The sequence below is a fragment of the Quercus suber genome, unplaced genomic scaffold (assembly GCF_002906115.3).
Source record: "Quercus suber isolate HL8 unplaced genomic scaffold, Cork oak 2.0 scaffold_4, whole genome shotgun sequence".
Lineage (NCBI taxonomy): Eukaryota > Viridiplantae > Streptophyta > Magnoliopsida > Fagales > Fagaceae > Quercus > Quercus suber.
In genome coordinates, this window is record NW_027069470.1 from 3212740 (window position 1) to 3284828 (window position 72089).

At 36.1% G+C, this 72089-nt stretch overlaps 4 protein-coding genes across 4 annotated transcripts; 1 reads left to right on the top strand and 3 right to left on the bottom strand.

Annotated features, from left to right (window-relative positions):
* Positions 1-7697: 7697 nt before the first annotated feature.
* LOC112032083 (tubby-like F-box protein 7) lies at positions 7698-10974 on the bottom strand (the record flags this gene model as incomplete). The annotated part of the gene is made up of 2 exons (XM_065771381.1): positions 7698-8483; positions 10778-10974. Coding segments are annotated over 2 exons (774 nt in total), but the record flags the coding sequence as incomplete, so codon positions are not given.
* A 3931-nt stretch (positions 10975-14905) lies between these two features.
* Positions 14906-15973, top strand: LOC136066643 (tubby-like F-box protein 7). Its single transcript, XM_065771300.1, has 2 exons — positions 14906-15102; positions 15188-15973. The coding sequence occupies exons 1-2, from the start codon at positions 15080-15082 to the stop codon at positions 15762-15764; spliced, it is 600 nt and encodes a 199-aa protein (XP_065627372.1). The 5' UTR covers positions 14906-15079; the 3' UTR covers positions 15765-15973.
* An 8186-nt stretch (positions 15974-24159) lies between these two features.
* LOC112032117 (pathogen-related protein) lies at positions 24160-27215 on the bottom strand. The gene is made up of 4 exons (XM_024064866.2): positions 27029-27215; positions 26820-26952; positions 26094-26392; positions 24160-24582 (listed from the first exon to the last, which is right to left on the bottom strand). Exons 1-4 carry the CDS (start codon positions 27176-27178, stop codon positions 24448-24450), a joined length of 717 nt encoding a protein of 238 aa, XP_023920634.2. The 5' UTR covers positions 27179-27215; the 3' UTR covers positions 24160-24447.
* A 13419-nt stretch (positions 27216-40634) lies between these two features.
* LOC112031110 (transposon Tf2-1 polyprotein) lies at positions 40635-42949 on the bottom strand. Its single transcript, XM_024063791.2, has one exon. The coding sequence runs from the start codon at positions 42937-42939 to the stop codon at positions 41701-41703; it is 1239 nt and encodes a 412-aa protein (XP_023919559.2). The 5' UTR covers positions 42940-42949; the 3' UTR covers positions 40635-41700.
* Positions 42950-72089: the final 29140 nt, after the last annotated feature.

Here is a 72089-nt window from a genome sequence, read left to right on the forward strand (position 1 = left end):
ATTGGGGAGATGGAGGAGCCAAAAGAGAGGCATGAGATAAGCTAGAAAGAAAGAGACTGGAGAATTTTTTTTTTGGGAAACTATAGATAGAAATATGGGAGGAAATTTGAGTTCTGGGTTGTTGTTGTTGTTATTTATTTATTTTTTTTTTTAATTTTAGAAAAAGAGTTATGGGTTGGTTGTTGTATGTTAGAGAGAGAAGTGAATTCCGCAAGAAGCTTAAAAAGAAAAAATAAAATAAAGAAAAGGAAAAAATTGGTAAACAATTTTTTTTTTTAAATGTTGACATGGCTTTTTTGCCATCCAAGTGCTGATGTGGTTAATAAAATATAAAAATGTCAACATCAGATTTAATTTTTTAATATTAGACATGCCAACTATGCAATTCATTAGTTATGTATGCATTTTCCGTTAATGAGTTATCAGTAAGGACCAAGTTGGCTACAAGTTGAAAATAGTAGGGACTAAATTTACTGTTATAGGGACCAAATTGATCATGACCACAAAATGTATGGACTAAAATGGTGTTTTCGTCAATAATAAAAGTCAAGAGATAATTTTCCAACTTATGTTTCTATAAAATATATAAAAGTCATCAATGGGTCGGATCGGGCCAGCTCGACCCATTTTTACTTGGCCCATGGGCACAATGGACTGGGCACAATGAGCTATTAACTAGATAACGGGTCGGATTGAGCTAGGTCGAAAGAGAAAACCTCAGCCCATGAATTTGCCCATGGGTAATGCCCATTTTGTCTTTAGCTGGCTGGGCTATTGGGTTGAGCCTAATGGGTTATCCATGCGCTTGTGTCAGCATCTTATTTTATTACTTTTTTAAGGAAATAATCAATTTTTTTGTCAGAGAATAATCAATCTATTTTTTTAATGGAAAGAATCAAAGAGTTTACTACTTAATTAAAAAATATTTATGGTTAAATCTATTTAATTTTTTGTTTGTTGATGGAAACCTATTTGATTTTGTTTATTAAGGCTTTAAATGGTTTAATACAAAGTTGCTAAACTACTAGGAAAATATATATTCAATAAACTAAATTAACATAATCACTTTAAGTATCTTAGTGGTTTAGAGAGTTCTCTTAAAAAATTCATCTATAACGTCTCAAGATCAATCCTTTATACTCATTCTATATATTTTTGTTATGAATTTTGAGTTATTGAGCTGAGCAATTGGTTGGGCAAACGAACTAGGCTACTGGGTTAACCTACCAAGCGTCGATAGGCATAAAAACTAGCTCACAACTTGATTCACTTGGCTAGTGGGTTACCCATGGACCTCAATAACAATGAGCCGGACAGGCCATTAGCCTAGTGAACCCTTGGACTCTTGGATTGGACCTTGGGCTATTTGGTGAACCTTGCAAATATATGAAAATAATATAATTTTTTAGTAAATAATTGGAGAGGGAAATTCCTGAATAATAACAACACAGTCCAGTAAATTTGAGGCGAAATAGAAATAATAAAATAATAAAAAATTCTTATGTTATATCTTATATATAAAAGCGGTTATGCCGCTACAGTGCTTTGGCACTGTGCACTTAGTGTGTTTGCACTGTGCAAGAACTATAGCGGCAACAATGCTTTGGTTTCGTGAGTTTTTTTTTTTTTTTTGGTTTGTTTTGTGCATTTTATTTTTGTTTTTGTTTTTTTTTTCTTTCTTCTTAATATACAGTGCTTTTGGTTTAGTTAACTAGTACTGTAGCTACAGTCCCTAAAGTTTTTTTTTTTTTTTTTTTTGGAATAGGATTCTGATTTCTCACCCCTGATCCTGAGAGGTAAGAAAAAAGAGAATTTCGGACTCCCGAAATGGGATCAGAAGAAGCGTATTAAAGGATGAATATTTATATATATATATATATATACACACGCACGCTAGCCAGGGCAGTATGTGTAAGGCACGTGCTAGCCACGGAAAAAAAATAGTGATTTAGATTAATTTTAAATTTTATTTAGATCACAAAATAAAGATATAAATTATTTATTTATTTTTAAATATATAAAGATTTACATAAATTAAAAGAGACAATAATTTTTAAAATTTTAAAAATTATGTTATAAAAAGTTAATCTCATTCGTATAAAACCATGGCAGATTTCAATATAATATTTTATTATTTTATTTTTACTTATAACTTACACCTTAATAGTTGTGAATATATTGTAATAACAACAAAATGTTACGATATTTTTAGTTGTGCTAGATCTCGGTATAATATTTATTTTATTTTATTTTGACCCATAAGGAATTGACATATGCATCACAACATTTTCATAATATTTCTATGTATACATTATACTTAATTACAATGTAAATTTATATTGTAGATACAAAAAAAAATGGCAAATTTTGTACACATTTACAAAATTTGTACAATATTTACCATTTTTTTGTGCAAATGTGTATAAATTAACCACTTTTGTGTATTTACAATGTAAACTTGTATTGCAAGTACAAAATAAACATATAAAGATCTTAAAAAAAAAAAACAAAAACAAAAAAAAAACTCAAACGAACTGGCATACTTGAAGGGGAAAAAAAGAAAAAAGAAAAAGAAAAAGTGCACCTCACTAATTGAATAAACCAAAAAAACACTATTCATGAGTCTTTGACTCTTTTTATATAGTTAACAGATATGCCAACTTACATAAATATTGAAAAGAAAAAAAATAAACTAATAACTGGAAAAAATAAATAAATAAATACTTTAGGCACTATAGAAATTAATGTTAAAATGTTGTGGACTTAGCATTTTTTTATTTGATCTATAAGAAATTGAGATCTCAATAATTATAAAAATATTGTGATAACAACAAGTCTTGTAATTTTTTTCAAAACATTTATTTTTAGTTGTGGTTGGTCACAGTCTCATATTTTATTATTTTATTTCAACTTATAAGAAATTGACACGTCAATAATTGTGAAAATGTTATGAAATTTGTTGTGTCAGTATAAGAATATATGTACCAGCTTACATACATATTTAAAAGGAAAAAAAAAAAAAAAAAACTTTAGGCATTGTAGCTACCGTGTCAGTTGAATAAACCAAAAACATTACACAATAAGTGTTGTAACATTTTTTCAAAATATTTATTTTTAGTTATGGTAGGTCACAGTATCATATTTTATTATTTTATTTCGACTTGTAAGAAATTGCCATGTCAGTAATTGTGAAAATATGATAAAATTTGTTATGTCAGTATAACTATCAGCTTACATAAATATTTAAAAGAAAAAAAAAACACAAACTGATTACTCTAAAAAATAAAAAAATAAGATAAAAAAACTTTAGGTACTGTAGCTAACGTGTCAGTTGAATAAACCAAAAGCATTACACAATAAGTGTTGTAACATTTTCTCAAAACATTTATTTTTAATTGTGGTTGGTCACAGTCTCATATTTTATTATTTTATTTCGACTTGTAAGAAATTGACAGTTCAATAATTATGAAAATATTATGAAATTTGTTGTGTCAGTATAACAATATATATACCAGCTTACATAAATATTTAAAAGAAAAAGAAAAAAAAAACACAAACCGATTACTGGAAAAAGAAAAAAAAAATTAGGCACTATAGCTATCGTACCAGTTGAATAAACCAAAAGCACTGCATAATAAGTATTGTACAATTTTCTCAAAACATTTATTTTTAGTTGTGATTGGTCACAGTCTCATATTTTATTATTTTATTTCGACTTGTAAGAAATTGGCACGTCAATAATTGTGAAATTTGTTGTGTCAGTATAACAATATATATACCAGCTTACATAAATATTTAAAAGGGAAAAAAAAAAAAGACTGGAACTACTATAGCTACAGTGCCACTTGGCACTATAGTTATTGTTCAAAACTTGAAAAAAAAAAAAAAAAAAAGTGGCTCACGAAACCAAAGCCTGGTAGCTACAATACTTTAGCACATTTGCGCATGTCAATAATTGTGAAAATATTGTAAAATTTGTTTTGTCAGTATAACAATATATATATAAGCTTATATAAATATTTAAAAGGGAAAAAAAAAACACAAACCGATTACAAAAAAAAAAAAAAAAAAAAAAAAAAAAAACTTTAGCTATTGTAGAAGTGGCACTGTAGTTACCGTTCAAAACTTGAGAAAAAAAAAAAAAAAAAAAAAAAAAGTGGCTCAGGAAACCAAATCAGTGTAGCTACAGTAATTTAGCGCATTCGCACTTTTATATATAGTAGCTACAGTGTCAGTTAACTAAACCAAAAGCACTATAGCTACCGTGCATACACGCATTCGTGATAAAGCAAAAGCACTACACAATAAGTATTGTAACATTTTCTTAAACATTTATTTTTAATTGTGGTTAGTCACAGCCTTATATTTTATTATTTTATTTCGACTTGTAAAAATTTGACACGTCAATAATTGTGAAAATATTGTGAAATTTGTTGTGTCAGTATAACAATATATATACCATTTTACATAAATATTTAAAAGAAAAAAAAACACAAACCGATTATTGAAAAAAAAAAAAAAAAAACTTTAGGTACTGTAGCTATAGTGCAGGTCAATAATTGTGAAATTTGTTGTGGCAGTATAACAATATATATACTAGCTTACATAAATATTTAAAAGAAAAAAAAAACATAAACCGATTACTTAAAAAATAAAAAATAAAAAATAAACTTTAGGCACTATAGCTATTGTGCCAGTAACTAAACCAAAAGCACTGTTGTAACTACAGTGTTACAGTGCATGCGCTTTGTTGTGTCAGTATAACAATATATATACCAGCTTACATAAATATTTTAAAAAAAAAAAAAAAACACAAACCAATTACTGGGAAAAAAAAACTTTAGGCATTGTAGCTATAGTTCCGGTCAATAATTGTGAAATTTGTTGCGTCAATATAACAATATATTCCAGCTTACATAAATATTAAAAAAAAAAAAAAAAAAAATNAAATAAATGGCAATTCCAAATGTTAAAAAAGAGGAGAGGCAGCTGAGATAGAGAAAGGAAATAATCAATGGCAGCAAGAGAATAAAGGTGTCCATAACAAAAGTAAGGGGAGGGGGAGAAAAAGAAAAGAAAACGTAGATTTTGTAAGTGAGGAGAGGAGTGGGGGAGAAAAAGAAAAGGAAATGTAGATTTTGTTTTTTGTTTTTGTTTTTGGTCTTGACACTAAAATCATGTCTTAAGACACTATTTCATATCAACCTAAAATTGTAAAAGACAGGATTTTTATTAAAAATGCTCATTCTCCCTAATATTTTTAAAACAACACCAATTTTTTTAAGGATAAAATGAATTTTTCGTCCCTATATTTAGACCTTATTCCTATTTTGGTCTTTACTTTTTATTTTTACCACATTTAGTCCTTATTTTAAAAAATGTCATCTATTTCGGCCCCTACCATCAATTCTCTAACGAAAATATCTTACATGGCCAATAGAATGCACTGCTAGCACTCTGAACGCCTACATGACTATTAAAATAAGAGAAATGATATATCCACAATATTTTTACATTATTTTTTCAACAAATTCTAAGTGATAGATTGTTACTGGGTGTTATTATTCGAACAAAAAAGTAATTTTGGTTTTAGGTTTAAATTTGAACCAATAACAGTTAATCACCTATGATTTGTTGTGAAAATATTATAAAAATATGCTAGACATAGCACGACTCAACATATAATTTAAAAACTTATTTAGCATCCACATCAGCATATAATTAAAAAAAATCTCAATTTAACAAAATAAAAAACAGAATTAAAAATTAAAAATAACATGAATTAAGTTCTGAATTTATCTTGTACAATAACAAAAACACGAACCCAGTTCAATGTCATCAATAAACCAAGCACATACCCAAATGTTAACAAACTCAAAATACCCAAATATGAACAAAATACCAAACCGATTAACAACCACAATATTAATCAATATTAACATACACTCAAAATAAAATAAAATAAAAAATTGAAACACATGGCTGCCATGCGCGGGTACATCTCCCAAATTACCCAATTCTCAAGTGCCAAGCATTAATAGATGGATTGGCTTTTATTGGATGCCACATCCAGGTTTTTCAATAGATTTTTCAGAAGAATAAGTTCTTCCCAAAGAAAATTCATATGCTCTCTCTCTCTCTCTCTCTCTCTCTCTCTCTCTCTCACAGAAGCCGCTTTTTGTGAATGGAATTTTAGATTTTTGGGTTTGTTTTTTTGGTGGTTGGTTCGGGTTTATGGATTTGTGGTATTTTTTGTGGGTCTTTAATCTTTCTCTTTTCCTTAACTGATAGAGTGCTTGTGCTTGAGAATGGAACTTCATCTAGATCGAATCTCAAGCTCGGGCTCACTTCAACCATGGAGCTTTATGGACCAGTGAAGGCGGCCACCCACGCCGAAATCGAAGACTTCGACGCATCCACTCGAAGACTCGGCTTCTCAGGTTCAAAATCTCAGATCTTCGGTTACGGTTTTAGTTTTATATGGGTTCGGGTTCTCAGTTTCACATGGGTTTGTTTGTATTGGGAAGTTGAAGGATCGGTTGGTTTTGAAGGGATTTTGCTTTAATGGTCTTTGTTTGTTTTGAATTTTTCTAGTTCTGAAATTTATGGGTTTGTTTTATAGGTTTGAAATTTATGTTTGTGTTCTTGCTGGAGATCGGTTTGTGTTTGGTTTAAGTTGATTTTGTGTTGGTTTCTCGTAAAGATGAGAAAATTTGGGTTTGACTTGTGATTTTGTATATCTGGGTTTTATGATTTGAGAAAATCTGGGTTTTGTGGTTTGAGAAAATCGGAGAAGATCTGCTGCTGGACTTGTGATTGTGTTCTTGCTAGAGATCAGTTTGTGCTTGTGTTTTTGTGTTTGGTTAACAAGAAAGAGCAAAAAAACGCAAGAAAATCTAGGCATGTGTTCTTATATTTAAGATCTGAGTTTGTGTTCTTTAGTGTTCTGTTAAAGATGATCACAGATCTAAAACTGACGTTTTTTTTGGATTTTAATTTTGTTTTATCATTTTTTTAAATTTGTTAAAATTGATAAATTAAAAAAAATTAATTGGTCGTTGATGATGTATTTTTAATATTATTTTAATGATCGTGTCAGAATTCTGAGTGCCTGAAACAGGAAAGAGACTACATGGAGTCCACTGTGATGGACAAGATGCATGCAACAGAAACCGGGAATACCGTCTCCTGAAATAGACGATGTTTTTCAAAATAAGGACTAAATGTGATAAAAATAAAAAATAAGGATTAAAATGAAAATCGAGTCAATTGAGGGATAAAAAAATGTATTTTCGCTATTTTTTTAATGACAAGATTTAGATATAATATTTAAGTATTATTCTTTAAATTTTCTTCTTAAAATTCAGTTATATAACTTTTTTCTTCTATTAATTCAGTTATATAACTTTTTTCTCATATTATAGAAGGTGTATTTATAACCATATAGCTAAACTTTAAAAAAAAACTTAATTAGTAATACTTAAATATTATACTTAAATTTTACCATTTTTTAAAACACTACTTAAATTTTACCCTTTCTTTCAAAATCGTCGCTAGGCCCTATGACTTATTTGTTGTCAATTACAATAGAGAGAGAGAGTACAGTGCAGTAGTACACATCTCATTTCGAAGATAAAATCTTTAAATCCTCATACTAACAATTCTCTTTATAACATACACAAAGTTGCACAGACAGATGCAAAACAATGTAAATTATTAAAAATAGATAAATAAATAAAAAACCAACGCTTGCTGGCACTAAGATGGTCTACTACCAATATATATATTACACAAAAGTCATGTCATACTCATACAATAGCAACATGTACATAATAACCATCGCCACAAATATCCAGGACCAGGACACCACTTTCTTGCATATACAGAATAAGAGCAGAATATAATATTACTCACATGCCAGTTTTGTTCCAAAGCTGGTGAGGCAAATTGCAAATGCCTGGAAAGCTGACAAGGGCTGCCTATAATCCATGGTGAAGGTATCATCCCCTACCTTCCCAAACTGAAGGAGAACTGTTTCCTCATCTCCTTTTCCTCCTGGCTGACTTTGATCCGCTATTGCAACCAGTTGAAAATTCTTCACTGATGCTACTGTCACCCGACCATGGAAATTCAAGCACCAGCACTGCAAATGCTCATGCCACCTAGGAGCTTTATTCCTCAAAACTGTATATTCAGACATAGAATACTCTGGTTTCTTCGTATTGATGTTGTCCAGAGACTTGCTGTTGGAAGCTTCTCCAGGCAACGGGCACTTGAACGAGCAAACCATCCTCCTTGGACCTCTAGATTTCAGAAGGTTGAACTTGTAAGAGACCTGCCCAACCTCAAAGTTGCCAGCAGGAACTTGAGGGCTAATTTGCTTACTTGCAAAACGGCGGCTGCTTCTGCTACTTGAGAGTTTTGCACCACTGTGTGGTGGCTGGCTGTCATAGATTGTAAAATTTGTCCCGAGAAAGTCCGAGCTGCAACACATTTCAGATTAAAATGAGAATGTAAACAGAAAATAGAGGCTACCACTTATTTGCTAAAGTAAATTATTTATTTAACTTAAAAGCAGAAAGTAGTTTCATTCCAGTCTAACATCTAGTGAAGCACTTGATGGGAATCATAACTGGCAGCCCCCTTTGTAGATTTATATGAGGCAAGGGAAAGTTAGGTCTAGTGCTCAAGCATTAATTTGCAATGGAGAGCTCTCTTGAGACCTTGCTTGGTAGTAAGTCTAATCTTTTTAATACCAAACAACCATCAAACATATTCAAGATCCAATCTTTTGATAGCATAAAATGTTTTAAGATGTAAAATGATTTTAATTGAAAATATTTTCAAATGTTTGGTGTGACCTAAAATGGGGAAAAAAAAACCTTATATCAGAACCCACCAACCACCACCAAATTGACACAAGAAAACCCACCCATGAGCACCTACTAGACCAGCACAAGAAACCCACCCACCCATAAGAGAGGCACAATTTGAACCAACCACCCAGGAAATCGGTGCAATTCAACCTAGCCACCCACCAAATTGGCATCACTGAGCTTGCCACCGATCACAAAGCCCTATTGCCATTGATCTTGAGTGTTGTTCTATTCACTATTTTAATACAAATAGCCAGCCATCAAACATATTCAAGATCACTTCAAGAACCCCATCAAGAAATCTTTCCTTTTTTTTTCCTTTTTTTTTGGTTGCTAACATCAAGAAATCTAATTTAGTGTTAAATGCTTAAAGACTTGACATCTAAATTGGTATCAGAGCCTATTCAAGTTTCTAGCTTCTAGCCTGTATCAACACTCCTACAAAAATGGCCATTCTTAGTTGCCAACAAATACCATTGGCACAAATACGATTGGGGAAGCATACAGATAGGTTTACATATCAAAACACTTTGTCAACCTCTTGAGCTTTAACTCTCTTATGAATAGTCATACAAGGGATTTCCAACGTGTTAAATAAAAACTAGCCTCATTACATGTGCTTTGCGCGTGCGATGAGGTTTTTTTTTTTTTTTAGTGTCATAATTTTTCATTCATTCCAATTTGAGATTTAGATGTTTTCTCATTAATATTATGTATTTAGATCTACTAATACAACCAGGAGTGTCATGACTCTTAGTGGTCCTATTTTGTAGCAAAAAAAAAAAAAAAAAACCTGTTTTTATTTTATATATATAATTTTTATTTTGAAAATCTAATTTATAAGTGAATAAAGCAATTTAAAAATCAACAGAAGAGTGTCTCTATTTTTAGGTCATGTTTTAGTGAGAGTTAAAGTTGTATTTTAACTAGATTGTCCTTTAGTTTTGTCTCTACTTAAACATAAGGATGTAGGGGCATTTTCGAACCAAAAAAATGAGGAATCCAAACAGGAAAAGCCCCTAAAATAATAGTATAGATAAACCAAGATTCTGCCACATTACAACCTCCAACCCACAATTTTATGTTCATCATTCCCCTTCTTTCTTGGAGGCAATGGGGAGTTTGCCAAACATAACTTTTTTATTATTTATTTTATAGGTACATTACACACATCTAGTAGATCATGAACCAGAACCTCACTCTCCTCCTTGATCTTACAAGGGGAGCGGGTGGCATTTGAGATAGAGCTCATTGGCCAAACATTAACATTGAGGAAGTTGGAAATACATCAAAATAGGATGTCCAGTGAGAGCACCAACACTCTTCATTTTTGTACTACACAAATTACACATCCGGTCACCAATTTAAAAAATTCACCCAACAAAACTAACCCAGCAGATAGAAAACACAAGTTATATATTATAATAGCACAAAAGGGACTAATCTGCAAACCAGGCGATCCATTTGAATAATAATAGAATGAGTTCCACAGTTGTTGCTAATCTCAAGTTTAGCTGCATAAGATTAGCAGTTTGAGCTCTGGAAAAACAAGCAAAGTAGAAAACGTTGAACCCAATGTTGGTTGTGTATTGCAAAAGACAACCTAGCATGTTTTGGATTTAAATTCTAAAAAAAATCCGCAAATGGCCTCTCAAGCAGAATAAGCTTAACCAGAAGATGCACACTTGTAGAATATCTTAATATCCCAAAATTTATCTACTGAGAAACTAAGAGACTCTTTAAAAAACTGAAACTGAAAATCTAAAACTTAGCCTACAGATAATGATAGCTGCAGTCAATAACACACACACACACACACCAACATAGAAAAGGTATCACCTTAACTCTTTAAAAAAAAATTTCTTACCCTTTTTTTGAAATAAGTAAAAAGAATATCTTACCTTAATTTTCCAACATAAGCGTTACTTCCTTGAGATAGGTCATCAGCATCAAGTGATACAATAAACCCAGTGTGAGCACCATGCCTATACCTCCGTGCTGCCAAGAGAAACTTTCCCTTATCTGTAAATGCTGAGAAGAAGAAAAAAGAAATGATCAAATGAATGACAACTTCAAAATTTGCAACTTGCAAGTTGTGAAGGACCAATCAAGGTGGAGCAGTATAGGTAAAAGAATTGACAAAGAAAAACAACTGGTCATATCAAAACCATAGCTTTGGACACCAAAGAGAAAACATAAACTCAAAGAGAGAAGAATAATCAGTAAAACCACAATAACGAGACCACTCAAAAAGACTATGCTAGTATAAAACCTTTAACTCATCCAACGTTTTCTCAATGTCCTCAAAGGAGTGACAATTTCGTTTCAAGCAAACAATCCACGTTAAGCACCCTGGAATCAAATTCCAAACGTTCGAATTATGCTTCCCAAGCTACTGATGCCAACAAGATAACAATCCCGCCACCGAACCTGGCATAACCCAATGTAACCAAAATCCTGAAGCATAAAAGTCCATAAGGTATGTGTAACAAGACAATTAAGAAGAAGGTGGTCCACCAACCCCCCATCACAACAACACATACAACACCGATTTGCCAAAGGGCGGCCCCTAAGCATGAGATTATCCAAGTGAGAATCCAATCATGAGCAGTTGTCCACAAAAAGAAAGCCACTCGCTTAGGAACCATTGGTTTTAAAACACCCTTCCAAGGAAACAAAGAATTTGGAGTACCCCGAATCACATTGTAATAAGACTGGTTGTCAAACTTACCATCTCCTTTGAGCCGCCAACAAAGTGTCTCTGTCTTATCACCCGAGGAATACGAGTTTGGATAAACTTAAGAGAGAATAAGATGCAGCTAGCTCCTAGTCTTCAAAAGCTCTATAAAACCATAAATCCTACACTCTTAACAGCTTTTCGGAATCCACAAAACATCAAAGATACATGCATCCTTAGCAGCTGAACACACATAGAGCTCAAGATAGAGATTTTTAAGGTATTATCACCAATCCACCTATCATGCCAAAAGTGGATACGAGTGCCTTCACCTACTACAAAAGACATGCTTAGAGAAGCTCTCCCACCCTTCATGAATGCTTCTCCAAAGGCCACATTCATGAGTCCTCCCACAAACTTTAGTACTCCACCCCCCTTGTTAGGGATTATACTAATATGAAAATGCCTAATCAGATCCCTTAAAACCTCGACATTAAAAACTAATGTCAAAATTCAAAATTCAAATTCAAAAATAATTTCAAATTTAGAAACAAAATCTTAAATGTATTTGGTGCTCCCTGCATCACTATAAATGCAAAAGACCACTACTCCTAAGCTATAGGACAATAAGTAGCAAATGATCTACTATTTCGCAGCTATACTTGCACATTATACATCTATTATCAACCACCCCCTTCCTATAATAAGATTATCCAAGGTTAGAAACTTAGAATAGAATTCAAAGGGCTGGCCACACAAAGAAAGCCACCTTATGTGGCACCTTACTAGCCCACACACACTTCAATGACACCATGATGCAGATACCTATCTCAAACACTCATAAAAAGATGGTACACTGAACCACCCTTCCCATACAGGGTCTAGAATAAGCAAATACTCATTGCCTTTGAAATATTCCAAGAATAAAGCAGCTCCCTCAATTCATTCACTCCTAGTTCCAATCCTAAAAATCCTAAAGAATCTTAGTGACACAAACTTCCTTTAGTGAGTGATCCCCACACCAAACGTTATGTAAAAAATTGTTCAAAAACTTATCCCAACCAGCCCAAATTCCTTTCCATAAGCTAAATCCATCAGGTCTTCTCACTATAGCCATAGGCTAGCCTCCCCAATTTTCCCCCATATTCTGACTTAATAACTCCCCTCCAGAATTGATCTTTTCCCATAACCACTTATCCAACAACACTTGATTAAAAGTGGTGATTTTCCTAACCCCCATCTCCCATACTCTATATTCACACCTTACCCCAACTCACTAAATGAAACTTGCCCTTGCCATTTTCTCCGCCCCACATGAAAGTAAGCTAAGCCCTCTCAATCTTGTTATAAACATCGAATGGAATAGTGAAAAGAGACCAGAAAAAAACAAAGGTAAGCTAGACAAAGTACTTTTGAGTGATGTAAGTCAACCACTCTTAATAAATACAACTTCCACTAGGCCAACCGTATCTCTAGTATTTTTATCACAACATTCCAAGCTGCAATAAATTAAACTAAGGAGCGTAAAGGCATTCACAAGTAGACTATAGAGAAAGACCCCACCTTCCAACATAACAAATCAGCCAAAAACTCATCATCGTCCACCTCCCCCACCTCAACCAAAACATAGCACTATCCTCCACCCCCATTGGAAGTAGCTCACCGGAATTAATGATGGGTTCAGAGTCAACAGAGGTCCTATAGAAGATATAGTATCACACATGTTATTTGAGGTAACATGATTTTATTTTGCAATGCATCTGCTGAGAACTTGCCAAATATTTATCTTATTCTTATGTGCTTTAGGGCGGTGAGATAATCATCTCTTCTATGGACCTCTATTGACTCTAAACCCATCATCAACCCACCCTCTATGGTACCCACAAGCACAACACTAAGTACCTCCATATAAAGAGTAAAGAGTATAGTGGGTCCCTTTGTGATGGAAATCAAGATCAAATAACTGAGAACTTGAACTAGAATTGCCTTAGAATTAAGAATTAAAGCTGGAATTATAGAGAAACTGGAGAAACAGAGTTTCTGTCTTGGTCTGAAACTAATTAAAGTTACATTATAAAAAATAAAAAAAAAACACTGATTCTACTCTTACATAACAAGCCTATTTATAATCTTTTACTACTAGGAAATAAACTAGCTAATAGTTACATTTAGGCAGCTATCACAACATAAGTCAAAGTTGAAATTAATGAGAAAATATGGCAAATCTGAGAAGTCAAAATAAGGGCTGGCTGCCTGCCCAAGAGGTCAAAAATGGTGGCTGGTTGTTTTGGCTAAACGGGGGTTGCCCTAGGTAGAAGGTGACTACATCATACTCCCCTCTATAAAGGAAACTTGCCCTCAAGTTTCAGCTAAAAATATTTTAAATTGCTTTATTCACTTATAAATTAGATTTTCAAAATAAAAATTATATATATAAAATAAAAACAGGTTTTTTTTTTTTTTTTTTGCTACAAAATAGGACCACTAAGAGTCATGACACTCCTGGTTGTATTAGTAGATCTAAATACATAATATTAATGAGAAAACATCTAAATCTCAAATTGGAATGAATGAAAAATTATGACACTAAAAAAAAAAAAAAACCTCATCGCACGCGCAAAGCACATGTAATGAGGCTAGTTTTTATTTAACACGTTGGAAATCCCTTGTATGACTATTCATAAGAGAGTTAAAGCTCAAGAGGTTGACAAAGTGTTTTGATATGTAAACCTATCTGTATGCTTCCCCAATCGTATTTGTGCCAATGGTATTTGTTGGCAACTAAGAATGGCCATTTTTGTAGGAGTGTTGATACAGGCTAGAAGCTAGAAACTTGAATAGGCTCTGATACCAATTTAGATGTCAAGTCTTTAAGCATTTAACACTAAATTAGATTTCTTGATGTTAGCAACCAAAAAAAAAGGAAAAAAAAAGGAAAGATTTCTTGATGGGGTTCTTGAAGTGATCTTGAATATGTTTGATGGCTGGCTATTTGTATTAAAATAGTGAATAGAACAACACTCAAGATCAATGGCAATAGGGCTTTGTGATCGGTGGCAAGCTCAGTGATGCCAATTTGGTGGGTGGCTAGGTTGAATTGCACCGATTTCCTGGGTGGTTGGTTCAAATTGTGCCTCTCTTATGGGTGGGTGGGTTTCTTGTGCTGGTCTAGTAGGTGCTCATGGGTGGGTTTTCTTGTGTCAATTTGGTGGTGGTTGGTGGATTCTGATATGAGGTTTTTTTTTCCCCATTTTAGGTCACACCAAACATTTGAAAATATTTTCAATTAAAATCATTTTACATCTTAAAACATTTTATGCTATCAAAAGATTGGATCTTGAATATGTTTGATGGTTGTTTGGTATTAAAAAGATTAGACTTACTACCAAGCAAGGTCTCAAGAGAGCTCTCCATTGCAAATTAATGCTTGAGCACTAGACCTAACTTTCCCTTGCCTCATATAAATCTACAAAGGGGGCTGCCAGTTATGATTCCCATCAAGTGCTTCACTAGATGTTAGACTGGAATGAAACTACTTTCTGCTTTTAAGTTAAATAAATAATTTACTTTAGCAAATAAGTGGTAGCCTCTATTTTCTGTTTACATTCTCATTTTAATCTGAAATGTGTTGCAGCTCGGACTTTCTCGGGACAAATTTTACAATCTATGACAGCCAGCCACCACACAGTGGTGCAAAACTCTCAAGTAGCAGAAGCAGCCGCCGTTTTGCAAGTAAGCAAATTAGCCCTCAAGTTCCTGCTGGCAACTTTGAGGTTGGGCAGGTCTCTTACAAGTTCAACCTTCTGAAATCTAGAGGTCCAAGGAGGATGGTTTGCTCGTTCAAGTGCCCGTTGCCTGGAGAAGCTTCCAACAGCAAGTCTCTGGACAACATCAATACGAAGAAACCAGAGTATTCTATGTCTGAATATACAGTTTTGAGGAATAAAGCTCCTAGGTGGCATGAGCATTTGCAGTGCTGGTGCTTGAATTTCCATGGTCGGGTGACAGTAGCATCAGTGAAGAATTTTCAACTGGTTGCAATAGCGGATCAAAGTCAGCCAGGAGGAAAAGGAGATGAGGAAACAGTTCTCCTTCAGTTTGGGAAGGTAGGGGATGATACCTTCACCATGGATTATAGGCAGCCCTTGTCAGCTTTCCAGGCATTTGCAATTTGCCTCACCAGCTTTGGAACAAAACTGGCATGTGAGTAATATTATATTCTGCTCTTATTCTGTATATGCAAGAAAGTGGTGTCCTGGTCCTGGATATTTGTGGCGATGGTTATTATGTACATGTTGCTATTGTATGAGTATGACATGACTTTTGTGTAATATATATATTGGTAGTAGACCATCTTAGTGCCAGCAAGCGTTGGTTTTTTATTTATTTATCTATTTTTAATAATTTACATTGTTTTGCATCTGTCTGTGCAACTTTGTGTATGTTATAAAGAGAATTGTTAGTATGAGGATTTAAAGATTTTATCTTCGAAATGAGATGTGTACTACTGCACTGTACTCTCTCTCTCTATTGTAATTGACAACAAATAAGTCATAGGGCCTAGCGACGATTTTGAAAGAAAGGGTAAAATTTAAGTAGTGTTTTAAAAAATGGTAAAATTTAAGTATAATATTTAAGTATTACTAATTAAGTTTTTTTTTAAAGTTTAGCTATATGGTTATAAATACACCTTCTATAATATGAGAAAAAAGTTATATAACTGAATTAATAGAAGAAAAAAGTTATATAACTGAATTTTAAGAAGAAAATTTAAAGAATAATACTTAAATATTATATCTAAATCTTGTCATTAAAAAAATAGCGAAAATACATTTTTTTATCCCTCAATTGACTCGATTTTCATTTTAATCCTTATTTTTTATTTTTATCACATTTAGTCCTTATTTTGAAAAACATCGTCTATTTCAGGAGACGGTATTCCCGGTTTCTGTTGCATGCATCTTGTCCATCACAGTGGACTCCATGTAGTCTCTTTCCTGTTTCAGGCACTCAGAATTCTGACACGATCATTAAAATAATATTAAAAATACATCATCAACGACCAATTAATTTTTTTTAATTTATCAATTTTAACAAATTTAAAAAAATGATAAAATAAAATTAAAATCCAAAAAAAACGTCAGTTTTAGATCTGTGATCATCTTTAACAGAACACTAAAGAACACAAACTCAGATCTTAAATATAAGAACACATGCCTAGATTTTCTTGCGTTTTTTTGCTCTTTCTTGTTAACCAAACACAAAAACACAAGCACAAACTGATCTCTAGCAAGAACACAATCACAAGTCCAGCAGCAGATCTTCTCCGATTTTCTCAAACCACAAAACCCAGATTTTCTCAAATCATAAAACCCAGATATACAAAATCACAAGTCAAACCCAAATTTTCTCATCTTTACGAGAAACCAACACAAAATCAACTTAAACCAAACACAAACCGATCTCCAGCAAGAACACAAACATAAATTTCAAACCTATAAAACAAACCCATAAATTTCAGAACTAGAAAAATTCAAAACAAACAAAGACCATTAAAGCAAAATCCCTTCAAAACCAACCGATCCTTCAACTTCCCAATACAAACAAACCCATGTGAAACTGAGAACCCGAACCCATATAAAACTAAAACCGTAACCGAAGATCTGAGATTTTGAACCTGAGAAGCCGAGTCTTCGAGTGGATGCGTCGAAGTCTTCGATTTCGGCGTGGGTGGCCGCCTTCACTGGTCCATAAAGCTCCATGGTTGAAGTGAGCCCGAGCTTGAGATTCGATCTAGATGAAGTTCCATTCTCAAGCACAAGCACTCTATCAGTTAAGGAAAAGAGAAAGATTAAAGACCCACAAAAAATACCACAAATCCATAAACCCGAACCAACCACCAAAAAAACAAACCCAAAAATCTAAAATTCCATTCACAAAAAGCGGCTTCTGTGAGAGAGAGAGAGAGAGAGAGAGAGAGAGAGAGAGAGCATATGAATTTTCTTTGGGAAGAACTTATTCTTCTGAAAAATCTATTGAAAAACCTGGATGTGGCATCCAATAAAAGCCAATCCATCTATTAATGCTTGGCACTTGAGAATTGGGTAATTTGGGAGATGTACCCGCGCATGGCAGCCATGTGTTTCAATTTTTTATTTTATTTTATTTTGAGTGTATGTTAATATTGATTAATATTGTGGTTGTTAATCGGTTTGGTATTTTGTTCATATTTGGGTATTTTGAGTTTGTTAACATTTGGGTATGTGCTTGGTTTATTGATGACATTGAACTGGGTTCGTGTTTTTGTTATTGTACAAGATAAATTCAGAACTTAATTCATGTTATTTTTAATTTTTAATTCTGTTTTTTATTTTGTTAAATTGAGATTTTTTTTAATTATATGCTGATGTGGATGCTAAATAAGTTTTTAAATTATATGTTGAGTCGTGCTATGTCTAGCATATTTTTATAATATTTTCACAACAAATCATAGGTGATTAACTGTTATTGGTTCAAATTTAAACCTAAAACCAAAATTACTTTTTTGTTCGAATAATAACACCCAGTAACAATCTATCACTTAGAATTTGTTGAAAAAATAATGTAAAAATATTGTGGATATATCATTTCTCTTATTTTAATAGTCATGTAGGCGTTCAGAGTGCTAGCAGTGCATTCTATTGGCCATGTAAGATATTTTCGTTAGAGAATTGATGGTAGGGGCCGAAATAGATGACATTTTTTAAAATAAGGACTAAATGTGGTAAAAATAAAAAGTAAAGACCAAAATAGGAATAAGGTCTAAATATAGGGACGAAAAATTCATTTTATCCTTAAAAAAATTGGTGTTGTTTTAAAAATATTAGGGAGAATGAGCATTTTTAATAAAAATCCTGTCTTTTACAATTTTAGGTTGATATGAAATAGTGTCTTAAGACATGATTTTAGTGTCAAGACCAAAAACAAAAACAAAAAACAAAATCTACATTTCCTTTTCTTTTTCTCCCCCACTCCTCTCCTCACTTACAAAATCTACGTTTTCTTTTCTTTTTCTCCCCCTCCCCTTACTTTTGTTATGGACACCTTTATTCTCTTGCTGCCATTGATTATTTCCTTTCTCTATCTCAGCTGCCTCTCCTCTTTTTTAACATTTGGAATTGCCATTTATTTTACAAAGGCATAAAAAAGAAAACCAAAAATAATGAAATACATCTTTATTTCATTGAAATGTTTGATTTTACATTATATAAAAACATAAATAGAAATTATATATGTAAGACCAGATTTGAGTCCCTAGCCCAAAAGGTAGATGGACTTAGGCCCAAAAAACTAAAAACAATGAATTTATAGAGAGTAGATTGAAAAACTGGGTTTTAATGAATTAGACAACCACTAAAGTGGATTCAGATGACAAGAGAATGAAGATAGACAAGTTTACACTAAAGAAATTTGTTCTCGGCACAGTCTGAGGAGATCAGTTCTTCTATATATTTCTTTCAAGTTTGATTTCAAAGTCAGTTCTTCAGGGCTACAGTGTTTTTCTCTTAATTTCTCGGTCCCTCTCTCTCATTGCCTCATTCTTCTTTTATACTCTCTTCTCCTTTTATCTTTACCCTCCACGTGCAGGTCAGATGGTTGGTGTTGATACTTGTCCCATCAGCACTTTCCTAAAGTCGTTATGTAGTAGTTGTAAGGTTGAAAACTACTGTTTAGGTATTACCTCCACATTAATGTGGCTAGAGAGTTAGTTGCAGAGTATTGAATACGGTGGTAGCAGTTTTTTCCTTAGATATTTTATGACTCTCTCCTGTCCTATGTTTCTGCAATGCTTATTCATACCAATAGAACTTCCTGGAATGTTCCTCTAGACGGCAGACCACCTCTTTGGACCTCGACTTTGGTTAGTTGAGGAGGCATTCATCCTCGGCCCACCCTCTTAAGCCATTATGACCAAAACTAACTTCTTCATTTACTAACACGGACTCCCTTGACAAGGTATACTCCTCCTCGGACGACACCTCGTCCTTGGATTGGGCCCCAGGCCTAATATATACAGAGATAATGAGCTCTTGGGCCTAATACCCCTATAATATACCTTAACCTTTTCCTTTAATTATAATTTAGAGAAATTACATCGGTTTGGTTCTCTTTTACATTTTCTTTAAAAAATGTAAAAATTACGTGTAATATATAACTATTCTTTATTACATAAAAAGACCAAAAACAATTTCTCCAAAAATCTATATATCCTTCCCATACTTTTACTAAAAATACTTGTTTAAGTTGTTTAAGATTAAATGGATTACCTAATATTAATTAAAAAAAAAAGATGTTAACAAAACCTTTATACAAAAACTAAATTACTAATTTGGCATTTTAAAAAGCAAGAAAAATAGTTTTTAAATAAAGAAAGTATTAAATAAAAATTAAATAGTTAGTGTGGGGGGTCAAGGAGAGTCATCCTTGCCCATGTTTGAGAAGCATGTTGGCCCAATGGACTAATCCTACAAAAGAAAATCTAGGGGGTAGTTGGAAAAAGGGGTGTAGGCAAGGCCCTCAAGCAACCCGAGGTAAGGGGCCCCTACCCTTGGTTTGGAGGCATGACCCGAGGAAGGCAATCGGTTCTAGTGCGAGAAAAGAGAGTGTCGAGGGCGAAAAAGTTTTTCTTCTGACAAATAAGTTTTATAATAGGTCGGGGGGTCTAAACCGAAACTCAACGATGGGCTTGATGCACGACCCAAAGGCTATCGGTGAAGATCTAAGAAATCCACTATATTTTATGCCTTGGGCTTAGATTGGAATTGATAAGAGTAGCCCATAAACAATCCTTACAGCAGACACGTCAATAAGATTAAAAAGCATACTGTAAGATATGGCCCAGTAGTAAAATGTTTCTGTAGAAGACATCCCAGTGGTAAAGTGTTTCTGCAAAAAACGGCCTAGCGGTAAAGTAATACAAACAGAATAAACTTCCAACTGTTAGCTACTTCACAAGTTAAGGGAAATGTCTATGTTTTCAAAGTCATCATCTGTTAGTTCTAAAGAAGAGTCTTCTAATACAACAATATGAGGGAAAAATTATATAGTGACAGTTACATCATAACCATTAATAGTAAATGAATAAGTAAATATCATGGGTTCCATAATAACAAATAATGGATAAAACTTAGTGTGAGATGAAGGGAGAGAGAGAGAGATCCCAGCTAGCGCAACAAGATCATTATGGTGCCATGGCATGCTTATGACTATAGTATATATAGTGAGCAGAGATAATTATTTGTGAGTAGTATGAGTAATGAGTGAGAGTGTATAGCAAAGCTGATGGAGCTTTCTGCTGGGGTAAGTAAGTGTCTTGTGATTAGAGCTATGAGAAGTGTTTGTGAGCTAAGAGCTGGGGAACTTGATTCCCAAGCTTAAGACTGAGAACTCAGTGATTTTTCAGAGTTAAGAGAAGACTTTTTGCAGAGAGCTTAAGGAAAAATCTTGGTGTGTAGCGTAGTGAGTTGGTTGTGTGTTGGTGAAGCATTAATGAAGAGTTCCATTTATATCTGGATTTTTAGGGGGTGATTAGCAAATAATCTTTGCTAAATCTTTCCCAATCTTCAGAAAATCCTTAGGAAATCAATCTTAGGATTTTTAGCTAAGAGTAATAAGCTCAACTTTAGAAGGTTGTTGCTGTTTTGGGTAGTAACAGCTGGGTTTCTGGCTTAGCATTGAATGCTGATTAGCTTTGGCTGATGGGATTAGAGCGTGCTTGAGGCTAATGATCTTAGTTATGCTGCAACTAGAATCAAAGTTCCCTAGGGCAGATTGGACCACCCTAAGCCAAGTGTTAACCTTGGAGCCCTTGCTGGTAACTTTGCTGGGATCTCCTTGGTGCCCTCTAAACCACATTTCCCTAAGTTTTCCCATTTGGGGTTCATGTGCTTGGTTCATGAACCAGAGAATACATATTCTTAGTATGAAAATGAGCTGATTTTCTGTTGTTTCAGGAGCTTCACTAGTCTGGCATGGCAGCTTTGAGTTTTTGACTGAATGAGTTGAAGGAGAAAGAAGTGATTGCTGGCTGAAGCTTTTTCAGCTTTCTGTCACATTACTTTTAGCTTTATGTCACTTGAGGGATGATGGGATTTTAGCTTGTAGAGAAAGGATTCATCCCCTGGTGGACACGTGTCCCTTTTCTGATCTGATTGGACAAGTTGAGACCTGCTAGGAAGGAGCTCCAGTTGTTCAATTACTGCTGAGATTTGGCTGACCAGTTCACGTGTTCTCCATTTGCTAAGATTTGTGCGTGGGCTGGCCTAACCCAGCTGGGCTTTGTAGATAAGCTTGCTTAGGCTTGGTTAACCTTACAAAATGAGTGGTTTTGCCATGGGTAATATTCATGGGCTTTGTAGTTTAGTTGATTATGGAAATAATAGACATAACTTCCATAAATTTTGTGGAAGCAATATTTTTGAGAGATGAGTAACAAATGTCAAAATAGCATTTGATTTTGCAAATGTGTGTCAAAATAACATTTGGGCTTTATGAGATAGTTGCTAAAATAATGTTTGGGCTTTATAGAATAAGTGTAAATTTAATAGTAGTGCCAAATATTAATATTTGGGCTTTGAGCGTAAAATAATTGTTTTTGCCAAAATAGCATTTTGGGCTTAGGAAAATAAGTGCCAAATTAGCATTTGGGCTTTTGAGCATAAAGTAATTATTTTTGCCAAAATAGCATTTTGGGCTTTGGAAAAATGGTTTGAGTTTTTGTAAAAGATATTGTTGTGTAGCAACGGGTTTTTAGAGATGCTGGATCTTATTAGACTTTAGAGGTTCCGGATCGTACCGGACTTTAAAGATGCCGAATCGTATCAGGTTTTAGAGATGCCGGATCGTACTAGACTTTAGAGGTGCCGGATTGTACTGTACTTTAGCAATGCCGAATCGTACTGGACTTTTAGAGGTGCCGGATCATACCGAGCTTTAGTGATGCCGGATCGTACCGGATTTTAGAGGTGTCGGATCGTATCGGACTTTAGCGTTGCCGGATTGTACCAGGTTTTAGAGATGCCAGATCGTACCAGGCTTTAGGGGTGTCGGATTGTACCGGACTTTAGCGATGTTGGATCGTACCAGGCTTTAGAGATGCCGGATCGTATCGGGCTTTAGGGGTGCCAAATCGTACCGGGCTTTAGCGATGCCAGATCGTACCGGGCTTTAGAGATGCTGGATCGTACTGGGCTTTAGAGGTGCCGGATCGTACCGAGATTTAGAGGTGCTAGATCGTACCGGGCTTAATAAATGGTATTGTTGGGCTTTTTGTGGAGATAGTGCAATTTTATGGCCCAATTTTGGTAGCAATACAATGAGTATTATTTGTGAAAATTCTGAGTTGGGTAATATGTGGGATATAATAGGTAATATTTGTGAGAAGGCCCAAGACAATTTATGGGCTTGTGTATAGAGTATTTGTGAAGGCCCAATAACATAAAGAATATTTGGGTAATATATATGGGAATATTTATGTGGAGTTAGAATAATGTGTGGGCTCATGTGGGTATTTTGTGAGTGGGCTAATAAAATCAAGGCCCGAAAATTTGTACCTCAACAGAGAGAAGGAAACTTCTCAAGGAAGCTCCCATTACCTCTGCTTTAAATGCATTGCAACAACCAGATCAGTTGCATTAATAGCTGAATGACACCTGAATAATGCCAGGACAGCTTATAGCTCACGCAGCACACCCTCTAAATGGGGGATGGGACAAGTATCAAAAGGAGATCAACCACCCTACATGTGGAGGGCCATGATGAGAAAGGGAACCATTATAAAAAGGGGAGGACACCCTCGAGATGGCGGATCAAGAGATTTAAGGAGAGAGAATACTCAAACTTGTACTCCCCAAGAGTGTGACTTGCTCCCTTGGCTAACCGATGAGACATTTATAAACCTTGCTCTTCTTTTATTTTTGTATTGTGACGCCTCTTTTCATCAAGATATATTCTTGTTAACTTTAGCCCTTAGATTAGGAGCCCACAAGTCAGTCCACTGCACCCATCTCTACAAATAAATTGTTGTGGGCCTAATACAAAAGCCCAAATACTTCAGTGCGGGCCCTTTTGGTATCTTTTTTCAAATGCTCCTCACAGTTATTATTTAATTGATATTTAGATATAAAAAATATCTCATTAAATTTTATCATTGTAGGCCTCAAACAATAGAGAACATACATGACATATTGTTTAAGTATTGAGATATAATTTATTGTCATAAATAAATGCCAAATTGTCAAGAGTCTTGTAGTTTGACCTGTACCTTATGATATTTTCATTCCCCTTACCCCCAACTCTCAATGTATTACAAATAAAATGCAAACCATTGAATAACAAGGTTACATAAGATCTTTCTAAAAAAAAAAAAAAAAAGTTACAAAAGATAAGTGGGTTTTAGTTAGTTTAACTAGTAAAATCTTTAATAGTTGAATAAGAGATCTGAGGTTCAATCTCCGTTTACACCAAAAACTGACTAGTGTTTTGGTTTGATAATAAAAGAGCTATTATCATGAGCGGATGCCATATATTGAAACTCTCTAACAATAGGTTACAAAAGATAAGCTTGTCAGTACAACAAAAGCATGAAAGAGACAACATAGAGAATTACTTAGGTAAAATGTACATACAATTTTATTTGGAAATGTACATACAAAAGACAAGCATGCTTTTTTTTTTTTTTGTTAAGCAAAAGACAAGCATGCTTAGTACAACAAAAGCATGAAAGAGGAGAAATGACAAGATAGAGCATTACATTACTTAGGTAAAATGTAGATATAAGTTTATTTGGAAAATAGGCAGCCATGGGTAGCAGCTGTGCTTTCAGTCCAAAAAAGAAAAAAACATGAACATTTAATTTTATTTGGAAAATGGGCATTCATGGGTAGCAGTTGAGCTTTCAGTGGCTGCAGGTTGTCCCTTTAGAAGGCCTCCAAATAGCTCTGCTGGGTCATAGTACACCTCCACCTCTTCTACCCTTAGAGATTCATCAACCTATACAGGTATGCATTTAGTAATTAACCAGCAAATGATTTTAGTAGTTTAGGCCTTGCAAATTCCAAGGCCGACGAAGTTACTTCTATTATTTAACTAATTTATTTAAAAAGTCCTGCATAATGTTTAGTGTTTACAAATTATTTTTTCTATAAAAAAGAAGTTATAGAAGTATATACTTTTCCCCCCAAAAAAAAACATTTTTTTAATATATCATATCAATAATATTTTAGTCTATAACGTTCGCTTCATAATAATTGTACTTTATTATTAGTTTAAGATAGAAATTGATTTTTGGTGTATGCGAAACCCAAATCTCAATTTTTTTTATTAAAAAATAAAAGACTTTATTAGTTGGCTAACCAAAACTTACTAATTATTTGAATTAATTTTTTTTTTTTTTTTTACTTATTTGCTGGTAAATTGGTAGAGAAATTTTTATTGTTATTGATGCTTATTTTTAAGCTAACAAACTACAGCAGTTAGCACATGCAGGAAAAAAAAAAAAAAAACATGGTGGCTAACCGACCACGGAAAAACTATGTAGTCTAAACTTTTTTTTTTAATTATTATTTAAAAAGTAAATTATACTTTTGATTGTTAAAATCTGTTGTAGGTTCCTTTTCAGAAAATTTGTTGTGAGTTTGATTTTGATTTCTTCCAAATTTCTTCCCATTTTTTAAATTTCAAGAATTAAATCTGAATTTGGGTGGGTTAAAAGAAATAAAAAGAGATACAATCAATTTGACTTTTGAAGTATGCGACTATATTTAAATTCATTTGAGACTTTAAATTCAACCATAAGGAGTAATAAAGAAAGGGACACAATTTTCTGCCACATTATAATTATATTTTTTTATAAGAAAATTTTATAATTATTGATGTGATAGGTTGTTGAAAAGTACAAGAAATGGGTGATTTTTTTTTTTTTGGTAAACTAGAAATGGATGATTTATACTATAGGTTAACGAAACAATCATAACTGTTTTTATTTTTATTATTATTTTTTTAAAGATTTTTATTATTATTTTTATTACTATTTTTATAAGGTTGAACTTTTGAACTGCATACTAATTTTACAACATTAGATTACCACCAATTCCTTGTCTTTAATATTCTTTTTCCCCTATAGCACTAGGAAGCCTTGCAAAAATATGTATGCTATTAACCAATATCGCATAATATAATATAATTGAATAAAGCTATGGATATAACAATTTCATAACAAGAATAGATTAATCGGTAGATTAAAAAGTGATATAAATGATGAGTCCAAATAAAAATTTATAACAACTTACAACTTAAGTTTTGTTTTGAATCAATTGTTATGAAAATGTATTGCTTATAACACTAATCAATATATATATATATATATATAATTATAAGTATGAGCTCTTATTATTACCAGTTGAATAAAAAATCTTAGATTTTTTTTTGCTGAGAAACAGTCAAAAATCTTAGACGAGAGCCTGATTTATTTATTTTCGTGGGCCAGTATATGAAATATATACCTTGAGAGTAGCCAATCCATAAAATTGAACGATCTCTCCAGTAGGAGCATGTCCTTTGAAGGGTCCCTCGAAGAAACCCCAGTGCCTAAACTTGAAAACAATTTCGGGAGGTCCAGTATAAACGCTAAGTACTTCCCATGCAAACCCACGAGGAAAAGCCGATTGAAATACATAATGAGGTGATTCAAAGCTCTCTTCCTCTGCTTTGTAGTACTGAAACTCCTTTGGCAGTGAATTCTTCAACAACGCATTGTAGCTCCCAATTCTTAGAGTTTCTTCTCCTGAAAACCCCTCTCTTCCTGTGTCACCATAAATTCACCACCTATTATTATTATTATTATTAGCTCATCATGAAAGATATGGCATAATTAATAAGTCATGCTGTCTTTAATTTTTTTTCACAGCCTTGAACAAAACGGTCATTTCGTTCTTCTCTACCACAACTTTTATGCCACAACTCTAACCAAATAGATTGTTATATGAATTCATTACATAAATTCATTACTTTTTCTTTACTGCTCATAATCAGTCACATCAAGATTATGATAAAAGTTGTGTTTCTAGATTTTCTCAGATCACATGTACATAGTAGATCATGATCTATGGAAATTAATTTACAAATCCTTTTTCTTTTTGGTTATATTTATTTATGAATTAGATAAAAGTAACTAATATTAGAAAAGTAAGTGGGGGCTTTAAATATGACTTGAAATTTATCTTTATTACCATTGACGAAGAGCTTGAATTTCTCAGGGTTGATTGTCTTGAAGTCCTTCAAGCAAGTCTTGTGTGAGAGCTCCATCTCCCAGGACTTCACAGCATTTTGCACAATTTCTTCTAGTGACCCGTTTGGCCATTCCTGCAATACAAGTAACAAGATAAGCTATTAACTAGAGAGAAGAAGAAGAAAAAATCTTGATTAAATTAATTTCCACCTTAGTCCTGCCATCTTCGAAGAGCTTGTTAACGTCATCATATGTTGGAGGCCCACCATGTCTCCATTCAATATCGTCTGCTTCATCATACAAGAAAGACCTGTACTTATCTCCCACGGTTTTAAGTAGTGTAGCTTCTTCTGTAGCCATGTTCAATTTCTATGTAGGAATAAGTTGAAAGGACGATAGAACTTGCCAATCAAGGACCATAATTGCTTGGGAGAGTGTTTAATATATAACCAAAGAGTTTCTTCGTGCCCCACCATTGGCTTCAATAATAACTAGATTACCAGGTCAACAATCACGCAAAATTATTTAATATTTTGAAAGTACCATAAATGCATACTCCTCTCTCTCACATAAATTATGGGTATCACTATAAATTTAATTAGTTCGGATTCACAGTTATGCGAGAAGGGGGAATACACATTTATAGTATTCCGGAAGTACTCAATAATTGCCCAACAATCACAATAGAATGGTCCACAAAGTAACTAACATTGGTTTCCTATACACATGTACTAGTACTTATTATGATTGTATTTATATATAAAATATGATAATTATGATAGTTATTATTATTAGGTATTTATTATGATTGTATATATTTTTTTTTTGGTAACTAAGATGTCTTGGCTTAGTTGGGATAAAGCTTGTGCCCCAAAGGATGAGGGTGGCTTAGGCTTTCCTCTGTCTTACATAGATTATGAGTACCACCATAAATTTTGAAAGTTCAATATGGGTATGAAACACCCTTGAACGTTTAGACCCCAAATTACAAAATTACCAATTCAAGCTTAAAATCAAACGATTAACGTGCGGAACATGAATGTAAGCTAAACACAGAATTGATAAACAATCTAAGCCAAATATAAACACATCCACAGCAGTAAATATAAGACAAAGGTAAAGGGAAAGAAGATGCAAACACACGGACAACACACGACGTGTTATCGAAGAGGAAACCGAAGTCCTCGGCGTAAAACCTCTCCGCCGCCCTCCAAGCGGTCAAATAATCCACTAAAGAATGTAGTTGGGATACATGAACAGCAGAAGACCCTCCAAGCCTAATCTACCCAAGTATCTAAGCCCTCCAAGCTTCTTGCTCCAACGAGGTTGCGCCGAACCTATTTCTTCTCTAGCTTCCCGGATTCCGCTACTTGACCATAGCATCAACCAATGTATATTGGTTCCTTTCCAAATTGCTTCCCATAGCACCAAATGGACCTTCTCACAGACGTGGGTGTGGTGAGACAAGAGTTTGGTAAATGACCTCTCAAGGGTATGACAATGGAGAGGAAGAGAGTAGAGGAATTTGTAGAGTCTCTTTAGATGAAGATTGGGGATGAATCAATCTTGTATTTCTCTAGGGTTTTCTCTCACAAAATTCTCTCTGGAAGCTCTCTCAATATGATGGGTATAAGGGTGTATATATAGTAGGGTGAGAAGGGAATGCAAAACGTCAGTTTTTGCCAAACAGGGCAAGTTGGCGACTTGAACTCGCGGCTTAAGAAACTTTTTTTTTTTAAATTCCTACTTAAATAAAAAAAAAAAATCTTTTATAATATTTTTAAAGATATAGTCTATTATGAAAATTAGGGTCACGTTGGTAATGGTCACGTTTGGTTTGTTTATGATCTCGGAATAAAAATATGGAACTAATGATCTAGGAGGAGATAAATTAGATAATAAAAAAATTATGATCAGGATCACGCCTAAATCAAGCACTCAAAGCCCGTTAAAGACCATGAACATAGCTCAAAAATATTAATCAGACCCAGTAACAGCTTTTTCCAAAGTCCAAATTAATTATAATAATAATAATTTTAAAAATAAAAAATAAAAAAGCTGATGATACCTGCAGAACGCTGTTTGTTTTTACTTCCAAAAGATCGCCGAGCTAAATCAAAGGTTCTGACGAAGATATTGTTTGTAACTGTGGTATGAGGGTGGGATTGTTACAAATATGATACTTATAGTAATTTGTGTCGGTGGAATGTATTAGATGATTTCCAGCTGTTTAGGTTTATTTCCATCCAATTTCCATATGTAATGGCCTGTTTGGATGTTTAAAAAAAAAAAAAAAAAAAGAGTAGAGTAGAGTAGAATAGAGTAGAGGAGGAAAAGTAATCCAATTACATTATTTGAAAGTTTTTTAAGGAAGAAGTGTGAGGAGTTTGAGAGGGTTTGGAGGAATTTCAACTCCCTCTAACCCCTCATTTTTAATTCTCCCAAATTGGAGAGATTTACAGAGAAAGTAGAGTAGATAAATTATTGTTCAAGGAAATTCCCTAATTTATCATTTTTAAATTAATCATAAACCAATGTTGCAAGTCTATTTTCAAATAAGAGTAAATTTGTCTATTTTAATCATTTCCTCTCCTCTCTATCATAATTTTTAAAACATCCAAACAAGGAGAAGCTCTAATTACTCTCTTCCCCCTTACTACTTTTAAAAACATCCAAACAAGGTGGAGGGGAACCATTCCCCTCTACTCTCCTCCCCACTACTCTCCTCCCTCTCTAAACTTCCAAACAGACCATAAGGGTTTGTTTGGATACCGTTTATTATTGAAAATATTATAGCAAAATCATTTTTAAATATGTGAATATAGTACCGTGAGACCCATTTTAATGAAAATTTTGCTAAAAAAAAAGTTTGTGAATCCTGTAAACAATGTACGAGACCCACTAACAGACGCAAGCACGCAACGCAAGCGTTGAAAACGCTATCCAAACTCCACCTAAAAGTTAATTTTGCTTACTCTTTCAAAAGTAGTTTCCACCTATCTTTCAAAAGTAGTTTCCACCTAACTCTCTGTCTATATTTTTTTTCCTTCATTTTATTTAAATATTAAAAAAGTTAATCAACGTCATAAGTGTATTAATTTGTAGAATATTTTCAAAAATATTTTATAAGAAAATAAGAAAACAACTTTTTTTTTTATAACTTCTTATATTTCCTTAAGAAAATGATATCAAAAATTTCTTAAAATAGTCTATTAATAAATGTCCTAAAAGCACCCACTAACAAGCATCTTTAAATAATTATTTCTTCATTATTTATTTATTCTTACTTTAATCTTCCTACGTTCAATTTTTAAATCTTTCTAACTTATATTTTATTTTGACTTCACCAATTTTTTATCTTTTCTTTTGCTAATAAATAGTAACTCTTCAAACTAAGAAACTGACTACTCATGGTCATTTTCTTTTTTGCATTTTAGAGAGACCGTTGAAGTTGTATTAAGGATTTACTCTTTAAAATAAAGATAATTTTGGTTTTAGTTAAGCTATTGGATAGTGGGAGCTATAGGAAATTTTTCTAGGATATTTATTAAAAAATTTAAATTATATAAAATATTACCACATACCTTTTGTATAATGGTCATTTTACAAGTATAAGTGTTTGTAAGATGTGAGGGGGTAAGGACCGAGGTTTAAGTATATTATGTATATACTTAAATTAGACTAGAGTATGATTTCTTTCTTATATCAAAAAAGAACTTTGATATATCAACATAAATAAATAAATAACACAAAAATACATAATATTTTACAATTTCCTAATACTAACAAAATTAAAAAGCAAAAAGAATCTAATAGTAGATAAAGTAAGAACTGAGAATACTGATATGAGAATAATAAAATAAGAGAGATATGAAATGATGAGAGAGAGAGACAGAGAGAGAGAGAGCAACGGATGATAACTACTATGAGTGCGAGTTACGATTATGAATAATTAGGAGTTTTATTTTTTATTTTTTATTTTTGAATAAGTTTATTGTTGAATGTGAAAGTTCAAAAAGGGTATACAACACCTTTGAACGTTTAGACCCCAAATAACACAAATACCAATTCAAGCTTTATATCAAACAATTTATGTGCGGAATATGATAACAAGCTTATAACAGAATTGATAGAACAGTCTAAGCCAAATATAAACACATCCACAGCAGTAAATATAAGGCAAATGTAAAGGGAAAGAAGATGCAAACACACGGACAACACACGATGTGTTATCGAAGAAGAAACCGAAGTCCTCGGCGTAAAACCTCTCCGTCGCCCTCCAAGCAGTCAAATAATCCACTAAAGAATGTAGTTGGGATACATGAACAGCAGAAGACCCTCCAAGCCTAATCTACCCAAGTACCTAAGCCCTCCAAGCTTCTTGCTCCAACGAGGTTACGCCGAACCTATTTCTTCTCTAACTTCCCGAATTCCACTACTTGACCATAGCATCAACCAATGTATATTGGTTCCTTTCCAAACTGCTTTCCAAAGCACCAAATGGACCTTCTCACAGACGTGGGTGTGGTGAGACAAGGGTTTGGTAAATGACCTCTCAAGAGTATGACAATAGAGAGGAAAAGAGTAGAGGAATTTGTAAAGTCTCTTTAGATGAAGATTGGGGATGAATCAATCTTATATTTCTCTAGGGTTTTCTCTCACAAAATTCTCTCTGGAAGCTCTCTCAATATGATGGGTATAAGGGTGTATATATAGTAGGGTGAGAAGGGAATGCAAAACGTTAGTTTTTGCCAAATAGGGCAAGTTGGCGACTTGAACTCGCGGCTTGGCCAAGTCGCGAAATAAAGTCGCGATGTAACGGCCTGGCCAAACTGGAACTTTTGTCCTGTAGCGTGACAGCTGGCGCGACCCTTCAGCTTCCTAGTGTGCCTCTCACGTGACTGCATTTCGCAGCTTGCCAGTCGCGAACCACCCGTGAGTCCTAGTCGCGAGACTCTGCTTTTCTTGCACACTCTTGAGCTTTTCTTCACATCTTCTCACACACTACCCTTACAATTTTCCCACCTAAATATAGGGTTACTAAGTGCTAAATTACAAGTAAATTGGTCACGGAATAAAGCCAATTAGATGGTTAATTAAATTCAACCTTACAATCTCCCCCTTTGGCTATTCCGTGACAAAACCCTACAACAGACTCTAGACTTAAACGTGAGTTGGGAACAATTGGAAAACTCACTCACACCTAACTCTAGATTCTAAAAAGCTCTTGAATATATGAATAAGTAACTCCTGAAACACAATAACATATCAATATCATTGTACGCAGAAAACTTAATATGCATATGGAGCAAAATAAGCGTGATCAAGCAAAAATGAACATAGGCATAAAAGCAATAATTCATGGCAAGATCAACACCAGTAGTCACTTAAGAAAAAGTGATTACTATGTTCATTCACACAAGGAATGAACATCCGGACATGCAAAAATGATAAACTCAATTGAAGAGAATCATTTGCAAGTCCAACACTTAACCAATGCATACAAACATATATGCATCTAGGAACAATCCTACAAGGGCACAAGAGTGTTGTACTTAGGGTAATGCAAAGCATTAACAAGTACCAAAGCACAAAGCATAAAGGCTGCATAAGCAAAGTTTTTGCAAATACATGGCACACACCATATAACCCTATAATCATGCAAAAGTGCTAGAAACAACCCTCAAAGCTTACAAAAGCAACAATGGGTACAAAAGACAAACAAACAAAGCTAAAAGCTAAATAACATCATACTATATAAGTGCTGAAATAAACAACTACTACCAATAATTCACATATTGAGAGTTTTAAAACAGACTTAAACTAGTGTATAGAGCAAAAAGACTTTTTCAACAAAAATATTTAAACTCCCCCTTTCAATTTCAAAATGCACAATGTACAAACTCCCCCTTTCAATATACACCCTTCAGCTTCATTTTCCCTTGCTATGCTTCAATTATCTCCCCCTTTTTGGCACGAATAGCTAAAGGCTGTCTTCCAACTTCTGTTGTATGTTATCTAACTGTAACTCAATGGTTCCGAGACGCATTTGAGTTTGATTATGAAAGGAGTTGAGAAGTCGTTCTAAATCTGAAATCCGATGTAGCACGGTTTCAGTGAAATAACTTTGTTTAGGCATTTGGAAACCAGGTGGAATAGATGGAGTGCCGGTTGATTGTGCAGGAGGAACTGTAGTAGGAGCAGATGGGGATGCCTGTGTGGATGGCTCAGTCTTAGGTTTCTTGGAAGAGTGGCTCTGGCTTGCTTGGAGAGAGTAATGGGATATTGGTCAGGAACGAGTCAATACTCTCTCATTTGATGAAGGGCTAATACCTTTACTAAGAACAATCTTCATGACTAGACTGCAGAAGGGAAGAATTGTTCGTGTTGCTGAACGGGCCGATGTTTTCCCGATGATATGGAATATATGAGCACAGATGTCTATTGGGGCACCAGAAATAAGATCACACAGAAACTTAGCCCTTCCTAGGTTGATGAAGGTAGTGTTTGACAGTGGATAGAGATTGGAGAACATGATCAGCTTCAAGGTTGTCAATTCTGGAGAAAATAAGGCAGTGCTTATAGATGATCCTGTGCTTCCCACTTCATGTTCAGTTCCCAGAACATGAAGGATGTCTTGTGCATGAAGTTCGCGATCATCGTATGGAGTTCGATCCACATCTTTTGGTCTGGTTATGTGAAGAATCTTAGCAATGGAGTCTGGATTTATGGAAAATTCTGTTCCTCGAACCCAGCATTTTAACTTGACTCCTGTGTATCTGGCATTTGAAAAAAATTCTTGACCAAATCTTCAGTTGGATCCTCAAACTTGCAAATAAGTCAGTCCAATCTCTTCCTTCAAATATCTTGGGGATAAATGTTGCCTCTAGAGTATCAAACTTGACCACTCTTTCCACAATGGGATGGACTCTTTGAAGATATCAGTGTAGGTCTTTGAGTCAGTAAGAGTCCTGAACCTTTGAAATGTAGATTCTTCGGATGACTTATACGACAAACGAGTCCGTTTAGCAACCGGGGTTGGCGGATCATCAGTGACAATGCCTTTGCCTCTGGATGAACAACGAGATATCTGCAATAAAGTTGACATACAGAAAAAAAAAAAAAAACCAAAATGCAATAGCACAGGAAGCAAACATCAGATTGCTTGTTGTCAGGAAAGAAAAAACCAGATTTTTCACAAAAACACAATAACAACACATTTAACAAGACTAACCACAACTCGGAACACCAAATATCATGAGTGGCAGAACATTTCAGAACAGATACTCACAATATTACACATGACAAAATGCCAAAAACATAATATGAGGAATGCACCACATTCTAGAACCACATCATATAGCACCGTCTTTCAATAGACAAACTCATGAACAAAAAAATCACAGAGAACCACAGAATGGGCAAGATAAACCATCAAAACACACAACATATAAACCCATAGACACATGTTCAAACCCATTACAACTCAACACAACAGGGACACTATTCACACCAAAAAGATACTTGAACCAAGTACAATGAAGGAAGATAGAAAGAATCCATACCTTTCTTTTGCTGTTTGATGAAGACATGATGTAAAAATGGATACTTTTTCAGTGAAAAACGAAGTGTTTGAAAGAAAAATGGGGAAGATAGTGAACAGTCATAAAACTTCGAGGGAAAAAACTGAAAAATGATTTAAAAAACTGTCTTTAAAACGCAAAACACGCGTTTTTCCCGACTTAACCAAGTTGCCAGTAAGTCGCTAGATCAAGCTGCAAAACACTGTGAAGAAAAGATTCTAGAAAAATCATCTAAGTGTTTTTCGCGACTGGAAGGTTTAGTCGCGAAGGAGTCGCGAGCTGAGCCGCGAAAATCACTGAGTAACCCTCGCGATTGGACCTTCCACCCGCGAACAAGCCGCCAAAATGAGCCGCGAAAAGAGCAAAACACAAGTTTTTCAAAAAAATTCTAAGTATTTTTCGCGTCTAGAGTAGTAACTCGCCAGTAAATCGCGAGAATCTCTGATAAGTTTATTGTTGAATGTGAAAGTTCAAAAAGGGTATACAAAACCTTTGAACGTTTAGACCCCAAATAACACAAATACCAATTCAAGCTTTATATCAAACAATTTATGTGCGGAATATGATAACAAACTTATAACAGAATTGATAGAACAGTCTAAGCCAAATATAAACACATCCACAACAGTAAATATAAGGCAAATGTAAAGGGAAAGAAGATGCAAACACACGGACAACACACGATGTGTTATCGAAGAGGAAACCGAAGTCCTTGGCGTAAAACCTCTCCGCCGCCCTCCAAGCAGTCAAATAATCCACTAAAGAATGTAGTTGGGATACATGAACAGCAGAAGACCCTCCAAGCCTAATCTACCCAAGTACCTAAGCCCTCCAAACTTCTTGCTTCAACGAGGTTACGCCGAACCTATTTCTTCTCTAGCTTCCCGGATTCCGCTACTTGACCATAGCATCAACCAATGTATATTGGTTCCTTTCCAAACTGCTTCCCAAAGCACCAAATGGACCTTCTCACAGACATGGGTGTGGTGAGACAAGAGTTTGGTAAATGACCTCTCAAAGGTATGACAATGGAGAGGAAGAGAGTAGAGGAATTTGTAGAGTCTCTTTAGATGAAGATTGGGGATGAATCAATCTTGTATTTCTCTAGGGTTTTCTCTCACAAAATTCTCTCTGGAAGCTCTCTCAATATGATGGGTATAAGGGTGTATATATAGTAGGGTGAAAAGGGAATGCAAAACGTCAGTTTTTACCAAACAAGGCAAGTTGGCGACTTGAACTCGCGGCTTGGCCAAGTCGCGAAATCAAGTCGCGACGTAACGGCTTGGCCAGACTGGAACTTTTGTCCTGTAGCGTGACAGCTGGCACGACCCTTCAGCTTCCCAGTGTGCCTCTCACGTGACTGCATTTCGCGGCTTGCCAATCGCGAACCACCCGCGAGTCCTAGTCGCGAGACTCTGTTTTTCTTGCACACTCTTGAGCTTTTCTTCACATCTTCTCACACACTACCCTTACAATTTTTCCACCTAAATACAGGGTTACTAAGTGCTAAATTACAAGCAGATTGGTCACGGAATAAAGCCAATTAGATGGTTGATTAAATTCAACCTTACAGAATGTTTTGTTCATTTGTTGTTGTTTGGGCTATTTTTATTGTTATTTGAGATAGTTTTTTTGTTCTTATTTGTGTTATTTTTTATTCTTTTAGGGATTGAGGATTATATTTTGTGAACCAAAATTACTTTTATAAGTAATGCTACGGACACAACATTTCTAACTTAATATAGTAAAAAAATTAAATTAGAGATTGTGGTGGATCCATGTGTGAGTTGACAAGTTAATTTTAAAAAGTTATGATATTTTATTGTGTACATATCATTAATCTTTTTTTATTTATTGATCTCAAATTTTTGCAATTCTCAAGTGAGAGTGTTCAAATTACATTTTTTTGTTAATGTAGAGAAAACAAATTAATTTAAAAATAATTATGTATATCAATATTTATATATATATAACTATATATGGGATAGGTTCAAGTTACACCTGGTGTAGCTCTAAGTAATGTTACACCAACCAATAGTTTTTAATTGAATGCAAATTTTGACAAATCCACTGTTAGATTACATTATCTTTGTATATTCTCCATACTTGCAAAATTTTAAGGTGATCAAAGATCAATAACTATGTTATCAATCAATTATTTAAATTCAAGTTTTTATAGTTTAAAATAGTGCATAAAAGATTAGTTTGTTGAACGAATGGTAAAATTCATTTGATTGACATGAAATTTGGTATGCATGTTAAGAACATATAAAACATGTAATTCAACGGTTGGATTTTCAAAATATGAATTCAATAATAAGTTATTGAGTGGTGTAACATTACTTAGAGTTACACCGAGTGTAACTTGAACCCAACTATATATATATATATATAATTTTTTCCCCCAAGTCAGCCAAGGTGTTCATACAAACGTTATGACTTTACTTTGGGTGTTGGAGAGCAATTTCCTTGTTGAACAAAAAGTGATCAACCAAGTCCTACTTATTTTCCACGCAAGAAGACCTGATCGGCTGACCCTCATGTTTTCTCTTTGGAAGGGAAGCACTGATTAGCGGGATTTTGCAGTGGAATTGATATGAATGAGAATGATACTTGTAGAAATTTGAGTGTTGCATGAGTCCTACTTATTTTCCAAGCAGCAAGTAGCCAACCTTATTCTATTGTACCAGCTAAACTTTGTCAGAATTGTTCAAACATAGAATCTAATTAGCATATTTCATAGATTTTTTTTTTTTTTTTTTTAAAGAAACAAACACACACACACAAGAGAGAGGGAAAAATGGTTCTAATACAAACGCACACCACAACTCCACTCAAAAGCCTTTGTAACTTTTAAGGGAGGGTGGAGTAAGTTATATTACACACAACATACTCTCTTAAGTAATGTAGGAAAATTACTCATTCTTTTTTTTTGAAAAACAAATACACACACACAAGGGAGAGGGAAGGGGTTCTAATACAAATGCACACCATAAGTCCACTCAAAAGTCATGATAACTTTTAAGGTAAAGTGAGATAAGTTATATTACACACAACACACTCTCTTAAATAATATGGGACAAATAATGTGGGACAATTACCCCTTTTTTTTTTTTGGAGAAACAAACACACACACATAAAAGAGAGGGAAAATGGTTCTAATACAAAGACACACCACAATTCCACAAAAAAGTCATGGTAACTTTTAAGGGAGGGTGTGGCAAGTTATATTACACACAACACACTCTCTTATGCAATGTGGAAAAATTACCCATTCTTTTTTTTTTTTTTTTTTTTTTTTAAAGTACCTAAGCCCTCCAAGCTTCTTGCTCCAACGAGGTTGCGCCGAACCTATTTCTTCTCTAGCTTCCCGGATTCCGCTACTTGACCATAGCATCAACCAATGTATATTGGTTCCTTTCCAAACTGCTTCCCATAGCACCAAATGGACATTCTCACAGATGTGGGTGTGGTGAGACAAAGGTTTGGTAAATGACCTCTCAAGGGTATGACAATGGAGAGGAAGAGAGTAGAGGAATTTGTAGAGTCTCTTTAGATGAAGATTGGGGATGAATCAATCTTGTATTTCTCTACGGTTTTCTCTCACAAAATTCTCTCTAGAAGCTCTCTCAATATGATGGGTATAAGGGTGTATATATAGTAGGGTGAGAAGGGAATGCAAAACGTCAGTTTTTGCCAAACAGGGCAAGTTGGCGACTCGAACTCGAGGCTTGGCCAAGTCGCGAAATCAAGTCGCGACGTAACGGCCTGGCCAGACTGGAACTTTTGTCCTGTAGCGTGACAGCTGGCGCGACCCTTCAGCTTCCCAGTGTGCCTCTCACGTGACTGCATTTCGCGGCTTGACAATCGCGAACCACCCGCGAGTCCTAGTCGCGAGACTCTGTTTTTCTTGCACACTCTTGAGCTTTTCTTCACATTTTCTCACACACTACCCTTACAATTTTCCCACCTAAATACAGGGTTACTAAGTGCTAAATTACAAGCAAATTGGTCACGGAATAAAGCCAATTAGATGGTTGATTAAATTCAACCTTACAAATTTAATTAATGAGATTTACAGTTATGTGAGAAAGAGGAATACACATTTATGGTATTCCGGAAGTACTTAGTAATTGCCCAACAATCACAATAGAATGGTCCACAAAGTAACTAACATTGGTTTCCTATACACATGTACTAGTATTTATTATGATTGTATTTATATATGAAATATGATAATTATGATAGTTATTATTATTAGGTATTTATTATGATTGTATTTTTTTTTTTTTTTTGTATTTTTTGTTTTGTTTTTGTTTTTGTAACTAAGATGTCTTGGCTTAGTTGGGATAAAGTTTGTACCCCAAAGGATGAGGGTGGCTTAGGCTTTCATGATATTAAAGCATTTAATCTTGCATTACTAGCCAAACAAGGATGGAGACTACAAACCAATACATCATCTTTGGTTTATAGAGTATTAAAGGCCAAATATTTTCCAAATAGCGATTTTCTTGGGGCGGAGTTGGGGTCTTGCCCATCTTATGCATGGAGAAGCATTTTGGTGGCACAAAATATTGTTCGAAAAGGATGCAGGTGGCAAGTAGGCAATGGGGCATCAATTAACATTTGGTCCGATAGATGGCTCAATGACTCATCCAAATTTGGAGTGCTTACCAGACCGAACTTTATTCCGGCAATCTCAACAGTTAGTGAACTCATTAACTTCGACACAGGAAACTGGCATGAAGAGCTAGTGCGCCAGACTTTCATCCCTACCGATGTTGAAGCTATATTTTGAGCATCCCTTTGAGCTCTCACTTGCCAAGGGACAAGGTAGCTTCACTGTCAAAAGCGCATACAAGATTGTAGTGGTTGAGTCCAAGGAAGCATGCAAGGAAGGACCGTTGAATGGTGAAAAACTCAAAGCCTTCTGGAGATGAATATGGGGAATGAATCTACCAAACAAGACTAAATCCTTTGAATGACGTGTGTGTCGAAATATCATCCCCACTAAGGTGAATTTGCGGCATTGTTAGGTTATTGATGAGGATATGTGTGAAGCTTATGGATCGGGGAGAGAAACTAGTGGGCATATTTTTTGGGAGTGTTAGACTGCTTGTGACGTGTGGTTATGAAGATGTATTAGTTTTGAAACCCAAGGAGTCTGGTATGATGAGTTTGTTGACTTGGTCTGGTATCTTATGTTTGTCCAACATGTTGGTAATGAAATTTTAGGGTTGGTCTTTATGGTTGCATGGTGTATGTGGCATAATAGAAATGCGGTTAGGCATGGTAGTGGTAGACAATCTATTTCTAAGGTGGTGCAGAAAGTTCGTTTTGCTAGATGAGTTTCAAACAAAAAATCACTCGACCTCTCAACCAAAGGATAGCATGAAGGAGGTTTGGTCTAGCTTGAGTGCACTAAACTACAAAGCCAATGTGGATGGAGCAGTTTTAAACCAAGATGGTCTGGGGCAGGAGTAGTGATTCGAGATCATGAAGGCAAGGTAAGAGCAACTTTGAGTTAGAATAGTGATAATTTTGTAACCTACATAGAGGAAAATTCTTCGCTGATTGAGTCAGCCATTACTCATGATATATTGAATTTATTTTCTTCTTAATAAAGTTATAAGTTTTTCATATATATATATATATATAAAGAAAAAATCACCATTGGCCAGGGAATGGTCTAACAACTTTAAATTTGACCTTCTTATCAAGTAGATGAACAATTTTGACCTAAGATTATTGAGTAATTGAGCTTATGGGATATAGGATTCTTTTAGGGGATGCACTTGTTCGTGAATTAGAAGAAAGCATTCATAAGGAAAGAAATAAAAAAAATAAAAGGAAAAGACATTCTTATCACAATCAATGAAGCTCTTTCATGCTCTGTTTATTTTGAAGTAAAATATTTTTAAGAAAAAATTTTAATGTAAAATATTTTCAATCAACTTGCAGCCTCAAGGCAAAAACTTGTAAAATGTTTTACCCATTTTTTAAGTGTAAAACATTTCACACTTCCTCGCACAGTTCACTCTTGACTATTCACCCAAAGCTCACTCTTCAACTCCTCGCCATGAACCAGACCAACCACTCCCACAAACCAAAACAGCCACTCATCCAACAAGCATCTCATCATCGGATCCACCATCGCCGGCGCCACTCATCACCGGATCTACTGTCATCAATGATCAATCCTCAAACTGGTTCTCAAGTTCGTGACCTGGTACGTATATCTCTTTATCGTTACCTATGATGACTTATTAGTGGAATTTAAATAGGAAACAATGGATAATTTCTGGATTGATTCGAGGTAATTCGGCCTCCTTAAAAGATAAGTTTGAATGATAAATTTTCTGATGACTTTTATTCCAATAGCTGCTGAATTTATACAAGTAGATGGTAACGTTCCAAAGCATAAAATCAGACCACTAACACAATCGTGATCCTCTTAAACTCCAACTCCTAAAAAATAGAACTAAATAACAACAGACTCCAACTCCTAAAAGCTAGAACAAAATAATACTCAACGTTAAAAAAAAACTACAACTGACATAACATTCAAATACCAGCTATCTTAGCACAAATCAAGGAAACACCACAGCTACCAATCTTTAAAGATCCCTCCTGCCCTGCAACAATTTGTGCATGTAACAACTCCTCCCCTCTTAAAGAGGTCCCTTGTCCCCAAGGGCATATTCTGGAAACTGATTCCTCATTGATTGCAAATTCTCCCACATGGCTTCTGTTGGAGAAAGTCCCTGCCAATGTACGAGTATTTCTTTCTTGTTTCGCCTTGTTCGCTTATCCAACACAGCTTGTGGTCGCACTAACAGCCCTTCTCTACCTTCTATGTTCAAGGGTAACTGAACTTGAGTTGAGACATGTGCCCCTAATTTTTCTTTTAACAAGGAAACATGAAAAACGGGGTGAATACGAGACTCATGTGGTAAGTCAAGCTTGTAAGCTACTGTTCCTATTCGCTGCAGGATTTGAAATGGACCATAGTAACGTGGAGCTAGCTTAGCATTTCGTCGCATTGCAACTGAAACTTGTTTATATGGTTGTAAGCGAACATAAACCCATGATCCCACTTCATATGCCTTCTCTCTATGCCTCAAATCATAGTTTTTCTTGATCCGCTCTTGAGCTGCCTTGAGGTTCTGTTTTAATTCTTTTAGGACTTCATCCCTTCGAATTAATTCCTCCTCCACAGCAGCCACCCTTGCTGTACCTGGGACATAGGCTAATAGAGATGGTGGTTCCCTTCCATAGACGACTTTCAAAGGGAGTGCGTCATATGGTTGAGTGCCAGCTAGTGTTGTAACAGAATTCCGCCCATGACAACCACTTAACCCATTGCTTGGGCTTGGTACTAGTGAAGCATCGCAGGTACATTTCCAAGGTTCGATTCACCACCTCACTTTGCCCATCAGTTTGAGGATGATAGGCTGAACTAAAGTTAAAACTAGTGCCATTTAAGCAAAATAATTCCTTCCAAAAAGCACTAGTAAATGCAGGGTCTCGATCACAAACAATGGTTCGAGGCATGCCATGAAGTTTAAAGATATTATCAAAAAATACCTGAGCAATACTTGTAGCAGTGTAAGGGTGAGCAATGGAAATGAAATGAGAATATTTGGAGAACCGATCAACAACCACCATAACAGTGGACTTCCTTTGAGACACTGGTAGCCTATGAATAAAGTCCATGGAAATGTCTTCCCAAACCTGGTTTGGAATGGGCAATGGTTGAAGAAGACCTGCTGGAGACAATTGCTCAACCTTTTGTTGTTGACAAACTTCACACATCTGAATATGAGCCTTAATATCATCTCTCATTTTACTCCAATAGAAATTTGCTCTTATTCTTCTTAAAGTTTTGTGAAAACCTTCATGGGACCCATTGTGAAATTGTTGGATGATGTCGTGCTTTAAAGTTGAATTGGCTGGGAGGTAAAGTCGGTCCTTAAAGAGAAGCAAACCATTTCTTATTTCCCAAGGACCCACTGCATCATCATCATGAACTCGTTGCACTATGGCCTGCACTAAGGTGTTTTTCCCCTGCTCTTCTCGGACTGCATCCAGCCAATGCGGAATGGGTACTGAAATGGCAGCCAAGTGTTCTTCTGGTTGGACTTCATCACGCCTAGATAGTGCATCCTCCACCCGATTCTCGCAACCCCTTTTATACATAATGGAGAAATCAAACCCCATCAACTTATGGAGCCATTGTTGCTGTGCTTCAGTGGTGATTTGTTGGGAACATAAATATTGTAAACTCTTCTGATCAGTATGAACTAGGAACTTCCTTCCCAATAAATAGTGCCTCCATTTGCGAACAGCCATTACCAATGCCAACATTTCCTTCTCATAGGTTGACAACAATAAATTTTTTCCATGAAGTGCTTGGCTATGGAATGCTATTGGACGTTCTTGGCGAAGAACAGCGCCAATACCTGTACCTGAAGCATCGCATTCAACTATGAATTGGTAAGAGAAATTTGGCAAAGCAAGGACAGGTGCCTTTGTCATTGCATCCTTAAGCCGCTGGAATGCAACTTCAGCTTGAGGTGTCTAAGAAAATAGATTCTTCTTTAGCATGTGAGTGAGTGGAGCTGCAATTTTTCCATAATCCTGGATGAACTTCCGATAGTATCCAGTGAGACCCAAAAAACCTCGCATTGCTCGCGGATTTTTTGGCTTAGGCCACTGTACCATGGCTGAAATTTTCTCTTGATCAACTGACACTCCATCTTGTGAAATTATATGGCCCAAATATCGTACTTCCTGCTACCCAAATTGGCATTTTTCTCTCTTGACATAGAGTTGATGGCTTTGCAAAATATCTAAAACAATCTGCAAGTGTTGCAAATGTTCCTGCCAAGAGACACTATATACCAAAATATCATCAAAAAATACAAGTACAAACTTACGTAATTGATTCTTGAAAACGTCATTCATCAACGCTTGGAAAGTGGATGGAGCATTAGTGAGTCCAAATGGCATGACAAGGAACTCATAATGGCCATGGTGAGTGCGGAATGCTATTTTTGGTACGTCATCTGGGTTTACTCGAATTTGATGGTAACCAGATCGCAAGTCCAGTTTTGAGAAAAACATGGCTCCATTTAATTCATTAAGCAGCTCATCAATTGCTGGAATAGGGAACTTGTCCTTGATGGTGATCTGATTCAGAGACCGGTAATCCACGCACATACGCCAAGAACCATCACCTTTTTTCACTAATACAATGGGAGAGGAAAAAGGGCTGTTGCTAGGACGAATGACCCTAGCGGTTAACATTTCAGTGACCAATCTCTCAATTTCTGACTTTTGATAATGGGGATACCTGTAAGGCTTTAGACAGACCGGGTTACTTCCTGTTTGTAATGGAATGTGGTGATCTTGAGCTCTTTTAGGTGGCAAGCCTTTGGATTCCTTAAAAATTTCTTTGAAAGCTTCCAAAAGTTGTGACAATCCTAGCTTTTCTTTTTCCTCCTTAACCAACGTGTCTAACAAAGTAGGTGCCACCAAATGCAAAATAGCTCCCTTTGGTTGTTTCCCTGTATGTTTCTCAAGCTCATGGCCCTCTACCCACCTATCAGACAAACCTTTTAGAATTATTTCCTTACCTTGGCTCATAAATTTCATGGTAAGTTTGGCAAAGTCCCAAAGGATTTCTCCAAGTGTACGAAGCCAATGAGTACCCATAACCACATCATAACCTTCTAGGGGCAGTATATAAAAATAAGCTTGAGTGACATAGCTTCCAAGCTTAATGGTGACTCCAAAACACCTTCCCTTACTAGTAAGCCTTTCCCCAGATGCCACCATAACACGAATCTTCTTTTCTTGGGCTGGCTGCAAAACCAATTTCTGTGCAAGGGACTCACTAATAAAGTTATGGGAGCTACCTGAATCCAAGAGAACCATGGCTGGTACTGACCCGATTTTTCCTGACACCTTCATTGTCTCTGGCGCATGGTCACCACTAATGGCATGCAGTGAGATGCTTGGAGTTTCTTGTTCTTCCTCTAGCTCTAATTCCATGGAAACATCTCCATCCTCTTCTGTTGTGCAAGCTTCAATCAAAAAGAGCTTTTTACACCGATAGCCAGGTGAAAACTTCTCATTACAATTGTAACAAAGACCCCTGTCGCGCCGCTCCTTAAGTTCGGCTGGTGACAATCGTCGGACTGGCATAGGGGACCAATAACCACCCTTCTCCTTGCTAGTAATAGGATTGGTTCTTGCCACAGTTTGAGAAGTTACTGGTGGACGCCGCAAAGAATTTTTTCGAGCTTCAAACAAGCGTGCCAACCCAATGGCTGTAGTTAAATCCAAAGGTCGTCCCGCCAAAACATCCGCCTTAATGCTTTCCTTTAGTCTACTCACGAAACAACTTACTTGGCGTGGAGGTGGAAGGTATCCAACCTTGGCCAAGAGTTGCTCAAACCGAGATTGGTACTCCTTTACTGTGCTGGTTTGCTGCAGTTTAGTGAGTTCACCAAAATGGTCATAAAATTGCGTAGGCCCATAGCGAGCCAACAACCCTGTTTTGAACGTGGCCCAGGTGGTTGTGTCTGTCTCTTGCTGCAAGAGCTGATACCACAGTTGAGCCTCCCCTTCAAGATGGAATGAAGCAAGAGCTACTTGGTCCTCCGCCGGCGTTTCATGAAAGTGAAAGAATTGTTCAGCCCTACATATCCAACTTGTAGGGTCTTCACTCCCGATGAACTTTGGAAAATCCAATTTCACTAAACGAGGAGCATATGACTGGTTGCTACCCCCAACATGAGATCCTCCCTATTGCCATCTTCCCTCAGGGCGTTTTCCCGAAGCGACATGTGACCCTTCACCCTCCTCACGTCGAGAAGAGAGCTCTGAAATCTTCGCATAAATATCAGCCATCTTTTCGATCAGCTGTTGTTGTCCGCTCACCAAGGAGCTGACATTTTGTTCCAATTGCTCCACTCTTTGGTCCATCCCCAAGCTCTGATACCACTTTGGTACATATATCTCTTTATCGTTACCTATGATGACTTATTAGTGGAATTTAAATAGGAAACAATGGATAATTTCTGGATTGATTCGAGGTAATCCGGCCTCCTTAAAAGATAAGTTTGAATGATAAATTTTCTGATGACTTTTATTCCAATAGCTGCTGAATTTATACAAGTAGATGGTAACGTTCCAAAGCATAGAATCAGGACCACTAACACAATCGTGATCCTCTTAAACTCCAACTCCTAAAAAATAGAACTAAATAACAACAAACTCCAACTCCTAAAAGCTAGAACAAAATAATACTCAACGTTAAAAAAAAACTACAACTGACATAACATTCAAATACTAGCTATCTTAGCACAAATCAAGGAAACACCACAGCTACCAATCTTCAAAGATCCCTCCTGCCCTGCAACAACTTGTGCACGTAACATGACCCAACTCCAGTCCGACCCAAACACAAAAGCCACCCATTTGTTCTAAGGTTCGTGACCCAAATGCAATTGCCACGCCCCTCTATCTTGCCAATTAGCTTCTCAAGAATAGTGGGTTTTCGGGTTTTTGATATGGATTCATGGTTTAATGCTTGAAATTTTGGATGGTTTTTTTGGATATGAGTTTGTGGGTTGCTCGTTTGGGGTGGTTATGGTGACTTTGGTGGTGGACTTTCTAGATCCACTGCTTCCGGCAGCCATGGTTCTCTAACTTGATTGACACTTTGGAATTTGATTACTTTAATTGGTTCTTAGTACTTGCTATACGTGTATCTGTGTGTGTGTGGGTGTTTTGACCGTTGAGAATGGATTTTTTTTTCCCTGAATTTGCGTGGTTGGTGGTGGTTCAATGGTGGTGCAGTGATTTGAAATATAAGATTTTTTTTTTCTTCATTTTACCGTGAAGTAGAAAATAATGCAACCATGGCTGTATACAACCAAACACGGTATAATGCAAACATTTTCCTGAAAATATTTTCAATGTAAAATATTTCACATCAAAAAAAGGGAGCGAAAGAAACAAATGAACTTTTAAATATTCAAATTTAGAATTACAAATTTGACAAATTCAAATAAACAATTTCCCAAAGATAAAAGAGAGTAAGAAACAAACATAACATAAATATAAATTACTGTTACAACGACGACATGATGAATAAGAGATTATAAGACCTTGAAGAAGAGCATATGGAAGTAAGAGCACAAAAAATATATAGAAAATATTTTAAATGTCTATTATTGAATTATGTTAGCTTAGTCCATAAGACAAAATAAATCGATCACCCAATTACAAAGTACAACAAAAGTATGAATCTAAAACCAAAAAACTTATCAACATATAAACTAAATGGTCTCTATTAAATAGACATTTGAAAGTAATAAAAAAAAAATCATAGATAAGTCTTAAATCAAAGTGATTGAATAAGTTAGAAAGTGAATTCATAATCCATGTTTCTTGTAATCATAATTTTTATTTATTTTTTTATAAAGATAGTTACAATATGCTGCTAATTTTGTAGCTCGAACATTTTTCCTCCTAAACCCATGGTTTTAAAAACTCCCATGCCAGTCTGATTGGTTCAAGCGGGAACCGGGTACTAATTTGATCCCGTAAAAATGCCCAAAACCAGTCAAAAACCCGCCAAAACCAGAGGCAAATCTAGTTTTGGCCCCAATTCAGTTTTTAAAACCATGCTTAAACCTTCTAGCACTTTAGAGGTGCCAATTAAGTTATAAGATTTTTTTTTTTTTTTGGAGAAAGAAGCGGATGGATTCTATTTATAAAATTCAACTATATCCAATTGTAAAATCGAACCAATATGTGATGGGACATCTTCCATCCATACTTGAAAATCTGGTATGCATAATGCATTTTTAGCCAGACTATGAGCAACCCCATTGTCGTTTCTCTTAACGTAGGAATACAACAATCCTTCTCTATGAACATGTGAAAACTTAATATAATGAAATAAACTTGCAAAACATTTAACATCATGACTAAGTAAACCAAAGGATTCTAAAGACTGTGAATCTGCATTCAAAGCGTTTATTGTAATCTTTGAAACTCCCTCTGGGGTGACATCTTCCAAACTTAGATCAGCATCAAACTGTAAAGCCTTCGATATAGCCAAAGTTTCAAGCTCTATGACAGTTAGGGGGAGATGGATGATTCTGACCATGTGTGCCAAGCCTTTTCCTTGGCATTCTTGGATGATCACTCCAATCTCTGTCCTATCTTCTTCTTGAAACATTGTATCGATATAATCTATGCCCGAACCGTCCACAGTTACATCAATAGTTGTAAGGTTGAAATTTATCAACCATCTTGTTGGCTTTATTCCGTGCCAATTTGCTTATAATTTAAGCACTTAGTAACCCTGTATTTAGGTGGGATTATTGTAAGGGTAGTATGTGAGAAGATGTGAAGAAAAGCTCAAGTATGTGCAAGAAAGCAGAGTTTCGTGACTAGGACTCGCGGCTGACTTGTGACTGGCAAGCCGCCAACTGCAGGCACATGAGATGCACACATAGGGAGTTGAAGGGTCGCGCCAGCTGTCGCACTACAGGACAAAAGTCCTAGGCTGGCCAGGCTGTTATGTCGCGACTTGAACTTGCGACTTGGACAAGCCGTGAGGTCAAGCCGCCAATCAGCCCTGTTTGGCAAAAACTGACTCTTTGTATTCCAAACACACACCACTATATATAGACCCTTATACCCACTAAATTGGTAAAGCTTCTAGAGAGAATTTTGTGAGAGAAACCCTAGAGAAAAACAAGATTGCCTCATCCCCAATCTTTACCTTAGAGTCTCTACAAATTCCTCTACTCTCTTCCTCTCCATTGTCACATCCTTGAGAGGTCATTGACCAAATCCTTATCTCACCATACCCACGTTTGTAAGAAGGTTCATTTGGTGTTAAGGGAAGCAGTTTGGAAGGAACCAATATACATTGGTTGATGCTATGGTCTAGTAGCGGAATACAGGAAGCTAAAGAAGAAATAGGTTCGGCGTAACCTCGTTAGAGTAAGAAACTTGGAGGGCTTAGGTACTTGGGTAGATTAGGCTTGGAGGGTCTTCTGCCGTTTATGTATCCCAACTACATTCTTTAGTGGATTATTTGATCGCTTGGAGGGCGGCGGAGAGGTTATACACTGAGGACTTCGATTTCCTCTTCAATAACACATCGTGTGTTGTCCGTGTGTTTGCATCTTCCTTCCCTTTATCTTTGCCTTATATTTACTGTTGTGGATGTGTTTATATTTAGCATAGATTAGTTATCAATTCTGTGATTGGCTTATGTTCATGTTCCGCACATTAATTGTTTGATTATAAGCTTGAATTGATTTTTTATTTTTTTTATTTTTTTTTATTTTTTATAATTTAGGGTCTAAACGTTCAAGGGTGTTTTAGACACATATTGAACTTTCAATTGGTATCAGAGTGGGTACACTTGTTGTGGTTTAAATACCTGAGTGTGATCCTTGACCCTTTTTGAGATGGATAGGTCTCAATCCGTAAATGTTCCCCAATTTTTTGATGGTAACAATTATGCTTTCTGGAAAGTTAGAATGAGGGAATTTCTCTGCTCTATTGATGACACCGTGTGGGATGTAGTTGAAATAGGTTGGACCAGGCCAGAGGCTGAAAAATTCACCTGGGATAAGGCAGCTCTTGCGGTAGCCAATGCTTACAGTAAAGCTTTAATTGCTATTTTTTATGGTATGGCTCTTGATGAATTTCACAGGATCTCTCATACGACCGTAGCCAAAGAAGCTTAGGAGATTTTGGAGACTACATATGAAGGAACTAAGAAGGTGAAGGACACAAAGCTCCAAATGCTTACCACCAAATTTGAAGAACTTAAGATGGGAGATGATGAGCCATTTGATTTGTTTTGTGGGAAACTCAATGAAATTGTGATTGCGAAGCTCAATCTTGGTGAGAAGATTAAAGATACTAAAGTGGTGAGAAAAATTTTGAGGTCCTTACTGGAGAGCTTTCGAGCAAAAATCACAGCTATAGAGGAAAGTAAGGATTTGGATGAAATTAAAATCCAAGAACTCATTAGGTCACTTCAAACGTATGAGCTTAGACTGCCTTCTCACAAGACGAGTAAATCGCTTGCTCTTAAAACCATCACCGAAAGAATGGATGATCCTTCCGAAGAAGATAGAGTGGAGAAGGAAGTAGCATATCTTGTGAAAAACTTCTGAAAATTTCTGAAAATGAAGAATAGTGGGAAACCATTCAACAAAGGGAAGTTTCCATCCTCAAGAGGTGATAGGAAAAACTTTAAGAAAAGTAAAGGGAAGGATTCTCAATTTCCTGCGGACATTGTATGCTTCGAGTGTAATGGACATGGACACTTTAAAAAGGAATGTCCTAATTATTTGAAGGCAAAAGGAAAGGTCTATACCACTACCTTGAGTGATATTGATTCATTAAATTCTGACTCTGAAGATAGCTGTGACAGAGAAGGAAATTACTTCGCATTCATGACCATTGCACGTGTAGAACCCTCGGATGATTTGGGTTCACTTGTGAAGGAGCTTGGGGAACATTCTGATTTGGAGTTTATTACAATAGTTGAGGAGTCTGAAGATGAGAAAGTTGAAAAAGCAGTGGGATTGCAAGAGACTTGCAACTCACTGCTTGAGAAGACCGATGAATATGCTAAGGTGGCTAATGCAGCCATTAAGAAGATGAAGAGGGCTGAAGAAGATTACAAAAGTCTTCTGGCACGATACAAGGAGGTGAAGAGTGAAATTGAGACACTAAATGGTGAGCTATCGGAAGCTTATACCAAAGTAAGATTTCTTGAGCAAGAGGTGGTGCAAGCTCATGCTAAGATAAAGAGAGTCTCCTCCCAGAAGTTAGAAGATGTTATTTCATCTTAAAAACCTTCCTCAGACAAGTCCGGGTTGGGTTACACCGGAGGGAGTAGCACATCAACCATGGTTGTCAAAAAAGTGAAGCTTGTAAAGGCTAAAGAGATGATTATGAATAAGTCTATTCCTGAGAAAATTAAAGCTGAGAAGATGAACAATGTGGCTGATCAACGGGTGTTCAATAAGTCCCACAGTTAATCAGACTCTAGATATGGAGCTAGAGGAAGATCACTTCCAAGATCTCAGTAGGGTCCTAGAATGAACTATCTCTATCACTATTGTGGAGTACAAGGACATACAAGATCCAATTGTCACAAGCTGAGAGCAGTGAAAAATGCAAGTGCTCCTCGGTCACGAGAAAGAAGAAATGACAATAGGTCTTAGGGTGGTGAGCAACCAAGAAGTCAAAACCGTGATCCAGGAATGATGGATGTGATGAAGATGATCGATGCCTTCATAAATTGCCTGGAAAGCTTCACACAAAGGTTTGACAGTCCTAATTCACGTACCCAATCCGTTAAAGATATCACCCCAAACGCACGTGACGTGTGGGTGACGAAGGGTACTCATGCATAAGCATTACAACATGTCCATGCATCAATACTTCCCATGTTTGTGAATATGCTTGGTTGTGTGCTTTCTGCTAATAGTTAGGTTGTTATTTTGTGTATGGGTTTGTCTTTGGTTCAAATGTTTTTACATTTCTTTGTTATGTTTTTGATCAATCTTTTACTGCTTTTGTGTCAAAAATTCAAAAACACATAAAAAGTAGAAAATCCAAAAAGTTTGATCGACTTTATTGAGTGTTGTCTCAAAGCATGCTTTGCCTTGTACCTTTGTACTAATGGCTTTGTGCATTTAACGAGCTTAGCTTGTCTTTCATGCACTTATATCATTGTGGAAGAAATTCTGAAATCTATGTGACTGTTGTAAATGGATCTTCAACCTTGTCATGAATGATTAGTGAATGGTTTTGTTGATCTTGAGACATGCATAGACTCATGCCTATATATCTTCTCACTTTTTATTTTTATGCTTAAAATAGCTCTCTAAATGTAAATCTCCAAATGAAAAGAGATATAGAGCTGCAAAAGCCTGTCGCACATACTAGTATTCGACTAGGAAAAAGGGAAAGCGACCAAAATAAAATGTACGATGCCCAAAAAGCTAAAAGCTAACTCATCAATTGAAATATAAAAAATTTCAGGCATCTATCTCTCAATGAGATTTTCTTTGCTCAAAAAGTGCAAATGTTATGTTAAATATGGAGCTAAATGAAAAGTTTCAAAGTATTGTTATCAAGTGCATGTGGGAGGTCATATATGCATGTTTCTATAATTGAGATAGGTCACATTATATAGTGCTAGTTGTGTATGCCTTGATTGAATTGATCATTGAAGCTTCACATTAGACTAAGGACTATCTCATTTTTGATATCCACACACAACACACAAGTCTATGTTCAATGAATGCCATATTCATTTGTGTGATTGTACTTGATTAAATGTGTTTTCACAAGCTCAATCCTTGTTGATTAAACACAAAAAGATTTTTGAGTGTTTTAGTTTGTTTTTGGAAAGAATTTTGTTTTACAAAAATGTCAAAGTTTTCAAAAACAGTGTTGCCCTGTTTTGGCGACTCTGTCGCGGGTAGGTTTAGTTGCATGCTCTAGTCGCGAAGCTCACTCCAAGAGTTTTCGCAGGTCATTGGCGGGCCAGCATCCCAGTCGAAAAAAGACTTAGAAATTTTTTCAAAATTTGTGTTTTTGTGTATTTCACAGCTCAGTGTGGTGACTTGTTCGCGGGTGGAAGGTCCAGTCGCGAGGGGTACACAAAGATTTTCGCAGCTCAGCTCGCGACTACCTCGCGGTTATATCTTCCAGTCGCGAAAAACACTTAGAAGATTTTTCAAGAATCTTGTTTCATAGTGTTTCACGGCTTACCCTAGCAACTTACTGGCGACTTGATCCAGTTGCAAAAAACGCGTGTTTTGCGTTTTAATGACAGTTTTTAAAATGGTTTTTCAGTTTTTCCCTCGTACTTTGTGACTGTTCATTGTCCTTTCCATTTCTATCTCTAAAACTCGTCGTGCTCATCTGTGAAAATCCTTCATTTCTGCATCATTTTCACTTGTATCTTCAAGAAAAAGGTATGAGTTTTCTTTCCCTCATTTCAAATTTCTTGTTTTGAATGTTATTTTCTTAAATGTAAGAATGTGTTGTTGCTATTGTGCTCTGTGAAATGTTGAGTTCAAACATGGTTTTGTCTAAATATGCTGGGTTTGTTGATTGGGTTTTTGTTGCCAATGACTTGTTTAGTGTGGCTTCACATGATATTTTGACTTATCTGAGTGTTCTTACCTTGATATCTGCGCATATCACTTTCATGATATTGTGTTGAAATGCTTGTTGTCTGTGACACATTACTACTCGTTTTTGACAGTGTGTGCTATAATGCCTGTTACTCTCTGTGTGTTTGGCATCTGTTTCATGTTTCATATGTTTCTGGTCTTCAAAAATGCGTACTTTTATTGACTTAGGTCTCGTTCTATGATTCTATGTCTTCTAGATCTGTTTGGTCTTTACTCTCTCATCCTTTGACTAGATCTAACAAAATGAGTGGGTTGTGGATTTGGTACTTTGCTGTGTGTTTGCTCTTCTACAGATGTCTCGACGATCCTTCAAAGGAAAATAGATTATGACTGAAGAGGAAACATTACCTGTTGCAAAAAGAACACGTTCTTCATCACAGCCATCCACTGAACTCAATATTGAGTTGTTCAGAACTCCTCAGCACTTAGATGCTTACTCAAGCATTTTTGACCGGAGAACTCCTATTGTGGAACAGGAGGTCAAATTTGACACTTTGGAAACCACTTTTGTCCCTCGGATCTTTGAGGCAAAAGATTGGGCAAAATTATTTGGAAATTTTGTTGATCCAATGTTGGAACTAGTGAAGGAGTGTTTCGCCAACACAGTTGATCTTGAAAGTGAACTACACTGTCTGGTAAGAGGAATGGAGTTCATCATTAGTCCGGACACCATAGCTGAACTTCTCAAAATCACTTGACCTGCAAATGCCGACCTAACTCCTTATGATGATCGCACTCTAGTGATTTAAGACATTCTCCAAGTTCTTGGTCCTGACCATGACATCTCTAGTACCGGCACATCCATAAGTACTACCAAGTTTTCACCTGAGTTGACAACATTGAAGCTGATCATGTTTACCAACCTCTATCCGTTGACCAACATGGTGTATATCAACCTTGGAAGGGCTCAATTTCTATGTGATCTCATCACAGGCACCACCATTGACATCTGTGCCCATATTTTTCATATCATAAGAAAGACAGCGACCCGAACAGTAGCACGAGGGTGTCTTCCATTTTGCAGTCTCATTATAAAATTTATTCTAAGTGAAGGTGTTACTCCTCTCTCAGTTAGGAACATCATTGCTCATCCTCGACCAATCTCTATGTTCACTCTACAAGCTAGCAGAAGTCATTCATCCAAAACTCCAAAGAGTGCACATTTCTCTCCTGCTACTCTTACTCCTGAGTTAGATTCACATGTACATGCCCCTCATGTATCACAGCAACCCAGCACTACACAAGCACAGTTTTCCCATCAACCTGATAGGTTGGAGATGCTTTTTGAGAACCTCCACAAGCGTCTTAAGGAATTGGAAAAAACTCTCAGTGATGGCTAGAGAGTGCAGTTAGAGAGATTGACAGTCATGCAGGACCAGATCGATGTTTTAGCAGCTCAAGTTGATGGCATTTTCACCAAGTTACAACAGTGACCCTTTGGCCATTCCGGTAAAAAAAGGGGAGAATTTTTTGGGCCAGCACTTGAGGGGGAGTGCTTACTTAAGGGGGAGTCTCATAATCCTTACTGTTTTTGGTTATAGTTTTGTTACTTTGGGTTGATTAACTATTGCTATTATAGGTCCTAGTCTTGTTTTGGTTTAAACTCATAACTCTTGAATGTGTTTAATACTTGGTTCATTTATATATTGATAATGTTATTCAGTTAATTCAACATATGTTCTGTCTCTTTTTGGTTTGTACCCATGTTGCTTATGTAAGTTTTAAGGGTCTGGTTGTATGCACACCTGTAGGCATTTGTGGTTTGTGCCATGTTTTATGCAGCATTTGTGCTTTGTGAAATCAGTACTTCTAACCTAATGCTATGCATTCCTTTTTAAGTACTGTCACTTTTGTGCCCTTGTAGAATTTTTTCTAGATGCACATACTTCTTGTATTGTGCATTGGTTGAGTGTTGGTCATTTAAGTGATTTGCCTTGTGTTTGTCATCTTGAATGTCCGGATGTTCATTCCAAGTGTGAATGAGCATTGTGACCACTTGGTTATAGTGATTGCATGTTTTGGTCTTGCCATGGTTTATTGCTTTATTCCATTGTGCTTGATCGCATTGTGCTTGTTCCATTTACTTTACAAGTTTTCTGCATACAATGAACTTATTGTGCTGTTATGTTTCAGGAGTTACTTGTTCTTATGGTTCTAAAGCTCCACAGATTCTAGAGTTAGGTGTGAGTGAGTTTTCCAACTGTTCTCAACTCACGCGTTAAGTCTAGAGTTTGTTTTAGGGTTTTGTCACGGAATAGCCAAAGGGGGAGATTGTAAGGTTGAAATTTATCAACCATCTTGTTGGCTTTATTCCATGCCAGTTTGCTTGTAATTTAAGCACTTAGTAACCCTATATTTAGGTGGGATTATTATAAGGGTAGTGTATGAGAAGATGTGAAGAAAAGCTCAAGTATATGCAAGAAAGCAGAGTTTCGCGGCTATGACTCGCGGCTGACTCACGACTGGCTAGTCGCCAACTGTAGGCACGTGAGATGCACACATGGGGAGCTGAAGGGTCGCGCCAGCTGTCGCACTATAGGATAAAAGTCCCAAGCTGGCCAGGCCGTTACGTCACGACTTGAACTCGCGACTTGGACAAGCAGCGAGGTCAAGCCGCCAATCAGCCCTGTTTGGCAAAAACTGACTCTTCGTATTCCAAACACACACCACTATATATAGACCCTTATACCCACTAAATTGTAGAGCTTCTAGAGAGAATTTTGTGAGAGAAACCCTAGAGAAAAATAAGATTGCCTCATCCCCAATCTTTACCTTAGAGTCTCTACAAATTCCTCTATTCTCTTCTTCTCCATTGTCACATCCTTGAGAGGTCATTGACCAAATCCTTATCTCACCACACCCACGTTTGTGAGAAGGTTCATTTGGTGCTAAGGGAAGCAGTTTGGAAGGAACTAATATACATTGGTTGATGCTATGGTCTAGTAGCGGAATCCGGGAAGCTAAAGAAGAAATAGGTTCGGCATAACCTCGTTGGAGCAAGAAGCTTGGAGGGCTTAGGTACTTGGGTAGATTAGGCTTAGAGGGTCTTTTGCTGTTCATGTATCCCAAGTACATTCTTTAGTGGATTATTTGACTGCTTGGAGGGTGGCGGAGAGGTTTTACGCCGAGGACTTCGGTTTCCTCTTCAATAACACATCGTGTGTTGTCCGTGTATTTGCATCTTCCTTTCCTTTATCTTTACCTTATATTTACAGCTGTGGATGTGTATAAATTTGGCATAGATTAGTTATCAATTCTGTGATTGACTTATGTTCATGTTCCGCACATTAATTGTTTGATTATAAGCTTAAATGATTTTTTTTTTTTTTTTTTTTTAATTTGGGGTCTAAACGTTCACGGGCGTTTTAGACACATATTGAACTTTCAATAGTCGATCTCTAAAACAATATTAATCCACCTCCCATATCCAAAACAACATCCACAGAATTTTGTTCTCGAAAAATCGCATCATTAGAGTTCACCTTCAGGATCGGCCATGGAGGTGGTTTCCAAATGGCACGGTGTGGAGGCTGGTCAGACTGATCTGGCTCATTACCCTTCACTGTTGTTGTTGCGCTTTTTTCCTTATCTGGAATATTGACCAAATTAACCGACCCAAACTGAGGGATGTGCTAGGAGAGAGCACCTAGGACCGAGCCACTGTCATCATGCACAACACCAATGCCTGAAGAAAGAGTCTTTGTTGATATAGCACCATTAAAGTTGATCATTACCATTCCTTGTGGTGATGCCTGCCATTGTATCCGCTGCCTGGGAGGAGTAGGCCGTGGTGTAGGGATAGACAGGAACTCATCTAGTCGATCCTTTGCCGTGGCAGCAAACAAGTGAAGGCTACAGCTGGGCTGGTACATGCAGACCTGGTTTCGTTGGTTCCAGATTGACTAGGTTGTGACAGCAAACAGATCCACATGTTGGCTGTTCTTAATGAGCCAGGATAGCAGCTCCTTGAAGGTCAGGAAAGAGGTTGATCCACGAAAGCCCCACTTGACTACATCTTCCCAAACTACTTCCAATTCTGTGCACGTCCACAGTGCGTGTAATGCGGATTCGGGTTCAAGCTTGCAACGGTCACGTGTGAACCCTTGTGTAAGTTTTTTAGTATCCCTGTGAGTCTCACGTGAACCCTTGCAGCCAGCTGGTGAGTATTAAGTTGGCAAGACATTAATTTTGGGAAGGAATCTAAATTTTCTTTTGAAGTGGCTGACCTGATTTGCTCCGAATTCAATGCTGCCTAATCATAGTCATTAATAGGTGCAGTAGAGTTTCCTGAAAACTCGGGGGCAATCTCGGTATTTTCCTAGATGGTGTCTCCTATCATCGGTTTGCCAGCTTGCTCTGAGTATAATGTCTCCTTTACTGCACTCAACGGATCTGTCGGATCAGACGTTATGAAAACTTCCTGAAGGTTTTGTAACTGATCAATCATTGTACCGCTAGTCACCGATGCCTGAACTTGTTGCTCCGATTGTGCTGTCAGGAGACTATGCATAGTGGAATTCAGCGAAGCACCACTGCCGTCAGCGTGAAAGTGTTTGGCCGATTGAGATTTTGGTCATGTTTTGGACTTATAGAAGCCAGGGACAGAGAGGACAGTGGTAAGGACTGGGAAAAACAAGGACAAGGAAAGAAAGAAAAAAGAAAAGAAATAGAGATAGTGAACAAGAATACTGTTTCCCAATACCCATGAAAAAAACCAACCAAGGAAGTAACGTTGTTATTTCCTGGACTACACTAACCAAAACTTCTGAGAAGGGACTCCAATTCTACTGCCTAAGGGAAGCTAGGGAAGCTTTCTTAAATACAGAGAAACTTTATAAGATTTGACATCTCATAATCATAATGTTTTTTTTTTTTTGAAATCTCATAATCATAATATAATATAGACTTGAAGAGTGAGAAATATATAGACTGTGTCGAGGATACCATATAAAACATCAAATATGTGATGAGCAAGACTTCCTAAAAATAACGCACAAAACATGATCTATAAGTGAAACCCGCAAATCAATAATTAAAAAAAAAAAAACTAATGGAAAAATGTGGCATACCTATTGAATTGGGTAAGCATAAAAACTATTAATACCCAAATCAAAAGAACGATATTCAAATATATAGTCCGTTGGACGAGGCGAAAGGTTACGCGATAGTGGAACGATGGCAGAAGATGAGTTATTGTCAGTGGCCATTCACCGTGAGATGCCATGGGACCCTAGATATTCCTAGATGAGGTTTCAAGTTTCACATCAATTGCCTTGTTTTCTTTTGTTTTAAAAAAAATGACATTGTTTTGGGATATCTATCATTTAATAATATGGAGTGACAATTTTTTTTCCTCCTAAGAGTGACAGCCTGACTGGTTAATGACAATTGAATTTTAGTAAAAAAAAAAAAATTAGCCGTGTAGGGTATGTATCATCAAGGAAAATGATTTCAATAGAAAAAGGAAAGGAAATAATTTTGGGATTTTTTTTTTTTTTTTTGAGCATTGGATAATCTGAAATAAATGAAAATAAATGAAGGCCGAAAGAAAGGCTATAAGCAGCGAGCGCTAGTGACTTTACACAGACTAATTGAGAGGAAGATTTCAAGACAAAACATTCTTCTCAATTGAAAGGATGTATGGTATGAAAACTCGATCAATGGATTACTTAGCAAAAGAGAATTAGTAGCTGTAAACATTATCAGCAAATTAAAAGACAAAACTACATGATGCTTTTCAATCACAAGCAATTATATATGGTGTTGTGTTCAATATTGTTCTCTAGACATTGGAGGGGTATCCTTCAAAGCAGCTGTGCCCAATCCTTTAAAGGTTCCCAGTTGTTCCTTCAAACAACCCAATAAATCAACGACGAAGTGAGACTTCATGTAGCTATATATAAATATATATATATATATATTTAACATTACCAACATCTTTTTGATCTTATGTTTTTATATATGTTTGTGTGTATATATATATTTTATGTTTTCGGAAGAGAGAGACATAAAAGTAGAACAAAATTATATATTTAGCTCTGTTTTTAACAGATGTAAGTAACTGAACTAACCTTCAGTGGATAAAGTATCAAATTTCAAACCATAGGTAGGTAACTTAAATTTTGGCCAAACCACATGTGAGTAAGTTGTAATTTGCCCTAAAATTTTAACACATCGGCACATTATTATTATATTCAATGCTTCTCCAAATGGAAAATTTGGAAGTTTAAGCAATATTTTAAGAGAAAAGTTAACAGATGTCCTAAAGGTATTTGTTAGTGAACCATTTTTAAAAAGTATTTATGAGAAAAAAAAAGCAATAAATATTTTCCTTTCGTTCATTTCAATCCTCTAATTTTCAATTTTATTCAATTAAGACTTTTCCATCAACTTTTGTTATATGTTGTGGTTAATTTTCCAAATTTTTAAATTTTTCTTCAAATTTTTTAAATTTAAAAAAAATGTGGCGGGCAAAAAGTGTAACTAACAGATTGAACGGTTTTTAACGTGCTACTTTCTGCTTACACAATTAATTTTTAGAGGTGGGATGCAAGGTCAACCTTTAAATACCCGTGATAAGATAAATAATGATAGTCAGATCAGTCTCTGGTGTGATATGAATGCATTCAATTAGAAAAAAGCCTTGAAATGGCTAAGTGTTCGTCCTCGGGTTTAGTTCGAGGAAGAGGTTACAAGTGGATAATCTCTCTCTTTTTTCTAAAACCCAAAAACTCCCCCTTGATCTAGGTGGTTCATGGCTTTATATAGTTAGCCAAAATGCATCTAGACTCTACATTTGGAGGGTTAGGATCAAATTTCCTTGATACTTGTCCCATCAAGACCTTGCGAGAATGTTTTACACTAAGATGTGAGCTATGTGGGCACTGTTTATGGTCATTTTCCCATTAATGTGGCTAGCTAAGTGGTTGCATTGCATTTAATGAGGAGGGGATGGCTGCTTTGTCCTTTCTTTTTCTTCTCTTTCTTGTTCAATGCCAAGTTACCCTTTTCCACCACGGAGTTGCGCCATGCTCCTTTTAACTCTGACTCTCGACTTTCCAAGGTTAGGTAGGTGACCTTGATGCCCTCACCAACTGTGGCCGTTCAACCTCTACATGAGTTAGGTGAGTACTTTCTAAGGACCTCTCGCCAATATTTCCAAAGGTTTACCTCCTTGGAAATGCCCTTACCCCTTTTATCAGCTGTTTTGGATCCTCTTCCCCCCATAATAGCCCCTTAAAACCTCGCTTTCCACTCCTACCTTAGGAGAGGGAGGTTTTGTTAATTGAGGGTTGTTGATTCTGGCATGCTTTCAGTATGTTCCCATGTGAGAGTGTCCCTTCAACTAACTGCGACATGCTCCTGACGCTTCAAAATCCACAACACTGTAATAAATGCTGCAGGTGGCTTGTTGTCCTCATGTTCTAGGTAAGATCGCAATCCTATGGTCCCTATTCCTCTACCAAAGAAGTGGGAAAACTGCCGCTTCTTTTTTGTCCCTTATATAAAGGGAGGTATGGGGATACTAACTCCATTTTTCTCTTTAAGAACAGAAATTTACTCCCCACTTCAAATAACTCGCCCGAGGAGCCCTTCTTCCTAGATTTTGTAAGTGTTTTTGCAATTCTTTCTTCTTCTTACATAGTCTTAGACTTTCTTTCCCTTTTATCTTCCTTCTTTCACAAATGGGTAGATTTTTTAATTTAGTTGATACCCCCGAGCACAAAGAAGAGTTTAAAAGGCATTATTGGATTCCTAGTAACGTGTCAATAGAGCACTATAACTTAGGGGAGTGGCATGAGAAGAGACCCACTGAGGCTGTAGTGATTCCTATGATTGCATTTTTTTAGGGAGCAATGAGGATTCCTATGGGTAGAGTTACTAGGAATTTTTTGAACCTTTTTAGACTTTGCCCTACTCAATGCGCTCCAAACATGTTTAAGATATTGGGTAGTGTAGATGTAATAAACGACAAGATGGGTATAAACCTTACCCACCACGATATAAACTGGATCTATAGTTGCCAGAGGTATAATGAAGTAGGGTACTACCTAAAAACTAGGGTTCTTGCTGTTAGATTAATTTCCTGCCTCCTCGGGACGAACAAGGGCATGAACGAAGATTTTTTCATTGTTTTAAGGGAGTGGCATGATGGACTTCACTGCCTAACCACAGATGGTATTCCGAGTGGGGTGGCTTAGGGACGCCTTTAAGATCTTGTGCTATTTAGGATCAAAAATGCAAAAATTCTAGCTTTATTTTTCTATATCAATTCTTTTTCACACTTTCATTTTAGTTTTTTTTTTTTGTTTTCAGACAAAAAGGCCACTGCCAAAAGACGAAGCTTGGAGAACTTCAACTTGTTGAACCAAGTCTTGAGATCTAAGATCTTCCTACGCCGAGATGGCCAACTTCAGGCGGTACACATCACTCTTAGCTTCAAACCGATCTCCACCCGCTTCTAAGTTTCCAAGCACGTGATCAAGGCCAAGGACTCACGTCTCGCATTGGTTGACATGGCTGTTGAAGGGTTCATCCAAAAATCTCCTCTTGCCAGTACTTAACTCATGGAACTCCCCACACTACAAAAGACCCAACCTTTGGTCGAGGAACTCACCTCCTTGGATGACGAGGTTGAAGCTCATTCCGAAGAGATCGAGGAAGAAACTGAGGAAGAAAGCACTGAAAGCCTCGTCTGTGACGAAAATTTTGAAATTTTCTATCATCAAGACATGACCGAGGATGTAGCTTTTACCTCGATTATGGTTACAATCGCTGTTAGCGAGGATCGGGAGGCATCTGAAATTCTAGTGGCAATGGTGATAGAAAAGAAGTTGTTCAAGCTGCTGTCCTTATTGAAGTCCCACACCGGGGATGCTACTCCTGAAATTCCTGTAGTACCTAAGTCCCTGATTCCAGTCCCTCCTCCCCCTACCCAAACTGAATCGGTTGACAAAAAGTAGAAGCGGGATAAAAAGGGAGGCAAAGGCTTTGCCAAGGAAGGGGAGATCCAAGAAGAAACTCCTCTTGAACAAGCTAAAGTGGCTAAAGTAACTCGGTCTCAGCAAAGGAAGGGAGGAGAAACTTCAAAGATGGTTTTGGAACACCACACACGCGTTCCTAACTAGAACCCCCCTTGTATTGGATGGAGCCCTCTTTCCTTCGGATTCATCAATCTGCAATTTTAATTATGGAAAGGCAGGCTATGTAGCCAACTCGGTTAAACAGACACTTTCTTCTACCTTAGGATATGGTCGAGCTTTGCAACTTGAAGAAGTACAAAATGTTCCTATCCCTAAAGAGGGACTTAGCTCTGGTATGCTCTCCTTTTTCTTTTCTTCTTTTATGTTAGGTTCTAAATGTTTAGAACAATTGGTAAATCATGAACACAAACTTGTCTAGATATAGATCTTAAAGTCTATAGGTTTTATTAGACAATGCTCAAGGTGATTCAAGTCAAGATTCAAGAACATACAAGCTACAGGAAGAAGACTTCATATTCTGCCTGGTTCGATCAATCGAAGAACAGGCTCGATCGATCGAAAATCGTATCTGCAGAATTTTAAGTCGGCCCAAACAGCAGCTTAAGCCCATTAAGGATTAGGGTTTCAGATCTACTTCTCCCACTATATAAAGGAAACCCTAAGCCACGTTTTTGAGAACTTTTTGGAGAGAGAGAAGTGAGTGCCTCTTTTGTATCTAGGGTTTTGTACCCAAACCTCTCTAAGTCTTTGTTGCTCATATTGCTGTTTATGTGAATCTCTTGTGAGATCATTGAGGAGCTTTCCTTCACATATACTTAGGGTTTCCAAGATTCAAGATTATGTTAAGAACTTGGTAATCATTCAGTTGCAGATTTAAGAACTTAAAGATACACAAGCGGGGGTGCTTGTACTTGATTGAAGAGTCTAAGAAAGAAGGAGTCCGTGGATTCAGAGCTTGCATGTGGTCGTGTCAGTAAGTTCTATTAGTGGGTAGCATTAGGAAGTCAAGCGGGGAGCTTGTAGTCCTTCTGTATAAACTTCGATTCTTTCGCATAGTGGATTCAGGTTTACCTTGAGGATAGTTAGGTCAAATCCTCCCTAAGTTTTTACCGTGTGGTTTCCTAGGTGATCATGTCATTGTGTTTTTTATTATTCCGCTGCTTTATTATTTTGATATGATTATTTGATTGCTTTAACCTAGAATTGCATAATTTGACTAAGTAACAACTTGGCTAATTAATCTAGGCTAACCAATCTGGTTGTTCTAAGGGGTCTAAATTTCCTACATGTGGTATCAGAGCAGGTAGCTCTTTTGTTTTAGATCTTTTGATCTAAGAGTGATCCTTGACCCCTGTTGTCATGGATAATTTGAAGTGTCTTTCTGATCATGTTTTTGCTCATGCTTCTGCAGATTTTATTGATGCCTGTGATGTTTTGAATAAAAATGACAATTTGTTTCTGTTGATTTTTTTGATGCTTTTGAAACTCTTCGTAAGGAATTGTCTAAATCTTTGAAAATTTCTAAGAAATTCAAGGAAGAGTTAAAATTGGCTAATCTTGAAAAAGAGGAATTGATTGTTAGATTAGATGAATCTAATAAAAATAATGAATTTTTAAGAAATCAAATTTCCTCTCAAGATGAGAAGATGAAAAGCTTGGAACAAGAGTTAGTTGAATCTAAAGCTAAAATTGAAAATTTGACTAGTACCAAGCTCGTTGTTGATAACAGAAGTGTTTCTGTTTCTCTTAAGCCTAAAACTGAGAAAGTTTATATCCCTCCTTTCAAGAGGAATAATAAAGAAAAAGCTTATTTTGCTAGGTTAGACAAAGGTAAAAGTTCTGATGTAGACGCTGAAGTTTCTAAACCTATGTCTAAACCTACTATTAGAGAGCATAATAAATCTATTTTTGTGCCTACCTGTCACCTTTGTGGTGTTGTTAGTCATATTAGACCAAATTGTTCTTTGTTGAGGCAAAAACCTAAATCTGAGACTAGACTTGTTGTTAGGAATACTGATGTTCCTAAATTTGTTCCTGTTTGCCACTTTTGTGGTGTCTCTGGTCACATTCGTCCTAATTGTCATAAATTGAAATTTAAACATTCTGTTTGTCAATCTAGGATATGTGATGATATTTCTCCGGCCATAAATCCATATAAATTGTTTCATACTCTTTTGAAAAATTTGAGCTTGTTGGCTTGTGAAAGGAATTTGCAGGATTTCAATATTTCTCAGAAGATTGGTGTAATTCCTCAAATACACTTTACTTCACATGGATTTTCACCTACAAAGCTGAAGACTTATGCTAGATGGGTGAGAAAAGATTCTCCAAGGTGAGTGTTGCTAACTTGTCCCTGATTTAATTCTTTCAATTATTTGTGGACATGTTTTGTTTTTGTTTTTGGTTGTGTTGTTTTTTTTTTTGTTGTTTTTTTTTAAAAAAAAAATCCAAAAACATTGAAAAATTTCAAAAAGACAAAAATATTTTATTTTGTGTCTTGTTTTATTGTTCTTGAGGATTACATGGGTTATGATATCTCTCTCTTGATTTAGAATATGCTTGACATTGTGGAGAAACTTGAATAGTTTGTGCTAAGCTATTTCTGATTTTGTGTGAGTATGTACTAGTTTGTACATGTACTCATGGGTTAATTAAGAAATTGATATTTCTTGTTTGTGTACCCTCTATAGCTTAGTTAAACATTGTCATGCATTGCATTTGCATTGTTCATTTAGCATAATATGTGCTTTTTGTGTTTGGTCATAAATTTTCTTTTAGAACCAAAAGGATTCTTGTGTTTTGTATTTCACATCTTGGATTTATAATCAAGGATTGGCCATATTATCTTTACATAACAAGTTTATGTACCTTATTTAACTCGGATGAGCTTAATTATTGCACTTTACTAGTTGAAGCTTTGTAGTGCATGTTGTGTGGAAAAGATGTGTATGGTTTTTAATCATTTTGTCTTGATCTTGAAGTCACATGTTATTTGACTGTCGGACTTGATCCTTTTGAAAAAGGCATAAATAACCATCTCACCACTGTTCACTAGCCAATCATGAACACCTTAGTGCATATCATAAGATTTTGTGCTCGAGAAAGTGTAGCACATGCACAAAAAGAACATAAGGTGTAGTCTCAATTAAATTAAAACTGGTGTGTACTATTAGGTTTGATGCCAATTCACTTAATTCAAACCGGTGTGTACTATTAGGCTGAATGCCATTTCATACAAATAAGAGGCAAAAATGCAAGAAACTTACATGATTGCAAGCTTTTGTTCTAGGAGATGTGGGAATTATAGGATGTAACTCTTTAGGTGATAGTCTCTTTTAAATTCTATGTGATGAATTGTGCAGACTTTGTGTTTAATTGCTATTCACATATCACCTCACATGTATCTCAAGCTTTTGCTAGTTGCACACACTACACAAGTTACTCTTTGTTAAACTTGGTACATTTTATTGTGTGTGATCTTGTTGTGGCCATCCAAGATTAAAAGTTCCTTGATTTTAATGCAAAATGTGTATAATGTTTGCGCTTTGAGGACAAATTGATTGAAAATCTTGATTTTGGAAGATCTGGGTTAATTTCAAGTGTTTTTGAAAACTTTTCATCTCATACTCATGCATTTTTTATAAAACAATGTGCTTCGAGGAGTTTTTGCTTTAAAATGCTCTGTTTTTCAAAAATCTGATTTTTCCAGACTTTCGATCGATCGAACCTGTTTTTCGATCAATCGAAATTGCAATTAAAATTTTAGGTTTGAGTCTGCCTGACTCGATTGATGTTCGATCGATACTCGATCGATCGAAATTGAAATATTTTCAGTTTCTATGTTTTTGATCAAAACTTTTTCATGCATCATTTGTGTTTAGGATTCACATGCATTGCATTGTTTTTGTATCCTTCTTGTAGTTTTGCAGTCATATCTCTCATTATTTTCACACATAGCATGCATACACTTTGCTAAATTAGGTACTTAACTTGATTTAAAAATTGATTGATTAATTTTTGAGTTTTGTACATTCTAGTATGTGCTATTTCTTATGTGTGAACTTTAGAAAATATTTTTCTTAAGAGATATGATGGATAATCAATGTGCAAATATTTTCTCTACTCATGCAACTGTTTATGGGTCACATAGTGCCATGTTTGCATTTTATTGAAAGAGGGAATATTTTTTCTTCATGTGTATCCTCACCTTGTTTTTCACTTTGGTTTGTGTGTTTTTAACTTTGGTCCTGCTGGTGAGAATGTACCTGATCCTATTGGTGATGCTGCTGCTGCTGCTGCTTTTCCCCCACCTCTTTTATTTTTCCCCAAAACTGTTTTTCCTAAAACTTGTTTTGTTTTTCCTATTTTTGATAGGGGGAGCAAAGTTTTTTTTAACCTGTGTTGTTCATAGGGGGAGCTATCTCTATTTTCTATAGAGTTGAATTGTTTTGTATCCCCTTCTTTCTCTATTTTCTCTTAGCCTTTGATGCGTATGTTGACTGTTTACTCTTTGTATGAGTTGTCTTTGTCAATACGTGACAAAAAGGGGGAGAAATAGTTGATATGTGGGAATATGTGTGGAAAATACAAGAATGTTATGTTTAGGGGGAGTTAACTTTGTTTTTGATGTATCTAACTTAGGGGGAGAGTTAGTTTACATATTTGTTGATTTACTGTTTTTCTGTCACACATACGTTTATGCGTTTGTTGAGTGTTTCAGGAAGTATACAGGTTGATTCAATTGAGCTATTGTCTACACTTGCAACTGATGGATAGTAGTTAGGTTGAATTTGTTGTAATGAGCATTTTATTGTATTGGGTTGTTCTTGTATTTGAGCATTTCATTCTGTATGGAAGTTTTGTCACGAATTGCCAAAGGGGGAGATTGTTGTTGGAAATTAAAGATGAGTGCAGCAGAAAATAAGTTTTAAACGGATCTACTTCATTCGATATTGATAACACGTACTAAATAAATTTCAGAATTTTGAGAACAAGAGATCGTACCTTGAAGCGGTGAATTTCAAAATCAAAGATTGAAGTACTCGGGAATACTCTTAATCTTCACTCCAATTCCACTAACGCCCAAGATGTGTGGTCTCTCAATTGGTAACAAAAGGGATGACTAGTGAGTGACAAAAACTCACATACACACCACTTTACAATGGTGTTTCTTACCCTCTGAAAAATCTGAACGTTTTTCCCTTTGTATCTAACCAATTTATCTAATTGGGTTGGCCTTTTGGGCCTTTCCAATTGGGCTTAAGTGTGTGGCTTGGAGTGGGACCAAAAGGGACCAATAAGACACTAGCTCCAATGGGCCTTGGGCTTTTCTGTCAACTCTTGACAAGTCCAAAGTTACCATTAACTATATTTAATACCACTATATAAATATAGTTGCACTCTAGGTCTTATCTATAAATTATATCTCAAGACTTTATTATACATGCAACCCATTCATAAAATATTCGTAGTAATACAAAGTCATTAATGTGGACTGCCACTTTGTAAATTACTACATCTTAATCCTTGAGTACCCGGTTTAATCCTTTAATGTTATTCATTATATATTTATGAAATCCAATTCCATAAATATATACTTTAGTCTTACTAAAGTGGTTAGGCCTAACTCTCTGAATAACAAACTCATTAAACTTATCTCAAGGGAATACTTTATATCTCCGTTAAGAGACTATGAATTCCATCTTGAGAATACATGTTCCATCAACACTAAATGTGGCTGCCCAACATACTGAGGTTTTGACCATAACTTTAGATCTCACTCCTGATATATCAAAGCAACCTACACCTCATGATCAGGTCCATTATTCTCTCAGGATTAAGAGTTCATGCAAATACAAGTCGTGAGATTTATTATTCCTTTAACAGTCTTTAGGAGAATAATAAATCTCACAGCGGTCCAGTTCAATATGTCTTAACTCTTAAAACATATTAACACATTAACCAGAAGTCACCACTTCCATGATCAAGACAAATCATCATGATTGATATGTTATAGTCTTCGCAGATGAAATGCCCAATTTCATCACCGACTACGAACTATAATTCTGAGTTTACAAAGAACTTGTGATTTATATCTTCTGTGACTCTTCACATAAATCACATACTATGCATCTCATGGACTATGTGATAATGTCCGAATATTCATGTTACTATTATTTCAGATAATAATAAAACAAATTCATTAAACACAATATTAAGTCATACATAATGTCATACACAATGTCAAACTTAATATCATACATAGCATCATACAATAGGATTTAAGGGCACTAATCCTAGCAATTGTTAGGTTCTAAATGTTTAGAACAATTGGCAAATCGTGAACACAAACTTGTCTAGATATAGATCTTAGAGTCTATAGGTTTTATTAGACAATGCTCAAGGTGATTCAAGTCAAGATTCAAGAACATACAAGCTGCGGGAAGAAGACTTCATATTCTACCTGGTTCGATCGATCGAAGAACAGGCTCGATCGATCGAAAATAGTATCTGCAGAATTTTAAGTCGGCCCAAACAGCAGCTTAAGCCCATTAAGGATTAGGGTTTTAGATCTACTTCTCCCACTATATAAAGGAAACCCTAAGCCACGTTTTTGAGAGCTTTTTGGAGAGAGAGAAGTGAGTGCCTCTTTTGTATCTAGGGTTTTGTACCCAAACCTCTCTAAGTCTTTGTTGCTCATATTGCTGTTTATGTGAATCTCTTGTAAGATCATTGAGGAGCTTTCCTTCACATATACTTAGGGTTTCCAAGATTCAAGATTATGTCAAGAACTTGGTAATCATTCAGTTACAGATTTAAGAACTTAAAGATACACAAGCGGGGGTGCTTGTACTTGATTGAAGAGTCCAAGAAAGAAGGAGTCCGTGGATTCGGAGCTTGCACGTGGTCGTGTCAGTAAGTTTTACTGGTGGGTAGCATTAGGAAGTCAAGCGGGGAGCTTGTAGTCCTTCTGTATGAACTTCGATTCTTTCGCATAGTGGATTCAGGTTTATCTTGAGGATAGCTAGGTCAAATCCTCCCCAGGTTTTTACCGTGTGGTTTTCTAGGTGATCATGTCATTATGTTTTTTATTATTCCGCTGCTTTATTATTTTGATATGATTATTTGATTGCTTTAACCTAGAATTGCATAATTTGACTAAGTAACAACTTGGCTAATTAATCTAGGCTAACCAATCTGGTTGTTCTAAGGGGTCTAAATTTCCTACATTTTATTCACCTGTAATAGCATTACTATCTATTATTATTTCATCCTTTTAAACAATTTTTAACTTGTTTAAATTTTAACTTTCTCTTGATTTATAAATTTCTAGGCCACCCAGGCGACACATGTGGCTGAGGAGTGGTTTGACTAAACCTTTTATGAAAAGAAAGAGGAGGAATCCAAGCGCTATGCTGCTTAGAAGACCTATGCCCAAACTGACAAAAAATTGAAGGAGCCTCTACTCAAGCTGTCCTAGTGTGATAAAGCTCGAAAAAGTGCTGAGGCTTCGATTGAGAGCTCCGAGAGACAGACTCGAGAACAAATACACCATCTGAGAGAGGTAGAGGGTCAGCTTACACTTGCCTGAGCTAGGGTCACGGAATTTACTAAGGAGCTAGAACAGAAAGCTGAAGAAATGAGCAAGAGTGAACAAGTAGCGTACGATCTGGGGTAGAAAGAAACTGAGGCACATTTGAAGTCCTAGATTCCGACTGTAAGTTGAGGCTTTTAACTTCGGACCTGGATCAAGACCTTAAATGCTGCTAGCATGGACCCCTTTGATAAGCTAAAAACATATTGACCCCTTGTGATTAAATTAATTAATTAATTAGCCAAGTTATTAATTAATCAATTTAACATGCAAACGCATGGTAGCACAAAAAAATCACCAATAAACTAATTATGCAGTGAAAAATAAATAACACGGTGATTTGTTTACGAATGGGGAAAACCTGACAGCGAAAACTCCACCGGGTGATTTTCAGGTCACCACTCCCGAAACTCCACTATTATCACAATAAGTGGTTACAAGTAAAGAAATCCCAAGTGCCTTACCAACCTACAGTTGAACCCTTACCCCAATACCCAATTGGACTTGGTCTGTAGTGACAGTTCCTCTTTTTAATGCACGGCTCCCAAGTACGAGACTAACTAATTGCGCGGATCCCAGTACGCGACTTCAATCACCAACTAAAAAGAGTTGTTGGCTGCAAAGTTCTTCAGTTCATCCACGATAAAGATCAAGAAGATGCTTAGTCAAAAACCCAAAGGTGCACATACACAGCAACTTCTTCAGAAGAGATGAACTATGGCAAAACTTTGTCTCCAGTCACTATTTGCTTGAACAGAGTTTGCTCAATGCTTGTGCAACTTATGAACACTTTGACGGCCCTTAAAAAAATCCTTTTATATGCTTAGGGTTAGAAGAAAAGAAGGCCCAAAGACACATTCACAGATCCTAAGAAATCAGATCAGAAAATCTGATTTTATAAATCTCGACACATAGAAGCTGTCGAGAAGCTATCAAGCAGGTGTCGAGCTTTAATGATTCAGCACTTCTTCAGCTTGTTTCTTGGACAGACTTGATGACTTCAATACTTGATCTTGAAACCTTGTTTCTTGAAGTATTAAAAACATCTAGAACTACTCAATTACAAGTTGAGTGCATTTTGTCAAATGATTAGCTAATTACATAAAAGAATGACATATGTTCTTTAACAGGTGAAACCACATATGTCCTAACACCCTCCTCAGAATTAAGAAATCCAGAGAAGGTGTTCTACCCCCCAGCCATCAGGGTACAGGCATCTGCTTCATCTCCCTCTAGCACTACTGCACCTGCTCAACCTACTCGGGTCGAGGACCAACCTCTTAAATCCCATAAGAAAGCCCAAACAACCTCCACCACTGTAAAAGAGATTCCTCCCCCGAACAAGGTCCCCTCCTCGATTGAAGTTGCTACCTTTGCATCATAGCCTTCTGCTGAGGGGCCGACCACAAAGGAAGTAGAGAAGGAGAAAGAACTTGAGGGCCAAGGAACAAAATAGATATTAGGCTGAACTTTCATTTTGTTGTTATTTTCTTTTCTTTTCTTTTCTTTTTCTTTTTTTTTTAATTATAAATATATGGCCTTTTATTTTATGGCCACTCTCTCTCTCTCTCTCTCTCTCTCTCTCTCTCTCTCTCTCTCTCTCTCTCTTTTTTGTTTTAAAGAAACCTTTTATTTTATGGCCACTCTCTCTCTCTCTCTCTCTCTCTCTCTCTCTCTCTCTCTCTCTCTCTCGTTTTTGATTTAAAGAAGTTTGTTGTTACTTCAACTCATTAATGAAAAAGCTTTTACCCATCTTTTGCTACATACACTTTCTTTTTACCTTTTACTCATTATTCTTTAGCAATAATTCTTTGACATTATTCTAATACACCTTGTAAATTACCTCGTCTTTCTGAACTTTACTACATATTGACATCTGATTGCACATACGTGTCTAGTTTTAACTTAGCCTTTTTGAGAAATCATCGTTCTACAACTTGAGATACCAAAATATTTCTAGACTTAGCATCATACTCACAAAACTTGAAAATGAGCATCTCTAAAATCAATTGTCCTCAGTGTCAAACTTGGTTGAGGTCTCACTAGAACTTACCAAGAAAAAATAGGATTTGATTTTCCAAAGGCAGGTGTTCCAAGGAATCGAACTTGGCTGAGGCTCTGTTCATCCCTTACTAATAAATTAGGCGTTAATTTACCCAAGGTAGGTGATTCGAGGAATCAAACCTGGCCGAGGTTCTATTTATCCGTTAATAACAAATTAGGTGTTAATTTACCCAAGGCAGGTGATCCTAGGAATCGAACTTGGTCGATGTTCTGTTTAACCCTCAATAACAAACTAGGTGTTAATTTACCCAAGGCAGGTGATCCAAGGAATCAATCCTAATCGAGGTTCTGTTTAACCCTTAGTAACACGTTAGGTGTTAATTTACCTAAGGTAGGTGATTAGAGGAATCGAGCCTAGCCAAGGTGCTATTTAACCCTTAGTAACACATTAGGTGTTAATTTACCCAAGGCAAGTGATCCGAGGAATCGAACCTGGCCGAGGTTCTATTTAACCCTTAATAAGATTAAAACTACTTTTAACTCAAGACAACAACAATAGAGCTGATCAATATATTTGACTGTATATACATACACAATCATTTACAAGATTTCAAACTAGAAATAATATTTATGTAAGTTATTCACATTCCATGGTCGAGGAACTATAATCCCATCTAGATACTCTAATCGATAAGCCGCCATTCCAGCTACTGAGGTCACCCGATAGGGTTCTTTCCAGTTAGGACCAAGCTTTCCCCAAAAAGGATTCTTTATACTTCTAACCACCCTATGCAGAATGAGGTCTCCTTGAATGAGCACCCTCACTTTTACCCCTTTCTC

Bases quoted from the DNA above. Each gene is read 5' to 3' on its own strand.
- LOC112031110 (XM_024063791.2), bottom strand. From the start codon at position 42,939: ATGACAAAGGCACCTGTCCTTGCTTTGCCAAATTTCTCTTACCAATTC.
- LOC112032117 (XM_024064866.2), bottom strand. From the start codon at position 27,178: ATGGCTACAGAAGAAGCTACACTACTTAAAACCGTGGGAGATAAGTAC. The intron at 26,953-27,028 runs GTGGAAATTAAT...CTTGTATTGCAG, and splicing joins TCGAAGATGGCAGGACTAAG to GAATGGCCAAACGGGTCACT. The intron at 26,393-26,819 runs GTAATAAAGATA...ATGGTGACACAG, and splicing joins ATTCAAGCTCTTCGTCAATG to GAAGAGAGGGGTTTTCAGGA.
- LOC136066643 (XM_065771300.1), top strand. From the start codon at position 15,080: ATGAAACTACTTTCTGCTTTTAA. The intron at 15,103-15,187 runs GTTAAATAAATA...AATGTGTTGCAG, and splicing joins AAACTACTTTCTGCTTTTAA to CTCGGACTTTCTCGGGACAA.